Below are 72,089 nucleotides of genomic sequence, written 5' to 3'. Positions count from 1 at the left end.
AATACGATTTTATTATTACGCACTTACAATTAGTTTATTCATGTTCAAATGTAAACTATCATTTTGTATTGATGCGTTAAAACGGGGAATATAGGGACACTTAATGCTTTTTTTTAAATAGCCTACACCATGAAGTGCTTATCTATAAAAGAGTCATCCGATTTTCTTTGCTACAGTAGTCTGAACTATAGTCTATATTATAGCCTAGTCTGAATTATTATCTGATTTATAGTCTGGCTACAGTCGGGTTTGCACTTTAAACTAAAGTCTGGATTGCTCTCCAAGCATAGGCTGGATTGCAGTCTAAACTATAGTCTGAACTATAGTCTGGACTATAGTCTGGACTATAGTCTGAACTATAGTTTGGACTATATTCTGAACTATAGTCTGGGCTATATTCTGAACTATAGTCTGAACTAAAGCTTAATCTATAGTCTAGACTATAGGCTTAACTTCTAGCCTACAATATAGTCCGAACTCAAGACTTTTGTTCAGACAATAGTCTAAAATATAGTTTTCTAGTCTACACAATGACCTGGATAATAGTCTGAGCTTTAGACTAGGTTGTAGTCTGAACTATAATCTGGACTGTAGTATCAGCTTTGGTCTGGACAATAGTCGGAACTGTAGTCTGAATTATATGCTGGACTATAGATTGCTTAGACCAAGATTCGAATCAATTATCTGGATTATAGACTAAATAATAATCTGAACTATGACTTTAGACTGGGCTGTTGTCTTAACTGGACCACAGTCCAGACTACAGTTTGAATTATAGTCTGAACTTTAGTCTGTACTATATTCTGGTCTATAGACCTGGACTACTGACTGGGCTGATCTATAGACCAACTTAAGTCTGGGCTACAATCTGGACTGTAGTTTGGACTATTAGATAAACTATAGTCCGAACTCTAGACTTTAGTTCAGATAATATTCTGGACTATAGTTTGTTGAATAGTCTAGACCATATTCTAAACAATTGTCTGGACTAAAGTTTTAATTATAGTCTGGACTACATTTTGAACTATAGTCTGAACTAATGCCTACACAATAATGTCTACTAAAACTTTATAAAATGATTATAGTATGTACTATGCAATGTCGACTTAAACGTGTGCTACAGGACTATAGTTTGTTAAATGATCTAGATGATATTCTAAACCATTGTCTGGATTAAAGATTTAACTATAGTCTAAACTACAGTCTGAACTATAGTATGAAATAATGTCTACTAAAGCATTAAAAAATGATTATAGTATGGACTATGTAATCTCGACTCAAGCGTGGGCTACAGTCTCGTTATTAAAAAGTCTAATTCCCTCCCTTGTGAGTTAGTATATTGAGGCATCGTTAATGTAATTTTAAACTTTTCTTTAAAGTTTATTTCTAGTTACTTAGAAATATTTTCAGTTTATTTATCTAATTTCCCCAGTGCAAAAACCAAGTGTCAATTAATGTTTTTACAAAACATTTTACTTTTAAGAAAAAAACTTATTTATCTCTACTTGTTATCATTATAAGGATAAGTGTATAAGACATTATATACACAAATGTATTTAGCAATATGTAGTATGTATGTATGTATTTGTATATGTTATATTTAATATTATATAATAACAAGTAAATTTATTAATTATAATGTTAATATTAAGTATATTTACTAGAATTTAATAGAATGAATTAAATATTAACAAAAGAAAAGAAAAATGATGATGAAGAAGAAGAAGAAAAGTTACAAAAAAATTATAACAATAATAATTTAAATAAATTAAATTTAAAGTCTATAATGGCATATATTACTTGTATATATTTAAAGCTAAACAATAACAACAATAAATACATAATGACAAATATAACAATAAATAAAATTATTATAAATTCAAAACGTGTTAAATTTTATTACATTTTAAATGGCAGACAGATGACTATAAGGTAATGGAAAGATAATTTTTATATTAGAGTAAATACATTACATAGTAATGTTACATAATAACTGCTTTACAGCCTTAAAGTAGTTTAATGATTCAGAAAATAACTGAAGCCTAAAAATATGTTAACACAATATGTTAACACGAAAATCATTCATGTTTGAATTATTAAACAAATTGAAAATTTAAATTTTTTAACGTCAACTGTTAAGGTTTGCTGGGACTTATTGTATTTCCTTATAACAAAATCAAAACTGGTTTAACTATATTATATAACATTTATTTATTTAATTGTTATGTTTATTAATAAAATTTAATACTTTAAAAAAAAAAGCTGTAAGTTCAATGGAAATATTTGTTTACTTCCTTACAAATAAAAACCATTTCCTTCTAAGGGTTAAAAACTATTATTATTTATTTACTTAGCAAAAATATTCCATAGTCCATCAAACACGTGATTTAAGTTAAGCTGCAGCAGTTGCTATTGCAGTTAGCTGCCACTGCTATTAAATTACAAAAGTTGCCGGCGTTAAGTGGTTTTGTTTAAACACGAAACACGCTTCAAGTCTATTTAAATACGGTTATATATTTTATTGTATGACTACATACTCATACTATTTAATTAACAATTGACTAATTAACTCGTTAGTGACGCAAATTAAATAAAATTTTAAATGATTTTCAAAATATTAAAAAAAAAAATCAAATATTTATTGTTAATTATAAACATTCTAAAATCTTGTGCAAAAAAATATTTTAAAAAATTCAAATATTTATTGTTGATTATAAACATTCTAAAATCTTGTGACGAAGATATTCAAACAAGATACCCTACACCCTAGTCCGGCCTACAGTCTGAATTACAGTCCAGACAAAAGTCTAGACTATTGTATAAATCAGAGTGTCGAATATAGTTTGGACTACAGTCGGCTGTAGTCTATAGTGCAGACTAAAGATGAGAGTCTAGATTATAGTCTGGACTACGGTCTCAACTGAATTGGACTAGACTACTGGCTCGACTATAGTCTAGACTAAAATCTCGACCATTGTCTGGATTGCCATCTCGATCATAGTATAGACAATGTTCTGGATTACAACATCGACAAATCTATTACCTGTCTGGACTACAGTCTCGACTATAGTCTGTACTAGAGTCTCAACTATAGTCTGGATTGGCTTTTACTACTGTCTCGACTACTGTCTGGACTACAGTCTCGTCTAGTCAGGCCTATAGTCTGAATCAACAGTCGAGACAAAAGTCTAGACTATAGTATAAATAGAGTTTCGCATATAGTCGGGACTACTGCCGTCTGTAGTCCTATGGTGCAGACTAAAATTGGAGAGTCTAGATTATAGTCTGCACTACGGTCTCAACTGAATTGGGCTAAACTACTGTCTGGACTAAAATCTCGACCATTGTCTGGATTGCCATCTCAATAATAGTATAGACAATAGTCTCCATGACAACATCAACAAATATATTATCTGTCTGGACTACAGTCTCGACTATAGTCTGCACTAGAGTCTCGACTACAGTTTGGACTACAGTCTCGACTATAGTTTGGACTACAGTCTCGACTATAGTTTGGACTACAGTCTCGACTATAGTTTGGACTACAGTCTCGACTATAGTCTGGACTACAGTCTCGACTATAGTTTGGACTACAGTCTCGACTATAGTCTGGACTACAGTCTCGACTACAGTCTCGACTATAGTCTGGGCTACAGTCTCGACGATTGTCTGGACTACAGTCTCGACTATACTCTGAACTACAGTCTCGACTATACTCTGAACTATAGTCTCGACTATACTCTGAACTACAGTCTGGACTATATTTTAAACTACAGTCTCGACTATAGTCTGGACTACAGTCTCGACTATAGTCTGGACTACAGTCTCGACTATAGTCTGGACTACAGTCTCGACTATAGTCTGGACTACAGTCTCGACTATAGTCTGGACTACAGTCTCGACTATAGTCTGGACTACAATATCAGCTATAGTCTGGACTATAGCATCGACTAATGTTTCAACTTCCTTCTCGACTATAGTTTGGAAAAAAGTTTTGGGAATACAGTCTCGACTATATACTAGACACAGTTCTCGACTCGACCACTTAATTCTGTATTACAGTATTGACTACAGTCGCGAATATAGTCTGGACTACTGTTTCGAATATAGATTGGAGCATAGTCTGGAATATAGTCTGGACTACAGTCCCGACTATTGACTTCAGTCTTGATTATTGTCTGGACTACAGCATAAACTATAGTTTGGACTACAGTATGGACTATAGTCTGGAGAACAGTCTCGACTGTTGTCTGAACTGCAGTCTCGAATATAGTTTAACTACAATCTCGACTAAAGTCTATACCTCGAGTATAGTCTGGACTACAATCTCGACTATAGCTTGTCTATACTTGAGTCTGGGCTACTGCCTTGACTTTAGTAGTAGGGACTACAGTCTCTACTATAGTCTGGACTACAGTGTTTGACTTCCGTCTCCGCTTCAGTCTCGACAATGATTTGGACTACAGTCTCGAATATAGTTTGAACAACAATCTCGACTAAAGTCAATACTACAGCCTCTAGTATAGTCTGGGACTACAGTCTTCGATTTCTTTTTGCGAAATTATGTTATAACAAATCTCTGAGAATCGTATACGGTATAAATATAGAAGCCGAACATAGAGTGCATGATTAGTAAACACTTCAGAAATTACACTCACATGTAAAGACGTATTTCAAAAAGTAATTATTTATTTTCCACAATTTAAAAAAAAAAAGGTGTGAATAGTGGCGTTATATCACAAGGAAAATATTTTCCTATATACCAAAAATACCAATATTTTTCAAACTGTAGCTAATACTACCAACCTACTACTGTGCCGCAATTTTTCTATATTTAGATCAATAATTATTGAAACAAAAAACAAATTTCAGAAATGATAATCAAAATTATTTCAAATTACACATCTGCTAAAACAATTGATAAATATATAACCTATAGAAACTTGCGGGGTAGCAAACAAACATTAACTCACAACAACAATAAAACAAAAATAATCTATATGATTTTAGTTTTTAAATCCAATTCCGCTTAAAAGTTTCGATTTGTATTATTTATATTATTATTATTTATATTTAGTGTGTCTACAACTGATAACACAATACTAATAAACGCTGCAGCGGCTCAACCTCTGTGGTTGACACAGTCGATCAGACCCACACACACACTCTATACATACATACATTTGTACATGAAAGTCAACGGAGAAATTATTCTAAAGGTAAGCTTCTAATAAAAAAATAAATTAAAATCCAATTTAGTAGCGCGTTTAAAGCTGTGCAATTCACAACACTCAAGTGAATTCTAACTAAAAAAGGAAAGGAAATTTAAATTTTTCCACAATTAAAAATACAATAACAATTTCCAAAAATAAAAAATTTATAATACATTATAATAAAAGAAATAAACAACTTAATTAATTAAAAAAAAAAGAAAAATGAGTCTTCTATTAAGAGTATTGGGTACAATTTTAAATGTCATTGCAATTGTAGTAAATTATATAGCAAATTTACTAGTGCCTCGAATAAAACCTACATATCCCCCCATCAGAAATCCAATATTAAAGAAACCCATAACGGAATTAAGAGAAGATTTAAGACAGAAAAAGGTTTGAGTCAAAATTTGTACCCTTAAAAATGTTTTGAAAATTTAAATGTAATATAAATTCTATTCTTAGTTAACTTCCCAAGAACTGGTGCAAATATATATAGAGCGTATTAAAGAGGTCAATGCCGCGCTCAATGCAGTTGTGCAAGATCGTTTTGAGGAGGCCATTAAAGATGCCCAACATGCCGATTCATTGATTAGTAAGGCGGATAATGATGTTAAATTATTGTTGCTGTTTCAACGTTATCCGCTCTTGGAATACCTTTACTGTCAAGGAATCGTGTGGTCTCAAAGGTCGGTATTTGTTTTTTTGTTATTTCGCGATATGTAAATATTTAAATTATACACAAAGGGACAAGTTTGTTGTTGTTGTTACTCTACTGACGCTTACGCTGTCGTTGCTGATAAAGTCCAATTTTTGCTTTTTATTATTGTTATTGTTGTTGCCGTTCAACGACGGCAATACAATTTAATAGTGACAATTGCGGTCAGTTTTGTTTTCTTCTGCTTGTGAGTTAAAGCAGAATTAACGAGAGGTGAAAAGTTGCTATATTGTTAGTGTCTATTAAACGAGTAGAAAAATAATTAAAAAAATCTTTAAGTATGGATTGAAAGTACCCTACATTAAGTATAAATAGGTTACTTGTTCGTAAAGAAGGAAATATGAAAACCGTTTCCGATGGACCTTTTTAATTTGAAGCTGTTTATGAATTAAAAACAAAGTGTCTTTTGAGTAGAGTTATCTGATCAATTGATCAAAAATGATCGCTCTCTTTTGTCAAAAAATTTCCCAATTTTCATAATGCGGCAATTCTAGGAAAAAATTGAAAGTGAAAAACTGTATTTGTATTTGAAAATCGAATAAAATTATTCGAATAAAAGCCATTATAAGAGATAAATTCAGGACATATTACAAGAATCATCCTTTTTAATTTAAAAGTTTTCGTTATTGTTATGAAAAATCGATTCAAATTATTTGATTAATCCATTAAAATTATTCGATTAATTATTCGATTAATCGATTAAAATTATTCGATTTATCGATTAAAATTAAATTGAATTGTTTGAATAAAAAATTTAATATAAAAAATTTTAATTTTTTTTTTTTAAAATATTCGATATTCGAAAAAAATTATTCGAATAAAATAAATAATGAGATAAAAATTAAGGATATCTTAAAATAATAAAAATATTTCAATTTAAAAGATTCCATTTTTAATAGAAAGATACAATTTTTATGAATAATCGATTAATATTATTCTATTATTCGATTAAAATTATTCGCTTCAAATATTTCAAATAGTTTATTAAAATTTTTTTATTAATCTTTTATCGAATAATAAATTTAAAATAATAAATTTATCGAATAATATAAATCGATTAAAATGTTTCGATTAATCGATTAAAATTAAATTGAATTGTTTGAATAAAAAATTTAATATAAAAAATTTTAATTTTTATTTAAAAATATTCGATATTCGAAAAAAATTATTCGAATAAAATAAATAATGAGATAAAAATTAAGGATATCTTAAAATAATAAAAATATTTCAATTTAAAAGATTCCATTTTTAATAGAAAGATACAATTTTTATGAATAATCGATTAATATTATTCTATTATTCGATTAAAATTATTCGCTTCAAATATTTCAAATAGTTTATTAAATTTTTTTATTAATCTTTTAAAATGATTAGTTAAATCGCTAAAATTATTAAAATTTATCAAATAATATAAATCGATTAAAATGTTTCGATTAATCGATTAATTTTTTCCATTAATAAATTTAACTTAACTAAATAAACTAAATAAATAAAAAAATTATTGAAATTGTATTTATTTATTTTCATCTAAAAGTAATCGATTAAAATTATTCGAATAAAAAACGTTATAAGGAATAAATTCCGGAAATATTAAAACAATAACATTTTTTCAATTTAAAAGTTTCCGTTTAATGAAAAAGAAAACTTTTGTGAATAATCGATTAATATTATTCTAATAATCGATTAAATTAATCGATTGATCGATAACAAATTTTTCGATTAATTTCGATAAATCGATTAAAATTTTTCGACTAATCAATATTAATCAAATTGAAATGGTTGAAATTAAAAAAAATATTTGTATTTAAGAGAATTCAATATTCGAATAAAATTATTCGAATAAACGAAAAATTAATTCAGAATATCTTAAAATAATAAAAATATTTTTTAATTGAAATTTAATTGAAATTGAATTAAAACCCATTTTTAATAGAAAAAACAATATAATTAATAATCAATTAATATTATTCGAATAAAATTATTCGCTTCAAATATTTCTATTAAGTTATTAAAATACTTTTAATAATCTATTTTAAATAATTAGAATAATATTAATAAGTAAAAATTATTCAATTAATCGAATATTATTAATCGATTAATATTATTCGATTAAAAGTTTTTTATTAATAGATTTAAATTAAGCGATTACGAATGAATATAAAAAATGGAAAACGAAATATTTTTATCTAAAAATAACCGATTAAAATTATTCGAATAAAATAAAATTATTCAAATAAAATTGTTTCCATTAATATATTTATATTAGACCCTTGAACCAACTGAATACAAAACTAATTGAAGTTTCCGTTTAATAGAAAAGAAAACTTTTGTGAATAATCGATTAATATTATTCGAATAAAGTTATTCTCTTCAAATATTTCGATTAATTTATTAAAATGCTTCTATTAATCTCTTAAAATTATTCGATTAAAGGAATAGTATCAATCGGTTAAAATTATTAAGCGAATAATATTAATCGATTAAAAGTTTTCGTTTAATAGATTCAAATTAACCGATTATGAATGAATATAAAAAATGGAAAAAAATGTTAATCTAAAAATATCCGATTAAAATTATTCGAATAAAACACGTTATAGGAAAAAATCAGGAAATATGAAAACAATAAAAATATCGGTTAAAACTTTTAAATTAAAAAAAAAATAACATTTTTGTGAATAAAATTATTCGATTAATCGTTTAAAATTTTTCGAATAAAAAGTAAAATGAGGAAAATATTAAAATAATAAAATATTTAAACCACAAATATGCCATTAAAACCGATTTTTAATAGAAAATAAAATTGTATAAATAATCGATTAATATTATTCTATTATTCGATCATTTGCTTCAAATATTTTAATCATTTTGATATCAAATGCACCAAAGAATTAAAAGTTTGGCTAGAAACTCATAACAACGCATCATTATACTGAAGTTACGCTGAAATCTGCAAAATTCAGAACAGATAAGGGCAAAACGTTTTTATTTAATCAATAACTTTAAAAAACACCTGTTGTTATTTAAACGATCAAATACTCACGGCTGAATTTCAATCCAACGTGTTTATTTGTGATTAAAATCAATGTTCACCTCATTCTAATCAGTTTGGGTATTTGTTCGTTGGACTCTAAAATAATGATTATTTTGATTAGGAGTTAAACTCAAAAAGTCAAAAATCAAATCGAGTGATTTATGGATTCAATATTTATGAAATCATGCAGCACAGGTGTCGATAGAACAGTTTTGATAACCTTTGACTCTTAATACAATACTGTTATCTTAATTATACAAATTTTTTAGGTCTCTCCTTTTCGGTGGGTAGTCTGAAACGTAAACACGAAGTATGTCCTCAAGATAGTGAAGTGGTAAGCTTGGTAAAAGCGGCTGGTGGTATACCACTCCTGGTATCCGCCAATCCAGAATTTTGTTTCTCATTTGAGGCCGATACACATGTAAATGGAAAATGTCTAAATCCCTACGATTTAAGACGTACATCGGGTGGTTCCTCAAGTGGTGAGGTAAGTAAAATATTGCTCTAACTAGTTCCCATAATAAAAAATAAAAATCTTTTTTCATTTTAGGGTTCTCTAAATGGTGCTGGTGCTACAACTTTTGGTGTAGCCTCAGATGTTAGTGGTTCCATACGTTTGCCAGCCCTATTCTGTGGTGTTTTTGGTCATAAACCCACCGGGGATTTGGTATCAGTGCAAGGTCATTTTCCCTATAGTAATACAGATGCCCAATTTGCCGACTTTCTACAAATGGGTCCTATAACCCGATTTGCTCAGGATTTACCTCTACTAATGCAAATAATGGCAGGAAAAAATGCTGATAAATTAAAGTTCGAGGAGGGAGTCAAATTGGATGACATAAAGGTAAATTTGAAAATTATCTAGAGTTAAAAATTCTAATTACTAAACCTTTTTAATAAAGATTTTTTACACATACTCCATGGGCAACTTTGTGCATATACCAGCAGATTTTGAAATCAAATTAGCCATTACCAGAGCCGTTAAATGTTTTGAAAAGGGAGGCTTGTACACAGAACAGGTGGGTTTTTAGCGCCTTTAGGGACTCAAGAACTTAATTATTTATTTTTTATTTTATTTTAGGTTAAAATACCCGGCTTTCAAAGTGCCGTAGAAATGACTTTGTCACATTTAGTCAGTCTTAAAGGCATACCCAGTGTAATAACACATTCATCAGTTGAACGTCCCACGCGCCTGCAAATTATCAAGGAATTGTGTAAAAGTTTAACCGGCAATTCAAAAATTACCGCTATGCCCATCATAGTGGAATTAATGATTGAAATGAATGCCTTTCTAACAGATGAACATAATGAGAAATTAAGAATGGAAATGAAAGAACTTAAAAAAGATTTAATAGTAAGTGATTCCTAACACAATATCCAATAATATAACTTTTAAACTTTCTTTCTATTCCAGCAACTATTGGGTTCAAATGGCGTTTTATTTATACCCACCTACCATAAATCTGCGGGATTTTTCAATGGCTGTTCGGTTTTGAATATAAGTGGTGTTGTTCTAATGCTTATGTTTAATATTTTGGGTTTCCCCGCCACCCATGTACCCATGGGCTTAGATCGCAGAGGCATGCCTATAGGTTTTCAAGTGGTTGCTGCTCCTTATATGGATAAATTATGTCTACAAATTGCTGCTGAGCTAGACGGTGCCTTTGGTGGTTGGAAGGAGCCTTTGTAATCGAAATTTTGAATGTCAAAGTTGTTACTTTTTTACTTGTTAATTTAGGGTTATAAGATGAACTAATTAAAATATTTATTGAGAAAAAAACACTTATGAGCAGTGTTAATAGATGTGGGGATTTTCCCCCCGAATTACGGATATCAAATATTTTTGGGCACAGATTTTCATAAGTAAGAATTTGGGGATTTTCTTAAAATTTACAGATTTTTATTCAATTTTACGCTCTTTGTATTTTTTGTTAAAAAAGAACTTTTTGGATAGGATTTTTGAGGGACTACATTTAGAGCTTAAGATTGGGAAAATGAGAATGTTTTCTGGAAAATGAGTGAATGTTTTTCTGGCAACACTGATTATGTATGATAACACAGTAAATAAATTTTTATAGAAAAAAACAATGTTAATTTAACATTATTGGTTGTGAAATTGGCTATTTCCAAAGCGAAGAGCTTTGGTATATGTCACCCTAGCTGCTGAGAACATTAAGAAAACTAGTGATGCCATTTTGTTTAAAATAAAATAGAAAAAAAGAATTGAATGTTTAATAGATAATAAAAAACAAATCTATTGACTTCTTTCTGAGCTAATCAAGTCTACAAACTAGTCTACTCGCTACCCTATTGTCCAGTCAATTGAATAGTCCATTGATTGCCTACTAAAATCTATTGATTATTGAATAATCTATGGACTAATCTATTAACTAATTTACTGAGAAATCTATGGGCTAGTTTAATAAATAGTCTATGGAATAGTTAATTGACTATTATCTGCACTAGTCTTTTGAAAAGGCTAAGGCCTAGTCTATAGACCAGTCTATTGATTAGTCTTTCGATTATACTACGATATACTAGTTATACTATACTAGTAGTTAATAATATAAACAAGTTGGAAAGTATAGTCAGGCTGGACCTACTATATGACATCAATTAATTTAAAATGTAATTTATTTTTTTAGTAAAATATTTAGAATTGTATTGTTGAAAAACTGATTTTCTGAGAGTGGCTTTATAAGGGGAGATTTATGTCTATATAAAAGTTATTTATGCTGAATTTCATCGTGATATTAATAAGCCAAGGCAATTTCTTAGGAGAACTTTGTATGGGGGCGAAGAAGTTCGATCATTGCGAAAATCGACACAATTAGGGTTAAGGTTATATGGGGCTATTCTGATTCTGAGTAGATTTGTATACTACTCATACTTATGTATATCAGCACAAACCCTAAATACCCTTCCCACTATAGTAGAGTTGTACTTAATTTGTCGTGAGATTACTGCGGTATTTTTTGATATCAAAAAGTGCTGCAAAAAGTACGAAAGTAATGAATTATCCACCCCTGAGTTTAAATATTAAACTACCACTTTTTCTCTATTTCGACTGCTATTCTCTCGTATCCAAGCTATCTCTCGAACATATGGCAGAGATGGAAGTTTCATTATAATTGAAATTTCTAAAAATATGAATTACTAGTGTTCAAAAATAGACTTTTCGACTTTTTATATTTTTGTAAAGTGTATTTTTCGACTTCTTGACATTTTGCGATTTAAGAAAAGTCGTCTTTTCGAACTTTTTAATATCGATTTTTGGTGAATTTTCTACTTTTTCAACTTTTCCGGACTTAAGGAATTTTATTTGCAAAATCGATTCTTCGACTTTTTTACAAAATTGTGAACAAGAAAGCCAACTTTTCTACTTCTCCGAGAAAAAGTCGATTCTCCGATTATTTTAAAGTCGATTTATGGAACAATGCTAATTATTAATCAGATTAAGATAGAAACCGAGACATAACACCAAACCTATACAAATATGACAAAAAGGAGACAAGTCAGATCATATTTATACATATAAAGTATTAGAACTATAATCAGTCCCTACCATTAAAAAAACAGGCGCGATTTCAAAAATGTACATAATTTTCCAACCCTGTTTGAACACTGTTGCTTTAATACGGGTTGGTTGATTAGTAGGTACATATAAAAATTTATCAGTTACCCCGAGAGTAACTAGTACATCGTTTGGACAGTGTTACTTTCATCGTTCCTCACATTTTTAGTTCTTTATTTACTTTGTCTGTTGTGGTTGTAGTTTTTATACTACCGGTATCTTGTCTGGAATTTGTTTTTATTTTTGTTTTGCAATTGCGAATACTTTTTTTCGCATCTTGTATATAGAAAACATGGAATTCTTTTTAAGATTAATACAATTTATGGTGAAAATAGTTTATTTACTAGTACACTTTGTCTTAAACTTAGCACTGCCTCGAAAAAAGACACAAACTATACCACCGATTAAAAACAAATTATTAACTTTATCATTAGTGCAATTAGTGCAGCGTTTAAGACTGCATCAAGTAAGTTTAATGTTTATTTAAAAATAAATTTTATTTTATAAAAATATAGTTGAGATAGAACTCAAGTCTCTCTAACTGCTCACAAAAATTTGTTTTAAATATAGATAAATAATATTTGGTTAATTTTATGCAAAAAAAAACGTTAAAAACGTAAACAAAGTTTATTATTAAGTAATGCCAATTAAAAGTGTTTTATTTTTAGGCTTAATTTTAAATAACCAGACATTTACGTAGATTTTACTTTCTACCAGTTTTTATTATTATTTTTTTTAACAATAAAAACATATTTTTTATTAAAAAATAAAATTAATGAAGTTATGGAACTTTTTTTTATTTAAGTGTAATTTGTAAAAATATTATTTGGAAAATTTTACAAAAATTAACATTTTAATAAAATAAATTACAGGTCATTGAAATAGTAGCTAATTTTTTTTAAATCTAATGTACGTAAATATGATAAACAATTTTAATTAATTTAATAAATATTTAAATGTCATCATTTAAAATTAAAAACAAAACAAAACTAGTTTGAAAAGGTGCTAATAATAGTAAATTACCTCGATATACACATTTCAATATATGAATGTAAATTAAGGTTATAACTCTTTTCATATTTTTGCAAATATGAAAATTTTAATTTTTCGAAGCTGTTGAAAAAGTTCACGCACAAATCGAGTTAAAATTTCAAAATTTGGATATACCCCTAATACATTTAAAATTTTTAATAATAAATACTACGTCAACCGTTTTACAAGTTTGAATATTGTATATTTTTTTTTTGTAGTTATTCGAATTTTATAGCCAGTATTTTAAGGTCGAAAATCCGAGCAAAGTTAGTATAAAAGTTGAAAGATTCGTTCCAAGAAGTTAGTACAGATGTATGCCACAACAAATGACTATGTACTGTCCAAGCCCCAACCTTCCCTTTTTTTACCCACCATCGAAATATTGGTCATAGACCTACAAAAGTATATACATATATGTATATACATATGTATATATTATGGGTCCTTATTAAATTCTAAGACGATCTAGCCATGTCCGTAACCCCCATATAAGGTCCTCTTTTGAAAATGATAATTCGATATAAACACTCATGACTGAATTGAAAATACGAGTACAACGATAAAATTCGAACCAAATAAGTATTATACGAAACGAAATATATCAACCAAATTTTCCGACAATCGGTCTATAATTTATCGTACCACACATATGTCTTTATGGTTTAAAAATTAAACAAATATATTTTGTTTTTCGAAAATTAATACTTTGATACTGTTTGATGGTGGGTATATAAGATTCGGCATAGCGGATTATAACGCTCTTACTTGTTTAATAATTATTTCTTAATGCAATATTTAAATGTCGGAATAAACAAGAAGAACACTAGTATTAGTTAGTTAGTTAGTTAAGTAGTAGTAGTAGCAGTAGTAGTAGTAGTAGTAGTAGTAGTAGTTGTAGTAGTAGTAGTAGTAGCAGTAGTAGTAATAGTAGTTGCAGTAGTAGTAGTATATTAGTAGTAGTAGTGTAGTAGTAGTTGATTGTAGTTTATAGCATAAGTAGTAGTAGTAGTAGTAGTAGTTAGTAAGTAGTAGTAGTAGTAGTAGTAGTAGTTGTAGTAAGTAGTAGTAGTAGTAGTAGTAGTATAGTAGTAGTAGTAGTGTAGTAGTAGAGTAGTAGTAGTAGTAGTAGTAGTATGTAGTAGTAGTAGTAGTAGTAGTAGTAGTGTCGTAGTGTATGTAGTAGTGTAGTATAGTAGTATAAGTAGTTAGTAGTAGTAGTAGTAGTGAGTAGTAGTAGTAGTATTGAGTAGGGTAGTAGTGTAGTGAGTGTAGTAGTATAGTAGTAGTAGGTGTAGTAGTAGTAGTAGTAGTAGTAGTAGTTAGTAGTAGTAGTAGTAGTAGTGTAGTAGTAGTGTAGTAGTAGTAGTAAGTAGTAGTAGTATAGTCAGAGTATGTAGTCAGTAGTAGTAGTAGCAGTTATAGTAGTAGTAGTAGTAGCATAGTAGTACAGTGTAGTAGTAGTAGTAGTAGTAGTAGTAGTAGTAGAGTAGTAGTAGTAGTTAGTAGTAGTAGCAGTAGTAGTAGTAGTAGTAGTAGTATTGCAGTAGTAGTAGTATAGTAGTAGTAGTAGTAGCAGTAGTAGTAGTAGTAGTAGCAGTCGTAGTAGTAGTAGCAGTATAGTAGTAGCAGTTGTAGTAGTAGTAGTAGTAGTTGTAGCAATAGTAGTAGCAGTAGTAGTAGTAGTAGTAGTAGTAGTAGTAGTCAGTAGTAGTCGTAGTAGTAGTAGTCGTAGTAGTCGTAGTAGTTTAGTAGTAGTAGTCGTCGTAGTAGTAGTAGTCGTAGTAGTAGTAGTAGTATGTAGTAGTAGTAGTTAGTAGTATAGTAGTAGCAGTAGCAGTAGTAGTAGTAGTTTAGTAGTATTCGTAGTTGCAGTAGTATAGTAGTAGTAGTAGTAGTAGTCTTAGTAGTAGTAGTAGTAGTAGTCGTATTGTAGTAGTCGTAGTAGTAAGTGTATACCTACAGTAGTAGTTTTGTAGTAGTAGTAGTAGTAGTTGCAGTAGTAGTAGTATAGTACGTAGCATAGTAGTAGTAGTAGCAGTAGTAGTAGTAGTAGTAGTAGTAGTAGTAGTAGTAGTAGTAGTAGTAGTTGTAGTAGTAGTAGTAGTAGTTAATCGATACTGATCATTTGGATGAATTTCATCTAACTTAGAGGACCATCCTATATCCTCCAGCATTAATTAGACATATTTCAAAATTTTATACCTTAAATCATCCTCTCAATATCTCAAAAAAGATTTCAGCAGAATTACGGACTCTACACATCTTAAAATTTCATAAGCCAGCAGAATTTTTCATGCATTGCACACAGAATTACTAAATCAGAATGACTAATAAAGTTACCTAATGAAATGTGATTTGATTTCTTAGAAATAGCTTTAATGTTAGTTTTAAAAATAACAAAACATTAAAAGTTCAACAAAGAGTAATATGATTTATAAAAATTCCCGTAAGAAAATATTTTGTAAACAAAGATCTATTGTAATGTTATGACAAAAAATTTTGAGTAATCTAGAAATTCAGAAATTTAATCATATTTATTTTGGAATACATTACAGCTAACTTCAAAGGAATTGGTACAAGCTTACATAGAACGCATAAAAGAAGTCGATCCCTATGTGAATGCGGTAATAGAAGAGAGATTTGAAGAAGCTCTCAAAGATGCCGAAAGAGCTGATAATATGCTTAATAAATGTCCTTTGGATCAGACAAAGGCACTCTTTACACAATATCCCATTTTGGGTATACCATTTACCGTTAAAGAGTCGTGTGGACTGAAAGGTTTAAAAATAAACATACTTGCAATTGAAGCCATTGCACTGAACATCTTATATTTTTTTTAGGTATGTCCTATGTTATAGGTAGTTTAGAACGTGTGGATAAGAAAGCCCCAAGTGACTGTACGCCGGTAGAGAACTTTCGCTCGGCTGGCGGTATTCCTTTATTGGTGTCGTCTAATCCGGAATATTGTTTTAGCATAGAAACTAATACTTTTACAAATGGTCGCAGCTTAAATCCTTATGATTTTAGACGCACCTGCGGGGGATCTTCGGGAGGAGAGGTAGGTTGTTAAAATATCTATAATCGTTAATTATTAAAAATTACATTCAAGGGTGCTTTACATGGTAGTGGCGCCTCTTTATTTGGCATTGGTTCAGACATAGCTGGTTCAATACGTATACCCAGTCTATTTAATGGTGTCTTTGGTCACAAACCTACTGGAGGTCTGATATCAAATCAAGGACATTTTCCCAATTCAGATGATCCCGATTGTTTAGAATATTTGCAAATGGGTCCTATTACCCGCTTTGGCAGAGATTTAGGTTTGTTGTTACAAATAATGGTGGGAAAAGAGGGGCATAAATTGGAATTATTAACACCAGTGGAAACAAAAGACATAAAGGTGAGTTTTTCGAAAATTTTCAACTAAAAAGGTTACAAGTTGTTTACATATTTTGTAGGTATTTTACTGGTTTGGTTTTGAAGGTCTCAATGGTTTTCTTCACCAAAGTGTAGCCTTCGATATACAATTGTCTATTATGAAGGCGGTGAAATATTTCGAAAAGAAGGGCGCTACTACAGAACCCGCCAAAATAAAACATTTTCGTCATTCTACTGAAATAGCCATGACTGGTATTGGTCGTCTTAAAAATTTTCCATATCTCATGAGAAATGATAACAAACCTCCCACTGTTAAAGAAAATTTAAAAGAGTTAATTAAAAGTTTTTTCGGCTATTCCAAATACACCAAGGAAGCTTTAATTTTTGAACTGATGAGATCAACAAATGTATTTATGCCCAAGGCAAACATGCAGAAATATGAAGCGGAAGCAAAACAATTAAAACAAGAAATTGTGGTAAGATTAGATAAAAATCCAGCACATTTACTACTACTTTATAATTTTGTATTTTCATTTTAGGATCTTTTGGGTTCGAATGGCGTACTTTTCTTTCCCACCTTCCATGTTCCGGCTATTCATCATAATACCAGTGTGTTTCCTTTATGGGGCATTGATTATTGTTTAATATTTAATGTTTTGGGTTTGCCTTGCACTCATATACCCATGGGTTTGGATAGCAGTGGTTTACCTATAGGATTTCAAGTGGTAGCAGCTCCTATGCGTGATAAACTGTGTCTTCAAGTTGCTGGAGAACTTGAAAAGGGTTTTGGTGGCTGGGTGCCATCTACGAAACATGATTTTAAATAAAATTTATATTTAAATATGAAAGTGCGATGTTGTTTTTTTTTTTTTGTTATTTGGAATAGATAATAACATGATTATAGCCAAAATGGTCATTTAGGAATTGGTTCTGTGTAAGCGTTATGAAGTCGACACACGTTCTATGAACTCACTAAATGGGTGCCAAAAGTAAAAGCAGCATTACTAGTTCCAAGGTTGCTGTTCTAAAATCTGATTTGATTCTGTTTGCATTCATTCTAAAACTAGTTAATTTAGAACAAATTCTAAATTACATTAGAAATAGGCAAGAATAAAATCATGAGAAAAGTTTTATAGATATTAAAAAAGTACAAGAGGGACATGATTCAAACAGCAATTCTGAATTCTTAATAAAACCGGGTTCAAAGAGCAGGACTGAGAAGTTTTAATTTGTGAAATTGGAGATATTGTTCGAATATTCTCATAGAAGAAATCTTTCAATTGTTCCTACGAGAAATTTGCTCGAGATCTATTATCTTTATCTATAGAATGTGCTATATTTGGAAAGTCGTTATTCCGATACCTCTCGGTTTATGAGACAAAAACAGTCCAAGAAGTACTATAAAAATGTTCTTATTTAGTCAACAGTGCGTAGTCTAGTCCATCCATAATTCAAAAGTCGATGTTCCGATGAGGCAAAGCAGTCCAAGAAATAGATATGGAAAATTCAATACTATTGTACACTTTCCGTACTCTTTTACATCGAAAAATACCGCACTACCCCTAAGATATATTAAGTATATTTTTGTATTACAATCTATCAAAAGTAGTCCAGACATTAACCAATATATTACTATATAGACTTGTCCATAAATTAATCAATAGACTAGTCCATAAACTGGTATAGAAATTAGTTCATAGACTGGCCTATAGACTAGTTCATTGAGTATTCATTCGACAATAGATTTGTCAATAGACTTGGCCGTAGATCAGTCAATCGGCTAGTCCATAGAATAATCAAACGTCTACTCAAGAGATAAACCAGTCAAAATACTTGTCAATAGACACGTCCATAGACAGTTAACAGAACAGTCAATCGATTAATTACTAAACTAGTCCATTGACTAATCGGGTAGTCTAGAAACCAATGCATAGACCAATCAAGAGATTAGTCAATAAACATGTGAATATACTAATCCATAGAATAGTTCATAGACTACACCATATACTAGGGCATAGAGTATTAAATAGACTTGTTAATAGCTTAGTTCTTATCAATATCATAGTCCTAGATAAGTCCATATATTAGTCAGTAGATTTTCCAAATATGTACATGATTTTAAAATAAACAAATTTATTAAAGAATCACCTCGCTTTAACACTTTTCATTAAAATACATGGGTACATGGGTACATGGGTACCCAAGATGTATTAAGTACATTTTTGTATTACAATCTATCATAAGTAGTCCAGACATTAACCAATATATTACTATATAGAATTGTCCATAAATTAGTCAATAGACTAGTCCATAGACTGGTATAGAAATTAGTTCATAGACTGGCCTATAGACTAGTTCATTGAGTAGTCATTCGGCTAGACAATAGATTTGTCAATAGACTAGGCCGTAGATCAGTCAATCGACTAGTCCATAGAATAATCAAACGTCTAATCAAGAGATAAACTAGTCAAAATACTTGTCAATAGACACGTCCATAGACAGTTAACAGAACAGTCAATCGATTAATTACTAAACTAGTCCATTGACTAATCGGGTAGTTTAGAAACCAATGCATAGACCAATCAAGAGATTAGTCAATAAACATGTGAATATACTAATCCATAGAATAGTTCACAGACTACACCATATACTAGGGCATAGAGTATTAAATAGACTTGTTAATAGCTTAGTTCTTATCAATATCATAGTCCTAGATAAGTCCATAGATTAGTCAATAGATTTTCCAAATATGTACATGATTTTAAAATAAACAAATTTATTAAATCACATCACCTAGCTTTAACACTTTTCATTAAAATACATGGGTACATAATAATTATTTTATAAAAAATTCCATGATATTCTTGTCTAAAACCAATCACCACTCATGTTTTTTGTCTTTAAAAAGGAGTCATTACATGGATCTCTAGCAGAAGAACTGGGGGTTTTTACATTGAACCATTTCTTTTCCAATATTTTGTTTTATTATTCACTGCTAATATTAAAATTCAACAGAAAACAAGTAAGAAAGTATAGTCGGGCGTGGCCGACCATATGATACGCTACACCAATTATGAATATTAAATGTGATTTATTTTTCATAATAAAGCATTTATCTTCAATATTCCCTTGTTCCGATACATTTAAGCAATTTATGGATGAAAAACTAATTTTCTGAAAGAGGCTTTATATGGGGCTAGGGGCAAATATGGACCTAGCCCGATAAAGTTTTGTGAATATATTTATATTTATATAATATTTATTTTTGCTGAATTTCATCGCGATATTTGTGTTTATAAGTTAATTTTGGACGTTCAAGTAATTTTCTGAAGGGGACTTTGTATGGGAGCTAGGGTCAAATGGGGCCCGATCTTTATGAAATTTGGCAGGGTCATCAAGATCATCATCTTTAAAACTTAGTTGTGCCGTATTTTATCGATATATCTGTATATTTAACATAATTATGAGCTCAGAAGCCCTTTTCGGGGGGTTCTGTTCTATGGGGGCTAGGTGAAATAATGAACCGATTTTAACCATTTTCAATAGGCTTCGTCAAATCAAACGTGCGTGCCAAATTTCATCCAATTATCTTGAAAATTGCGACCTGTACCTTGCGCACAAGGTTTACATGGACAGCCAGCCAGCCAGACGGACGGACATAGCTTAATTGACTCAGAAAACGATTCTAAGTCGATTGGTATACTTTAAGGTGGGTCTAGGAGGAATATTTTTGTATGTTACAAACATCAGCACAAATCCAATATACCCTCCCCACTAAAGTGGTGTAGGGTATAATTTCCTTAACAGTTTAACAGTATTGATATGATAATATTAACATTTCTAAACAACTGTTATTAAAAGTAAATAAACACAGAGTTGCATTCTAAACAAAAATCAACAAAAATATTAAAACAATAAAATAGTGAGAAAAAGAAACAAAACGACGTAATAAAAACAAAACCAAAACAACGGAACATTTAATATTACAAAGAGAGCGGGAGAGTAATTGAATGGTACCAAAAATTACCCGTTTTGTGCACAGAAAAGCACACACACACACATTGGTACATAAAAAGAAAAAAAAAATACATTTCCGTGCTCAAAGTATCTTTGATGCGAATTTAAATTGTAGACTCGCCGTCATTTATAAATTGCTCGTCGTCGAATGAAATACGTTAAAACGGCAAATTAAGAAAATAAAAAGAAGAAAATTAATAAAGAAACAAACTAAATAAAATAAAACAATAATATTAATTACTATTAAACATAATATAAAGAAAAGTGAACATTTACAATAAATTTATTATTGATAAAACAACCTATATTTTCTACTGGAATTTATACAAATTGTTATATTAAAAAAAATTAAAATTAATTAAAGACTTAACAGTGCCTTTTTTTAAAAAAGAAAAGAGTGACGAATTATAAAACTAATTAAAGGTTTCATTTATGTAAATAACTAATAAATATAAAAATTAATTTATTTTAAATTGCTAAACAACACAATACAACTACTAAAACGTAACAACAACAATAATAAAGAAATATTAACAAAAAACATTTTAAGCCACGCATTATAAAATAGTTTTCAATTAAAATACAACAACTATAAAAAAAAGCAGCAAAGCTCCCTCTTTACGCTTTTTTGAAAATAATAAAAACAACAAATTGAAGAAATCTGTTGATGATTTATTAAATATCATTGATAATATTAAAGAAGAAAGTGATTTTATTTATTGCTATTTGTTTAAAAACAAAATCACCAACAAGTGTTTTAGTTGCTGCTTTTTTTGAAAACTCCAAAAAGAAAAAAAACACCAAAAAAGAATTTTATAAAAAATTAAAAAATATTTTTTTGTGGTTGATTAACTCAAGTGATTTCTTTCGATTTTTTAATTTTTTTTCAAAAAATTTTTTATTCAACTAAACTTACGTAGTACAACGTACTTATTTACCTACATACAAATAAAACAACAAAAAATAAACTCTTAAAAAAATAAAAATTTACGTGAGTGTGTTTGTATGTATACGTGAGGGATTCGTGTGTGATTCAACAATACAACGCAACAAAAATAAAGCAAAATAACAACAAAATAAACTAAAAAAAAAAAAAAACAAAATAAAAGAAAAATAAAACACAACAACAACAAAAACCAAATAAATTATACAAGCAGCCAAGTAAGCAAAGCAAACAAAAACAGTGTGCCCAACAGAAAAAAAACATACACACACACACACCAACCATCACACGTTAAACAGAGAACGCGCGCTGCTGTGTCATTAAATAGCAAACGGTACCAACACACCACCACCAATCAATGAGAGTGAGTGTGACAGCGCTAGCGTGAGTCATAATATCAACACATATAAAGTGAAATGAAAATGCGGATAAAGAGAGAATCACCGTGTCTATTGCTTAGATTTATGCCAATCACCAAAGTCGGTAAGTTGTTAGTTTTTGTTTTTTAACCTGAAATTTTTTTATTATTACATTTTCCTTGATAATTTCTAATGCAAATATATGACAGAAAAACTGTTAATTTAAATTTCCTAGTTCCTAGTTTGATAATAATAAAATGATCTTGTTTAATTATCAGTTGTTGACTTGCTTTCTCTCTCTTTTTCCAATTGTCAGGAAGAGAAAAACAAGGCATTACAAAACAAAAAGAATTCTTGTCATAACTGTCTTAGATTCTAATTAGAAATGAATATTATTTATGTAAGATATCTTTACCGATTGGAATTGAAAACTAGACTAAAGTTCCTAGATATACATGCCAAACTTTCTATCACTGTTAGTTTTCTCATTAATGGACTTCCTCTTGAAAGTGAAATAGACTTTGATTTTCCAAATATTGGATTAACAAAAGCATTAGTTAGTAGTAAAGGAAATACCGGGAGTGTACCAGAAATAATTCAACATCTAAACCTTTTTCAGTAGGAAAGCTGCAAAGTGTCCGGACCTCGATTTCCTTATATGTACATATATAAACAACTTTCAATTGTCCTACAAAACAATTGAAAGTTGTTTTTAGGATATAACAAAACCTCAATCCAAATTTCTTCTTAAAACTAAAATTCGGATTCTTTTAAATTGTTTTCAATAGGTTCAATATATCGAGTTTTGTCAATTAAGTGAGTTTTAAGTTTCATACTTCCTTATAACTTTTAAACGGATCGATGGATCTGTGCGATAATTTCACATTGTATTAGTGGACGCCATTTATGTAAAGGAACTCAGCTTTGTTTAATGTCTGTATTAAATGTTAACTGTATTTCTAAGAACATTTTAGTCTGGGGAAGTCGATATGTTACAGGTATCCTATTAACAGAACAATCCAATTCAAGTATCGTAACTGTGATATTCCAGATTTTGTAATTGGAAGATATCTGAAAAGTAAAATGTAAATTTTCTGGACGATCGACAATCCATCAAGGTATCGCTTAAAATAGGTGGAAGTAGTTGTTGGAAACAGGTTTAGGTGGCATGCGACACTTATAATTTTACGAGAGTTTTTAAAATGTCATCCAATATTCATCCTTCAAGGTCTTTAGAGAGCTCCAAAGCGGATTTCATGTGTTAAACTTTATAAATTCATTTTATCATGTTCCCACGATCCTCTTTTAGCTTTTCTCTCTTAGCAGTGTAAAGATATAACGAGCTAGAACAACTCTGTTCTAGCGCTTTTAGCTTATCCGCTGATCTCATAACATGGAATAGATTCCTTACAGACATTTTGCCTCTCAAAAGGCTTTTAATCGTTTTATATGATATTTCAGAACATCACAGGTCTGTAGTATTCCAAATAACAGTTCAACTATAGCCGATAGTTCTTTCCAGGGGAAAAAAACATTCGTTTGATACAGCTTTCGCTGTTTTGACAAAGTGAGACTACTAGTTCCGGAGCGAAGATCCAATTGTTTCTGAAACGACATTTATGTCGCTACCCATATCTAATCTGAAAGTATTATCTAATAGTTGTCCTCTTTTTAAGGTTCATTAATTGTATACATCTCCTTGTTTGACAGCTTGTCTAGGATAGTCAACAAAATTTAGGATTTGATTAAGTCATTCAGAACTTTCCTTGCTAATATGACAATAACACCAATAAAATTTTGGAATTCGAATGTTTAAGGCCAATGTTGATAATACTGAAACTGAGCTAGAAATCATGTTAAGAAATCAATGTGAATGAATGGGGATTTGGTAATAAACGAATGTTCTAACTAAAAAGAGATGAGACAGAATTGGGTAAACAATACAACGAGCACAAAGACTTAGACATTTGTGTTAAATAAAGTTGCAGAAACAAAACTGGAAACTGGGTTTCACAGCAAAACTATTTCACTTTCCCTTGAAAAGTCTTTTTCGAGCACTGCCTAGGAATAAATCTCAACTTTTGCATTCAAATTGTTACAAATAGTTTGGTCAACAATCCGAAACTTATGAAGCATTCTTTAAAGAAAAGATAATCCTCGTAGCAGACAAAACTAATTCAACTTCCTCAATGAAGCCTGGGGAGGTTTAGAAAGAAATCGTGGAATATTAAATACCATAGTGACAAAAATTATATCGCTTTAAAACTAGGAACATCTATTCCTTTGGATTAGGCCAACAATCGAAAGACTAAGAACACCTGAGAAGAAAGGATAACTGCTTCTAAATGGAAACCATGTAAATATTTTTAAGTTGCCTTGCTACCGTTACGTACAAAACTAATAAAAGCAACAGCTCACGAGTTCGATTCTATCAATAATTTAGTGGAAAACAGAAACCGAACTACATTTACTTACACTTAAAGGTTGTTTACATGAAACCAGTATCTCATGACAACAGAGAAAGAAAAAAGTAACAATAAATAAAAACACATAAGATGACAATTGAATGATTAAAACGGAATGAATGATTGAATGTGATGTGCGCGATATTAGAGGAGAGTAGGTACATGGAAATTGAAAAACAATGGGGGTGCCCTTATTAAAATGCCACCACTGTAAAACCCAACTAATCAAACAAACCAAGACTTTAAGTGGCAAAATACACATGTGTAGCTGTAAAGCCTTTAATGGGGGCCCCCATTACAAATGAAATAAATGAATGACATTATTGCGTCTTTAATTAGCGACAGCAGCAACTGTGAATGAATTGTAATGGAATGGAATGAGTAGTAGTGCATCATCAACATCATGAACATCTTACGCAGCTCCCTTAGTTTTTACACACATTCTCTAATGATTACTCATTTTTTTTTGTTGATTACACTGTCTGACCGACAGACTGGGATGAAGGAATTGTTAATTGTTTGATTTGAAGATATTGTTGATGATGATGACGACAATAACGATCGAGGTTTGTCATCGTAGTTTCGTGAAACGTGTAGAAAGAAACTACAAATACGAATTTCTTTAGAACATTTAACAGCAAATTGTATGTTTTATTCAGTAAATTAATTCTTTTTTTTTTTAATTTTATTTATTTTTGTTAAAATATTTAACAAAACATACGTAAAACAAAACTGGAACTAGTAAAAGTAAAAAAAGATTACTCACAGCTTATTTTAAAATCAACAACACGGTTTTGTTAATTTATTTATTTATAATGAATGTTGTTTTCTTTTTTTTTTGTTTGAGTTGTTTTTGTTTAAACTTAAAGAATTATTATTATTATTTATACTCAACTCTCTTTTTAAACTCTTTTTTTTTAACTTTTGTGTTTAGTTCTTCTTTTTGTTGTCTTAATAATGTTTATTCATTAAAAATCAACAACTGAACACAAAAAAAAATAATAAAGAAAAAAAAAAGCTGGAAGGAAATTTTGTAAACATTTCGTGAGTCATTCCTCGAGACGCTGTAGACGTTTTTTTAAGTATGAGTAAATTTTATTTATTATAGACGTTTTGTTAAAACGTCTGTTGCACGTTTCGTCTTAATCTAAATATAATAAAAATATACCAGAAGCACGATTTAAAATAAGAAACTCTAAACCAATTTTTTATGTTTCTTCTCAAGTTTTATGCTTTCCTGGCTTGCCAAGTGACTAAGCAGTGTTTTCTTGCTATTTTTTTCTTTCAAGTAGACAACACTGCTTTGAAACGACCTTTCGAGTACGAGTTCGAGTTTTTTTTTTTTGTTGTGAGGTTGTTGTTTTTGTATTTATTTCTTGTTATTTGTTATTATTTCTACTTTGTAACTGGTATTCTCAGGTCTCTGGCATAGAGAGAAAATAACAAAGCAAACAAAAACAAGAAATAACATACTTGTACTTCGTCATACAACAACTTGCATGCAGTGGGTACGTACAAACGTACGTAAAAATTTACCTCCACCTCCTTCTCTGCTTCATAACCACTTTTTTCTTAAAATATTTTTTTTTTGTATGTATTTTTATACTTTTTATTTATAATTTAACACGAAATTGTTGATAGTTTAGTTATTGTTGTTGCTGGTAGTGTTTGAAGTTATTTTTTTTTTATTTGAATGTATGTATTGCAGCGTATTCATATTTATTGAAATGTTGAACTTCTTTTTATCAAAAAAACAACGTAAAGTAAAATGACAAAAATTAAAGAAACCATTCAACAAGTAATTAGTACAAGTACGTTTGAGAAAACGGGTCTTCGCTTGATAGAGTTACCAGGTTTTAAGGTATTTGAATATGAAGCATGTTTAAAACTTAGAAAAGTTTAAGAATTAATCAATCCCTCATCCTCATCAATCATGAATCGATCAACAGATACTAGATTGTAAGAGTTTGTAAGAGATCGCTTGAACTTAAACACCACAGATTGTAACTCATCTGGATACTTTGGTTTAAAGAATTGTTTAGGAGATCATCATCATTAACTTCCTGATTAACGGAGTCTCATACAATCAATGAATGTGTAAGGATCCTTAAGGACAGATAAGAGATCGCTGCAACTTCAGATCAAAGAAATCTAAGTTGATCTCTGCTCTATTTAAATTGACTGTTAACTTGTTTGATCTAATAAAGTTTCGGAGATCGTCGAAAGATTGTATGTGGCAAACAATATAGAATTGCAGCTTTTCTTGCTACAAGAGGCCCTTATAGATCAAGAAACTTGACACCTCCTTATAGGATTGTTTAAGAGATCAGCATAATTTCCCTTTCTCACTTAATGATAAACGGAGTCTACGATCAATGAATTTGTAAGGATCTTTAAGAGATCGATGTTCGTTCAACGGAAACTAGTCTGCAAGAATTTTTCAGGACAGTTAAGTGATCGCTTCAACTTAAACAACATACGATTGTAATTCCCCTTGATACCGATCAAGTTTATATTAAAGTATTGTTTAAGATTGTTTTCTATCTGACTGATCAACAAAGACCTACGGATCAATTAATGTATAAAGATCTTTGAATTTTGGATCAACGAGATTAGTCCACCAGAGTTAGTAGATCGCATCAACTTAAACAGTAGATCACTTCAACTTAGATCAAATGGGAGTGATCTCTGCTCTATTATGATTGAATATTAACTTGATTAATAAATTAAAGCTTCACTGATCATTGAAATGTACAGAGAACCCTTTAGATCAGAGAACTTAAACAAAAGGATATAATTTCTGATCTACTATGTTTAGTTGATGCTTAACTCAATATATAAATGCTGTGACCGTACGGAAATTTTGATCATACAAATAAATAATATATAGGATTCAGAAAGATTATTTTCTATTACAGTTAATCGCACTTGTATGGCAAGGAACCAACTTAAAAATATATCTCTCAACATTTCAGCAACATTTTTTTCGCAACTTGATATTGTGCACATCCAAGTGATGAAGAAACTATTTGAGATATCTTAAAGCAGACTTAATGCGTATGTGAAATACCCCTATTTCGCAACGATTTGCAAGTGATATATATATACATATATAGTTAAACAAACTTATTGAATCTATTCAAAAGAATAGCAGCGATCAATCACGTGAATCAACTTTGACTATTTAAAAACTCTTACATTATCATATATTGTGTAATAATTTCTTAAGGTTTTTTTTTACTGCACAAAACTTTTTTTTATATTAAACTTAATATTAACCTTAAACCCTGATAATTTTGTTTACCTTCAATTTATTATCACCACCAGTTTATTGTTTATACATATTTACTAATTAGCAAAATGATGACTAATATTTGGTGTGTAAACAGATTTATTAAAGGATTTTTTTTCATTATTTAAATTTAAACGCATATTTTTATAAGTAGCAGTAAACAGTAAATAATTAATTGCCTTCAAGTGCATTTTTGTTACTAACAGCTGATTCTTGTTTATATTTACATTAAATCTCAGAGATGAGTAATGTTATTAAACGTTTTCGAACAGCTGTTTAATGATTCAGTTGGATTGCGTTTTTTTATTTTTTTTTTTAAAGATACTAACTTTGTTTTTAAACTTTCATTTTTTTGCAGAATACAATAACAGAAGATCCAAAGATAACCTGGATACCACTTGTGAAGAAGAAGAGACTAACTCCTCGTCCACAAGGGCTCCCCTGACGAGGAGTTGTAGTAGTCCCGCTGTTTATGGTAAGTTTTATTCTATTATTGTGTAAAATTTGTTTGTAGGTGAATACTTGTAGCCAAGACTAAAAACTGATCTATAGTCAAGACTATTGACTCCAGACTAAAGTCTAATCTATAGTCAAGACTAAAGACTGATCTGTAGTCAAGACTATATACGGATATAACGTCAAGACTATGGAGTGATCTATAGTCAAAACTATAGAGTGATCTATAGTCCAGAATAAGGATCTACACTGTAGATTCTAGAGTAAAGACGTAGACTAATTTGTAGCCATTTGTATTTGATCTATAGTCAATACTAAATACTGATCTAAAGCAAGTCTATGGAGTGATCTATAGTCCAGACTAAAGACTGATCTATAGTCAAGACTTAAAACTGATATTTAGTAAAGACTCTATACTAATCTATAGTGAAGACTAAAGACTAATCTGATCTAAAATCATGACTATGAAGCGAAAGTATGAAGTGATCTATAATCCAGATCTATAGTCCAGAATAAAGATCTATATAAAAAGACTGTAGACTGATTTGTAGCCAAAGTCAAGACTTTAGACTGATCTATATTCTAGACTAAAGATCTACAGTCAAGACCATAAACTGATCTAAAGTCAAAACTATGGAGTGATCTATAGTCCAGACTAAAGACTTAAAGTTTACAATACTTCAAAAATAAAAAATAAATTGTTTACATTATTAGCACAAAAAACAAAATTGTTTTGAAATGTTTATATTACATGGACTTACTACTTACACCTCTCTATTTTATAGTATTTGTTTAGAAGCGGAAAATTTTATTTCTATAGAGAGACAGCAAAAAAAAATGTATTTAAATTTACGATATTGTTGTTAATTTTAAACAATTACATATAAATGTAGACGTCATTTGTATAGTTTATTTTACGTTTGTCTAAATAACTTGTAAGAATATAATTGGATGCTGATATTTATTTAATTTTTTTTAGACTTTTCAACACGTGCTTTTCTTCTCTAAGATTCTATTCATATTTCTAGAATTTTATTTTTGTTTAAGTCTGTACCAACAACAAAATCTAGGGATTTTTGTTGAAATAAGTAATTAATTATTTTTAGTTAATTGCAAAATGCTGCTGACTGTTAACTGCTAGCTGGCCATGATGTTGTTGTTAATGAATCAATTTAATAATAACAATATTTTCGCTATGATTTAATAATAAAATAAATATAAATTACTTCGATCTTTACCTAGAAAATATTATAATATGTATATGACGAGGGAAACTTTTTCTTTTCTCTTTTTTTGTAGTCAATCATTTGAATAGATTTATTATTTATAAAGAAAATTCCATTTAAGAAAGTACTTATCTATCTATGAGGGCAAATTTTTATTAAAAGATTTCTTTTAATTCATACTAAGAAATTCTAAAGATTCTTTTCTTAGACTTTTAAATTAGAAAGTATTTTTTCACAAAATTTCCTTAAATGGTATTACCTTATGATTGTCGCCCTTAACCCGTGAAAATATATAGCATCCAAAAAATATTTATTAATAACATTGAAATAAATATTTAAAAAAAAATATTAGTTTTTTGCCCTGGCCAAAGTGAAAACAAGAACCAAAAACTTTTTGTATATATATTGGCCTTACTGTGTCTACGATGATGGATTTTGTTGGCCTTAATTTTCTCAATACTCGTGGCGCGTTAAATAACGTCACTGGGTTGAAATGAATCATGGCCTTAAGACATTTATTTAAATAATATTTAACAAATTTTCCAAAAAATAAATAAATAAAATCCCAAATGAAAACATACATAAAAAAACAAATATATAGAAGATTTAAAAATATGTATATATATATTTTTATTTGTCAAATATTTTTGAAAAAAAGAAACAAATTTGCCAAAAACAAAAAAAAGTTTTTAATTTTAGAACATGTTAAGTCTTTAATTTATGGTTTTACGTATTTAAAATATTAAAAATTTGAAAGAGGAGCCTCCGTGATTTTTGGAAAGTTAAAGCTAAAAAGAATTTATAAAAACTTGAGCAGAAAACCAGATTCACATAAGTACAGACAACAGACTCATTTATAAGACTATAAACTGATCTATAGTCATCGGTATAGATTAATGCATAGCCAGGTCTATACACTGGTCTATAGTCAAGTCTACAGACTGATATACATACATATAATCGCAACTATAAAGTGATCAAGACTACCGGCTGATCTATCGTCAAGTCTAAAGACTGATCAATATCCATGACTATAGACTGATCTATTGTCAATACTAAATACTGATCAATATCCATAACTGTAGACTAATCTACAATCCAGACTATAGAAATATCTATAGTCCACCATGGAGTGATCTATAGTCCAGACTATGGACTGATCTATATTCCAGACTATAGACTGATCTATATTCCAGACTATAGACTGATCTATAGTCCAGACTATGGACTGATCTATAGTCCACATTATAGACTGATCTACAGTCCAGACTATAGACTGAAATATAGTGTAGACTATAGACTGATTTACAGTCCAGACTATAGACTAATCTATAGTCCAGACTATAGGTTGATCTATAGTCGAGACTAAAGACTGATCAACAGTCCAGACTATAGACTTATCTATAGTTTTGACTATAGACTGATCCATAATCCAGACCCTAGACTGATCTAATAGTCCAGACTATAGACTAATCTATAGTCCAGACCAGCGGTTCCCACCAGTTTTTACTTCGCGGACCCCTTGAGGAACTTATTTAATTTCGCGGACCTCCATACATATTTTGATATCTTATTGTTCGAAATAATTGTTCGTCCGAAAATTGACCTAGTCCATAAATCCCTAGGTCAAATAAATGTAGAGATGTCATATCTATAAAATATTCCCGATAGGTTTTTAATTGCATGGTTTTGAAGATAGAAAGAGTTCTTTGTTGAATTGTTAACATGATGTTTAATGTTATGATCGTGAGATCTTTCATATTCATTTTTCGTCAAGGTAGCAAAAAGGTTTCTTTATCAAATATTGTCGACATGCGCTTAAGGAGTCACGTTTCAAAAATTTATTGCGATTACAGAGGGGTAAAGTGAGCTAAGTTTTCGGGAAAATAATATAAGAAAGTTGGACTTCTTCCATGTTGTTGCGGAATGCGTTATCCGCATAATATATGACATGAACTCTTTTACTGCATGGCTTTACCTACATATTTACGCGAAACGCTATGGATTTTCTAATGTTAATTTAATAATATTGGTCGATAAAATCAAGTTAAAATCTTTGTATCACGTCGGAAGGGAATATTTATATTTAAAATTAACTAAATTAACGTATTGAAGGTGTTTTTGAAATATATAATTTTAGTCCTTACAAACAAGAACACTTTTGCTTACAATTTGACAAACTTAAATCTGGTATAAGCTTGTCTTTGAATTATGAAATGTGGCCTTATTTCATACTCCGGAATACCAGTATCCCTTATTTAATTGTAAGAGAGATCATTATCCGTCTGAAATAAAAAAACATTGTTTCACTACATTTACAGGAAATAAAAATTACATATCAGGCAATATCTTACTTTATAAAAGTGATACAATAAATTTGTAGGGCCTAGCTTCTTCTTGATAAACAACCGAAAAAATAAAATTCAAAAAGTCACCAAAAAATCTGGGATTATTGCATAAAAGCAGAATATTGTTTATTCATGGATTTTTTCGTTTGTCTTCGCGGACCCCCTAGGATTTTACTACGGACCACTAGGGGTCCACGGACCCCCATTTGGGAACCGTTGGTCCAGACTATAGACTGATATATAGTCCATACTATAGGCTTATCTATAGTTTTAACTATAGACTGATCTATAATGCAGATCATAGACTGATCTGTAGTCCAGACTATTGACTGATCTATAGTGCATACGCTAAACTGATCTATAGTCTACAGACGAAACTTGAGATCAAAGGTTTGAAACAAAAATCTAAGATAAATAATCAACATAAAGAACAATTTAGTCACAATTTTAGAATATGACTAACAGAGTTTAATGGTCATTTTGAAATAAATGAAACGCATTATCTGTACTTAAGGTCTTTGTGAGTCATGGATGGACGGAATGGGAAGGGATAAGGTATATCGAAAAGAACATTCATGAATTATAGCACTTGAAATTTACAGCGCATTGTCTTATTACAAAATTTTTTATGATTTAAATTATATATAAATTAAAAAAAAAAACTTGTTTAGTTGTCTAATAAGTCGTATTAAATGTTTTAAAATTATTATATTTATATGATAATACTATTTATTGATTGAGGTAATAAGACCGTTTTTACTACAGGAAAGGTATTAACAAAAAGTACTTGATAATACACGTTTTATTTCTATACTGTTATTTTTTTTTTATTTCATTCGCCAACCAACTACATATAATAACAACTTCAACTACAATAAATTTATAAATTACGCTACTTGAACATTGAAGTTCTTTAAATCAAAAAAACATGAGTCATAACAATTTCGAAACAAATTAAAAAAAAACATTGTCGTTGACGACGACGACGAACGTTTTGTTTATTAGTTTTTTCGTCTTTTTTCAAAATAAAAAAAAAATGAGGTTAGGTGTCAGAAAATTTTGTCCATATTACTGTTATATATAGAATATTCATCCTGTAGTTTTTGAAAAAATTACAAATTAAATGACTAATCAATTGTATAAAGTTTTACCAGATCATGTGTAACTATAGATAGAATTTTATTGAGTTTGTTAGCGGTAATTGTTTAGCTTATTGATTGATAAATAATTTACCCTATAATTTATATTTACAATTTACAATACTTTTAGTTCTACGTAAACAATTTAGTGGTGTATATAAAAATACGCATAGAAAAACTATAAACTATTGCTTCATTATTGTTTACATGTGGTGTTTTGTTTTTTTTTTTTCTGTTTCTTTTATTTTGCCGAATGACTCATACTTTGGGGTATATTCTACTATAGCAGAGTATCTTTAAAATCATACAATATAAATTGTTTATATAGTAGAAGAAAAAAAAAAACATAATTACCAAGTAGAAACTATGAACAGAAATAATATAAAAAAGACGCACAGATACACACCACCAACCAATTCAAGCCAAACCGACTAACCAACCAACCATCCATCCACATCTATTCAATTCATTCATCCCCGCCATTTACCACAAAATGCTAAAAAACACACACACTCTTTATGATGTTTTTATTAAAATATAGAAAAAAAAAACACATTATAATGATGATGAAAAAAGAAATCAAGCGATAAAATCTATACTATTTTTAGCCCAAAACGTCATTTCTTTATATAAATCGATTTATATTCAAATAAAAGGTGTGCAAAATATAAATATTTAAATGTGTTTAATCAAATTATATATTCAATATACCACAATGTAAACAAAACCCTTAGAGATAACCCTAAAAAACCGCAAACCCTAAAATAGTTTGTAGGGGAATTTGTAGGAAATTTTGTCAATAGTTGGTATATAGTCACAAAACTAGTGCAAAGTGGCACATAACACTTAATTTCGTCCAAATGAATTCCTGTAATCTATCACTAAATGACTAATTGTCTCCCTTTTCAAGAAACTAACCCAAAAACGCTAACAGAATACTAGAGAGAATCATTTGATTTACTTGCAACTGCAACAGTTTTCTCTGTTTAGCAATTTAAATCAAAATATTTAGCAGTAATTATTATATTTAAATTTTTAAAAATAACAATCATATTATCTATTATATAAACAAATATTTTACACTTTTCCTTAATAAACATAAACTTTCCGCTACAAAAAATACAAAATTTATAAGTAAAACGAAACAAAAATTGTATATTTTCATCTGCATATAGCTAAAAATATCTATCTCACTTGCATTATTTAAATTTAAAATTTTTTAAATTAATAAACATCTTTTGTCTTTCAAAATTCTTTTAAAAATATTTTGTGTAATATAAAATTGTGTCTATATTCTATTTTTTTTGTTTTCTTGTTTATTTTTAGATATCGAAACACATCCCGCCTCACCAGTTTTCCCGCACTTATTATTGGGCAATGGCCGCGATGCTGATGATCCAAGTAGTGTGGGAGCTAATTGTGTTTTAAATGTTACCTGCCAAGCACCGAACACAAATCAAATGTCGGGCCTTAAATATATGCAAATACCTGCCAGTGATACACCTCATCAAAATATAAAACAATATTTTCAGGAAGCCTACGATTTTATAGGTAAGTGGTGAAATCATATTCTTTTAGAATACTTTTGGAGGAATTAAGTTTTTCAGTTCTAGTTCAGTCAGTTCTAGTTCAGTTTTAGTTCAGTTCTAGTTCAGTTCTAGTTCAGTTCTAGTTCAGTTCTAGTTCAGTTCTAGTTCAGTTCTACTTCAGTTCTAGTTCAGTTCTAGTTCAGTTCCTGTTTCAGTTCCAGTTCAGTTCTAGTTCAGTTCTAGTTCAGTTCTAGTTCAGTTCTAGTTCAGTTCTAGTTCAGTTCTAGTTCAGTTCTAGTTCAGTTCTAGTTCAGTTCTAGTTCTAATTCAGTTCTAGTTCGTAAGAATTCTATTTTCAATTTTAATTTATAGTTTCTAGTTCTCGTCTAGTCCAGTTCTAGTACAGTTAAAGTTCAGTTCTAGTTCAGTTCTAGTTCAGTTCTAGTTCAGTTCTAGTTCAGTTCTAGTTCAGTTCTAGTTCAGTTCTAGTTCAGTTCTAGTTCAGTTCTAGTTCAGTTCTAGTTCAGTTCTAGTTCAGTTCTAGTTCAGTTCTAGTTCAGTTCTAGTTCAGTTCTAGTTCAGTTCTAGTTCAGTTCTAGTTCAGTTCTAGTTCAGTTCTAGTTCAGTTCTAGTTCAGTTCTAGTTCAGTTCTAGTTCAGTTCTAGTTCAGTTCTAGTTCAGTTCTAGTTCAGTTCTAGTTCAGTTCTAGTTCAGTTCTAGTTCAGTTCTAGTTCAGTTCTAGTTCAGTTCTAGTTCAGTTCTAGTTCAGTTCTAGTTCAGTTCTAGTTCAGTTCTAGTTCAGTTCTAGTTCAGTTCTAGTTCAGTTCTAGTTCAGTTCTAGTTCAGTTCTAGTTCAGTTCTAGTTCAGTTCTAGTTCTAGTTCAGTTCTAGTTCAGTTCTAGTTCAGTTCTAGTTCAGTTCTAGTTCAGTTCTAGTTCAGTTCTAGTTCAGTTCTAGTTCAGTTCTAGTTCAGGTTCTAGTTCAGTTTCTAGTTCAGTTCTAGTTCAGTTCTAGTTTCAGTTCTAGTTCAGTTCTAGTTCAGTTCTAGTTCAGTTCTAGTTCAGTTCCTGTTTCAGTTCCAGTTCAGTTCTAGTTCAGTTCTAGTTCTAATTCAGTTCTAGTTCGTAAGAATTCTATTTTCAATTTTAATTTATAGTTTCTAGTTCTCGTCTAGTTCAGTTCTAGTACAGTTAAAGTTCAGTTCAGTTCAGTTCTAGTTCAGTTCTAGTTCAGTTCTAGTTCAGTTCTAGTTCAGTTCTAGTTCAGTTCTAGTTCAGTTCTAGTTCAGTTCTAGTTCATTCTAGTTCAGTTCTAGTTCAGTTCTAGTTTCAGTTCTAGTTCGTCTAGTTCAGTTCTGTTGTCTAGTTCTAGTTCAGTTCAGTTCAGTTCTAGTTCAGTTCTAGTTCAGTTCTAGTTCAGTTCTAGTTCAGTTCTAGTTCAGTTCTAGTTAGTTCTAGTTCAGTTCTAGTTCAGTTCTAGTTCAGTTCTAGTTCAGTTCTAGTTCAGTTCTAGTTCAGTTAAGTTCAGTTCTAGTTCAGTTCTAGTTCAGTTTAGTTCAGTTTAGTTCAGTTCTAGTTCAGTTCTAGTTCAGTTCTAGTTCAGTTCTAGTTCAGTTCTAGTTCAGTTCTAGTTCAGTTCTAGTTCAGTTCTAGTTCAGTTCTAGTTCTAGTTCAGTTCTAGTTCGTAAGAGTTCTATTTTCTATTTAAATTTATTGTTTTTAGTTTAAAACTATTTAAAACAAAGTTTATTGTCTTCATTTTTTAAAGCAAGTCTTTATTATTTTATCATTAAAATGCTGGTTTAACATTTCTGTTCTAGTTTTCTTTTTTATTATTTTCCATAAAGATATTTTTATCTTTTTTTAAACATACTTTGTACTAGAGTTTTCTGTAGTAAAGTTAAAGTTGTTGTTTTCGTTTTTACTTTATCATCACTATACAAAAAAAAAATATGTACTTCCATAAACTAAGACTTTATGAGACGGCATGGCGGCATTTTACCCCATACTCCATACATATGTTGCATACAAAAATAACAACAAAACATAAGCCAACCATCAGCAACGTTTTTTAAAAAAAGAAAACCAAAACAAAATTAAAAAAAAAAACACACCACAAAACTTCCTTCCTTTTTATTAAAAATCCACCACTGCAAAAATAAAAACAAATCAACCACTGTGGGGATAGAAAAGAAAACAAAACATACACACACTGTTAAACAAAACCTGGTAACGGTAAAACTCTAGGGTAAACACGTAGAAAAACAAAAATAGTACTTGTTTTTACACCCCCTTTCCTGTTTTTGACAGCTCTCCCCCAAAAATGATTAACTGTGTGTTCGATAGCGTATTGTAGAAATGAGAAAATCCTTTTTAATACACACACGCATTGGTAAATTAAGGAGAGTTTATATTTGTTGTAATGTAAACGATTAAATTACTTTATTTACCTATTTCTATTACATTTGAGTCTCTTTTTCTTGTAATATTTCTCTATTTTCGTATTTTGTTTTTATTTTACTTAAAATATACCGACGAAATATAAGAGTTTAAAAGAGTGTTGACATAAAATATTTGACAATTTTAAATAAAAATAATTGAAAGAAGAAATTACTTGAGGAAAAGCATTGTCTACTTGGATTCACAGAATAACTTTATAACATCAGATACTAAAAAGCATACAGATCCATTCTATATAAATTATTTTAATTGCCAAATCTTTTATTCTTTGTCATTTCAAATTCTATTGTAATTTTTTTTACTAAAGAATAGCTACTTTTAAAACGCTGCAGTAAAAAGAAAATACCCTCACACACCCCCTCTCAAAAACAACACGCGCATCCCGTATTCTCGGGCAACTTACGTCACGTGCACTTTCGACCTCGTTCCCAATGAGGCATGCTAAAATACGAATGTAATAAAATAATGAAATGTTTTTTGTGTTGTAAGTAGCAGCAGCAGCAAAACTTTTTACACCGGTGCTGCTACTAATGTTGATGATGACGTTGTTTGGCTGACTTTCAATGATGACTCATCGTTTGGCTATACAAACATACACACACTCATGCCAAACAATACAAAAAAATTCCTTCCGTGAATCTTTTTTTTTTTTTTTTTTTTTTTTTGAAGTTTCCAGTGTCTGATATTGTTTATTTTCGTTATATTTTCTCGTCTTCTTCTCCTCTCGAACCATCTCGTTCATTCTTTCGTTTTACATTTTGTTTAACTTCCTCCTGCCCTTACCACCACCCCTTCTGTCTGTGTGCGCGCTGGGTTTTAATGTATTTACATCGGTTTAGTGTTATTGGCAACATGTGGGCTCTGTACAAATTTGTGAGTGAACGACCAGTCGTCTGCTCGTTTTTACTATACATTTACCCCACAAAATTTATTGATTTTCACTATTTTTAGTATTTAAATGTAGTGAAATACGAATAAGAAACATATAGGCTGAAAAAAAGCAACAATAAACCGTTGAAGAAAACAACAACAATTGTTTATTTTATATAAGGCGCAATTTCTACAAATTGGCTATATGTAATTTAGACGATTTTTGAAAAAATTCTTTGAATAGATCTATTTGTATATCTGGTTTTTTTTTTAGTAAATTAATTTATAAAGTTTTGTTACAACACCTAAACTTTAAATAGGTATAGACCCTTAACACATAATTCCATACCGATCGTGCCATGAGCCTGCTGTTACCACAAACTTAAGCGGCAATTGCTGACTTAGGTGTTACTTGATTACTGAAGGGTAAAGCAAAACAGGACTTTATAGTACGGGCAACTAGGCCCCATAGGAACAGTAGTAGTTGCTGGTAGAATCTCTCTAAAACTTTATAAGAATTTAGCTAATATCTTGCGACAATCTTTAGAGACAGCTACTTCTCCTACAACACTATAACATACCACCGATAACCATAGTAGTCCTTAAAGTAAAATCTGCGACTCCTATCCATATGGCAGAATATTAAAGTCCATTTGGAAGACAGCTACATACTTAAAGTCACGAACACCTCTTTCGACAGCACATTCCTCAAATTTCCGTATGAGACTCTATTGATCGGCTACAATTCATAGAAAGCATTACCACATGTATATGTCATTTAACCAACATCCCCTTTTCATGATTTTCTACTTCAGCCACCACGTGATCTCCGAAGGTGCTTTACTTATAATCCCAAATGTGAAACTTGTTAATGTGATACCGGAAGGTACAAAATGGGTCCAAAACTCCACCAATTTTAGATCCCCTGTAAAACGTTTTTCTTCGCAATTGCAATATAATGTCCTGGAACAGAATGGACCCAGGTAAATAAGATGTCTTTCAGACTCTAAAATATACTCCAATCTTTCGGAAGATATAGGTTGAAATCTTATCAGTAACATGACTCAAAACCCAATATAATCGAATCTGAACCGATCAATTCTAAGGTAGCAGAAAAAATTATATAATGCCTTGAAGGTCTTGTAAAATGACTAATATTAAACTGATAACCGATATAGATACAAGTATTGTTAGAAAAGTATTAGTTACAATTATAGATCACTTTTTAATTGGAGCGAGCATTGGTATCCAAGGAACAATAAACAAGAAACTTATCTTTAAAAAAAGTCAACAATCTTGTAAAAACTTTATCTGTCACTGCTAGGAAGTCAATAACATTACAAAAATATAAATGACCACATAGACTTAAGTCATCATTTATTTTTTTCCACTCATGTGTTGAGGTGTTAATTATTTTTCCCTATACAAACTTTTATGAGCTACTAAATGGTTGGTAAATAAAGCAAAACATCCTGTTCCACCTCGTTCCTAAGAAACATACCATTTCCAAAAAAAAAAAACCCAAGAACTGATTTTTTTTCTCTTTAGCACCCTGTATTTTTCATTTCCTTGCTTTTATTGCTGGCCAAACTCTCGAGGGCTTTTAGTAACAAACAGCATTTTTTAACAGTCATCATTTTTGCTTACATACAACTTTTTTTTTTTGGTGGATGGTATCGGTGTATATGTGTGATTTTTTTTCTTATTTATTTATTAAAATAACAATTCGCACACGGCACGAATGTTATTATTAATAATCTTTGTTACTCGACAATTCAGCTAGAGCAATTCATTCGTCAATAAGGCTAAATGTTTTTTGTTCTGTTAGTCTTAAACACCTCACACTCCCCCAGACGAGTACAATTGAACCACCTCTGATATAATAGATTAAGGAAAATGTGCCAGATTGTTGGCTACGAAAAAAGGGGAAGAAAAAAATCGGTAAAATGGGGAATTGATTGAAAAATTATTAAGTTTCTAAGATTTCCGAATATATAATGCCTTTAAGACGGATATTATTACGACTTTAGATCTGGTATTGTGGTACGACGGCTGGGATAACAAGGTTACTTTCTTTATAGATAGTTTATTTCAAACAACAGATTTTAAAATTGTGTACAAATAGATACCCAAGTTATTATAGTATCGATAGCATCCAGGTCATATGTGGATCAATATTCGGATTTATGAGCTATGTCTTTTTACCTAAGTAACAGACTTTAGACTGGTAATAGCTATAGAAGTTTTTAATACCTTGTTATTAATTATGTTTAATATCCATCTGGCATCCCTTTTAAGCTAATGATCATAATTCTGTATAAACTAAACTAAAAAAATTCAAGTGTACTCTCTTCAATAGTAGTATTATTATTATTTTTTCATTTTATTATTGTATTTGCTTCATAAACAAACTACACAACCGCAGACAAACATACAAACGCATGTGGTAGCACAATATTTCTATACGCCTCTTACTCCCCCTCCCACTTTTGTCTTCTACATTTCATTCAACAAAAAAATAAAGAAATAGAAGAAGCAGCAAATGACGATGTTCGTTCATACACCATACATATTCGGTGGGAACGACTTTTTCGTGTTGCGACCACAAAAAAAAAATTAAAATAAAAGCAACAACAAGAACATCATCATGATTATGAATGATGATTCATAATTTTCATTTGTTCATTCGTGTTTTCGTACATTCGTTCGTTCATTCATTCGTTGTTTTGTTTTGTTTTGTTTACTTATTTTCATACTACACAGACACTCTACACTATTTACATACATTTTTGTATGTTTTGAAAACACCTCATCTAATTTATTTTGCTGTTGTTATTGTTGTTGTTTTGTTGCGCATGTTTGTTCCATTAATAACTCAAAGCTAAAACTAACGATTCAATAATAATAATAATAATATTAACTTATAATAATTATTATTATGAAAATTAGAAATCTATAAAGGTATTGATATCACAACAAGAATTTGTTGTCTGTATATTTAATTATATTTATTGAATGAATTTAATTTTTTTCTTTAACTAAACTAGTAAATTATGTTGTACACTTATAATTTTTTTTCCTAAATATGCAAAGTATGCAAATAGTATTGAATTATTAAATATATTCTCAATTAAATATTCTATACGTTTCTTGAAATTGTATAAATATTGACATTTTTGTTTTAAATTAAATCATGGTATGATGACAAAATAAAATCTAGTATGAAGTATGAATGCATACTTTTTTGTATGCAAATTTTTTTTTTTTTGTGCAAATTCATTGTTTAAATCTAGATTTATTCAAAATTCTTGTTTAAGAATCTTGGAGGAGTTCGAATATTGCAATTACCGTTGTAAGCAGTATCCCAATAATCCGTCTTTTGATCTATAATTCTTCCTTCGAATTTTAAGTTTCAACCACTGCCACAACGACATTCATCCAGGCAACTGGTTCCCGCCATACCAGATATCCGTGATTTAGAAACTCCACCAGTTTAAGACCCCACTTAAAACCTATGTATATACTGGCAGTATCTTTCTAAACCCGGGAATGCAAAGATAAGGACTGTAGGCTTTCTTCCAGACTTTCGAATCCGTGAGAAACCTATGTATGTATATACTGGTAGTATCTTCCTAAAGCCGGGAATGTAAAGATACGGACAGTAGTATTTCTTCCAGACTTTCCAATGAATGAATAGTCTTCATTACAGAAATTATGACAACATCTCCAAATCTGTCAAATCATTACAGATATAAAGGTAACCTTTTAAGTTGTTAGCGAATCTGCATTGAAGACTCTAAAAAATCAGGTGGCCCAAACTGGTAAAGTTGGAATATTTTTCGGATATTTTTCTAACTTCGTAATAAGGCAGATGAGACAGATGGCATATGTGATAACAAGGTGACTAAATTGTGTCTAGGGTTGTGATCTATGTTAAACAAATTTCAGACTGAAAGTATGTTAGTATAGTTCATGATCTAATTAGAGTTTGGATCAGACAAGGAGAGTTTGAAACTGTTTAATTATTTTGATTACTTTAGAACACATTTTATTATTATAATTTGTTTTTATAGGAATTACGGAACTATTAGGTTCAACAAAATAGGCACTTTAAATCTATTTAACTATCGTTATTGAAACAGATTACATATAGAATTTTTTACTTCCCTTGTTTATCAAAATATATTTACACTTTTTTTAGTTTAAAAACTTATTAGCATAATAATTTATCAACAAAACTTTGATATTTGTTTCTTACAAACAATATTTTGTTTATTCTAACCACAATATCCTTAGCAAAACTTGATATCATTTAGAAACCAAAACTTTGGGTTTTAAAAATTCTTTAAATTACAACCGCAACATCCTTTTTTTCTTATCATAGTTTAAAATTTAAGAAACCACAAAACTTGTTTTTACAAAAAAAATGTTAAATAAAAAGCCTAAAACACAAGACTAATACAAAGTTAAACTTTTTTTATAAATATTAAGGGCTAAAATTTTTTATTAAACATTTCTTTTTTAATTTATTTGAATATTTATAAAAATAATTATTACTTCATAAAAAATTGTTTTCATAAACATTTCAGTATTATTTGTTTATAAATATTTTATACTTAATAAAACATTCATATGCCAGGGAGGGGAATATCATATATAATTATAATTAAAACTTTTTTGTTTCTCTATTTTATTCCTATTAAGTACCATGTATTGGCTACTTTCGAAAAAAAAACGCGTTTTATTATTATTATTCACAAGTTGAAGGTCGTTAATACAAATTTTTTCGCGCATATTTTATTATTTACTGCTCTTTTTTTTTGTATGAACTCTGTTTCTATATTTACGTAAAAGCACACAAAACAAAATAAAACCCAAAACAAATTGTTATATATTTTATTGTAATGTACAATATGTATCGTTATCCTATATTCAAAAAGTGCTAACTCAAAATTAAGGCCAAAGTGAGTTTTTGAGAGCAAATGCTTGTTTCGAAAATATGTTTAACTTAGTAATTTGTTGTAGCCTCCATTGGGTTTGTGGTTAGTGTTCTAGTCTAGTAGACGGAGATGGTGGGTTCGATTCCCACCTGAGGCACTGGTTAAGGGCCCGATAGCGGCCAAGGTTTATTTCTTCGAATTTGATGTATGTACATATATACCTTTTAAACTAACTAGCTAACTATTAATTTGTTCAACATTATACAAATTAAACATTTTTTTTTCGCTTTCCTGAAAACTAGACTTTTTGGAGTTAGCACTTTTTGAATATAAAGTCTCAAAATTAAGAAAAATATATTGTTATTTTTGTTGGCATTATAATGTTATATTATTGTATGAGTCATATTTTTGTGTATGAAAATAAAATAATTCTTGTCTCATCAAACCAAAAACAAGCCAAAAAATGAACCATTAACCAGCAAAGCAACCAACGAACCAACCATCCTGTGACCAACACAGCCAGGCAGGCTATTTTTAAACAAACAAGAACACTTTACACACCAACAAACGCCATGCAAATGCTTTAGCCATTTGGCGGTTTATTTTGTTTATGAGTAAGAGAATGAGTGAGTGGCTGGCTGGCTGACGGGCAGGCTGATGGCTTTTTTGTGTCGTCACTCTTAACCATCAACGTTATTATTTGGCACCTGCTTCGTTTTATATGTACATATGAATTCTTTTTGTCTTCTTTAAAAATATGTTCATCCCACCAATATGTAGTAGTAGTATGTTTAAATGTATGCATTGTTTATTTAGGATTTTTTTTATTGTAAATATATTTTGCCAGACATGAAATCACGTCTTGGCGCTTAAATTGTTGTTGTTTTTCACTCAGTCAATTACAGTTCCTGCTTGTTTTGTTTACAAAGTTGTCCCCGCGTTTGTTTACAAAAAACGAAGACACAGAAAGAGTAGTACGTAATATGACTCATTTGTTCTGTAACAGTTTTTTTTTTTTTTATTTTCAGAAAAGTAGGGTGAAAAACTATTAACACAATTATAGTTTAAAAAGAAATCAAATTAAAAAGATTTTATTTCTAATTTATAAAATTTATACAATAACAATTTCTAGTTCAAAATATACTAGTAAATGTCTTTACTAAGTCGAGACACATTAAGTTTATCACACTAACTCACTTCATCACTGTTAAGAAAGGTGAATTTCTAAAGAGTTGCCATATTGATAAATTGTAAAGGTGTTGGAAAATACCCCAATAAAAGAGATACAAAAAAACCTAATCTATGAAAACAGCTTCAGTGAATCCTAAATATTAGTTTAAATTATAAATTATCGAGTAACAATTTAGCAACATTCTAAATGAATCAGAAGAAAATTCAATCCATTTAGTTAACAAATTACTCAATAACATTACAAGCAAAAACAAACCATTATAGATTAATCATAAATAGCATTTTTAACAAAATCAAAGTTAATTGAAATTAAAAAAATTATTTTGAAATTGACTCATCTGGCAAATATTTCAAAATTTACAAAGTTCATTGAGCATGAGTAACAAAACAAACAACGAATGAATCAATTGTCTGAATCTATGGTCGTCTACATACTTTAGAGTTCCTCCAACTATAAAGTGAAACACCAAACAGCTACCTAATTAAACTACCTTAATACGTGGGAACAATTTCAAAAAACACAATAAACGTAAACTTTTTTTTTAATTGCTCATTAATATTTGGTATCATTGGAAAGGTTATTACTCGTATTCGTAATTTATATATGATTAAAATATTTATAAACAATTTTTGAAATTAGTCATTTATATGCAAAAATTCAAATATGTACATATTTCGGAGAAATGAATACAGATGAGAAATTTAAATGATTTGTTATCGACAACTTTGGGAAACTCTTTTCCGGGTAATTTGAAAGTAAATAAAAGTTCTGGGAAGATTACTAAGTGAGATGAATGATATTAATAATAAAATGAAATCTTTAAAATTAGATTTTTTTTAACAGCAAATGATTAATAATTTTTAATATTAAAAGAAAGGTAAACATTTTGAATTAAACATATTATACATACATATTTATTTAAATTAACTTTTTGGTTTGTTATTTAACCTAAACATTTTTTAACCACAATATTTCCTTTTCTTATCATTATTAAATTTTGAAAACTTTTTTACAATTCACACCATTTAGCTATTGCCTCAAACCACAAGGCTAAACAAATTTATTTTGTTATAAAACATAAATTAATTGTGAAACAAACAAAACTGTCACAATGTAATTGTTATCACAGTTTTATTTAATTTAAAATGATTATAATAATCTTTAGTAGATATTTAAATACTTTAACTAGTATTGAAACAATATAGATTAGTTATTTGATTTATTTTTGTTAAAACAAAATTAATAAGGAACTATACCCCAGTTTCAGAGTTGTATTTTGACAGAAAATGTTAAACCACAACTTTATACAACAATTTCAGTTGGAAAATCTTCAGTCTTTATAGTTTTTTGATCCTTAACCTCTTATCCATAAGATTTAAGTTTTTTCATTTATTTACAGCACCCATTATTTTTTATGAATAATTCTATAAGGGTTCATTCTTGTACTTATGCTTGCTTATAAATATTTTGATTATCATCACTGTTAAGTCGAGTACAGAGGCTATTATAAACATGGCCTTTTTTGTGCTCTTAACTGATAAGATTACGGACAAATTTAATGAATGACAACATTCTTATCAAACTATATATACATATATTTTATTAATATTCCACATACTCCTATATACATTTAGCGAATTTAAAAAACCCAATTACTCACATTGACATCACATACACACACACACCAAAAAACCAGCTACAAAATCCAACGTAATATTTCTACAAACAATTATAAATCAAAATCTCACATTTTTTTGTTAAATGATGATTTGACAAAAAAAGTAATAAAGTTAATATAAAAATTTTGCAATATTTTTAATGTTCAAGTGATGTGAGTACAAGCAATAAACCTTTAAGGTTTAAAAACTGTACAGTACTGTACAGGAAACACAAACAAATAGCAATATGGTAACACTGGCATTCCAAAAAATAATCACAGGTTTAATGGTAAATCTATTTAACACGAAACATAATCTGTAGTTTAAAATGTAATCTCAAACTTCAAGAGTTATTAAACTTAGAAAAATAATCAATATGTTTTTGTTGTGACTCATCATAGTATAGTTTTATTGTCATACTTAAGTTATCATATTTCCTAGATAAGATTTTTTGAGGTTTTTGACATTTAACCTTCATTTTTCCCAATAGAGTTGTATTGATTGATTATTTTTTGCCCTTAAAATATTATAGCATCTGGCAACATTTTAGCTTATAGTTTAAGTGGCAAATACATAAGAAGTAAATATTTAATACTCTTAAATAAAGCATCATCTAGATGTGAGATAACTTAAGTGGTATGTTTCATAAGTACTTGAGACATTGTTGATGAATAATTTTGTTTAGAAATACAATACATTGAGTTTTATTAAAAAAAAATAATAATATAAACTTCCATTTTCTCAATGTCTCTATTATTTTAACCGGCAGAATAACTACTGGTTAAACGAGAAACGGAGAAGGAGGGTAATAGTCATAAAAAAGTAAAGAACTTTCTTGTACGATTTATTTATTGGGAACAAAAATCTTGATTGACTCTGAATGTTTATTGGGAAAATGTACATAGGTTTGTGATTTTAGATGTGATTCATATTAATTTTTATTGGGAACAAAAATATTGATTCACTTTAAGTTTTTTTTTATATAAAAAAATTTAATTAACTTATTTTTTCTTTTTATTTCTATTTACAGAGGATGCCCGTAAAACCGGTTCCCGGGTATTACTCCATTGTCATGCGGGAATTTCCCGCAGTGCCACCATTGCCATTGCCTATGTTATGCGCTATAAATCTCTGTCGCTGCTCGAAGCCTATAAACTAGTTAAATTAGCACGTCCCATTATCTCGCCCAATCTTAACTTTATGGGTCAATTGCTGGAATTGGAACAAAGTTTACGTTCAAGCGGCATTTTAGAGCCACTCACCCCCAACTCAGCACCTTTACCCACAACACCAGCAACAACAAACTTATCTAGTCAAATTGATAATAATAATGCCGAAATGGCCGATGAAGACATTGCCGACGAAGATGACGATGTGGCCACTAGCAGTAATAATAGTAGTACAAGAAAATGTCAAAGTCAAAACATTGAAATGGATGAATGCGATAGTGGTCATAGTAGCGGAGCCAGTAGTAATTGTTCATCACGTTTAACCTCACCACCGGTAACACCTGAAGATGAAACTCCCTGCTCTTCAAATACAGTAACATCTTCCTCCTGTCTCTCGCCCGCCTCAACAACATCGTCAACATCATTGCTAAATGCCAGCCGACCTACACGTTTTAAACGAAATTCACCCGCCAAACTGAGGCTTAATTTACAATCTACCTACGCTCCCATACCCAAGTCGTTATCCTGTATTTCCATACAGAATGCCGGCATTAGTCCTATTTGCAAAGATGCACCCACAACACCAAACTGTGATTTGGCCATGAGCAGTAGTACAAGTGATTGAAATAATTAAATTCACCCAAAACAACATATTTACACATTCAAAAAGAAAAGCACTTAGAAAAATTACTTTTTTTTTCAAACGCGCACTGACAGAAAACAAAAATGCTGTGAAATAACAAACGCAAAAAGTAAACGAAATGTACTTTAAAAAAAAATTGTTTCAATTGTATACAACAAATATGCTTAAGCAGTTAAAGAATTGTAAGGAAATAGTAAAATAAATACTTATGTTTATGCTATATAGTTAGAGTTTTCATTTGAATGTGGTAATATTATTATGATTTCTTTAAAGATTTATTTCTAAACTGAATTAAATTAAAACAAGTTGGTCGGTTACTGTACTAGTCAGATTTAACGGGGACATAATCAAAAATGATTTAAGGTAAATCCTATAAATCTGGCAAGTACTGAAATAAAGCTAATATCTTGCTTTTACTATTGAAATGAAAACAATATTTCTTCCAATAAACAGGAGTTAAAGGGGTATGCTAAGAGACACCCTTGATGTACAAGCTTAATGCCCTTTTAGTTTGATCTCAATCAAGTAAATAGATATATTAGATTTTGATTTAATTCAAAATAATGTCTGATGGAAACTTGATTGTTATAAAAATGTGTCAGTAACCCCACCCGCAATATATTTCTTAATAAATTAAGGTTGTAACCTTTCTTTACATATGTATACCTACCTACCTATAGACAAAACTGTTTTAAGTTTTAATAGATTTTGTGGTTCAAAACATTTGCCATAATTTTTAGACATTTTGAAAATAGTAACTTAAGTCTTTAGAGGGGCTTTGTTTACTATTTTTATGGCGAAAAATCATGCAACATACCAAAAAAAAAAAACAATTTCAAAATCCAGCCCTCTCCTCCTATCCTACCCCCAACAAACATCACACACATTAATTATACAAAATTTTCAACAAAAAAACTTTAGCAAAAAATCCTAAAAAAACAAACTTAGAAGATGATAAAGTTTAACATCATCATTTATCGCTTATTTATTCAAATATTTGTAGTTTTTAATTAATTATAATTTAAAATGTATCTTAACTATTTATAAAAAACATAAAATCAACAAAACATGTACATTAATTTGTTTAACATTTTACTATTATTCTAAACAAAATGTAAAAAAAAAAATTATACAAGTTGTATTTACTAAATTTTTCTTTTGGATTAACAAAAAAAAGAAAACTCACAACAATGTTTTAGTTAAATGAATATAAAACACGTATTTGAACTCAAAACAATTTACTAGACGATCAGAAAACCACAAAAACGTTTAAATAACAATAACAAATATTTACAATAAATTGTAAGCAGTTGAAAAAAAAACAATTTTAAAGTCAAATTTGTATTTAACAAACGAACATGTACAATTGTATATACAACACAAACAAATATTTTTGAAATATTTTGTAAAGGTAAATAATAGTAAAATACTACTTATGTAAGTGAATTTAAATTTTAAAATTAAAAAAAAACACACAAAAAAAATGTGCAAAAATATGTAAAAAGAAAATTTTGAAAAACAAATTATTACAAAACATATTCGTGCAGCATTATTTGTATAAAACAAGAATATTTATTTATAAACTAATAATAAATGAAAAAAACACATTTATTATACAAATAAACAAAAAAAAAACTATTATTTAACTAAGAAGATGAAATGAAAAAAAAAAAATGAAAATTATATACATATTTAGAATTTTAAATAAATTTAAAAGATTTTTAATTTTAAGTCAATGAATGTTACATATTAAACAAAACAACAACAACAAAAAAATGAAATGAAATATATAACACATACAACAAAAAAAATCAAACACACCTCTTAAATTGTTTGTATTTATTAATAGAACAGATACATAGGTATTTGACGAACGAGCAAATTTCATTCCTATTAAGGTTTTACAATTTAATTGGGAAAATTGTTAATGTTCGTTTATAGTCATTTAAAATTAACAGAGGGGATGTTATATTAACAAAAACAGGGGACAAAAATACGTCATTTCATATCGATGGAAATCTCATTAGCATTTAAAAGGATTTAAATGGACATTTTAAACTAAAGGAGGTACTATAGAGTGTTCTAAATCATGCGGTATGAATAGGTTTGTAAAATTTTAAGTTTAAAAATTAGAAACTTTTGAATACACATACATTAGATATAAAGATGTATAGTCGAGCATGGCGACCACATGATACCCTACATTAGTGTGTAGTATGTAAAAATGTCAATTATTTTGAATAATAAGCCATTTAAGTTGTTTATTAACCTAATTCCAAAATATTTTAACAATTTCGTGACAATAAGGTGATTTTCTGTAAGTGGGGTCAAAGGGCAAGGGCTAATCCATAAAAATATTGCAACAGTGATTTACATTTTATTGAAGTTATTTATGCAGAATTTTATCATATAAACTAGGGTTTATAAATGAATTTTGACCTTCAAGTCATTTTCACAAGGAGACTTTGTATAGGGTCAAATGAGACCCGATTATTACGAAAATCGGCAGTATCATTTAGTCTTACATAAAACAATGATTTTCCCGTTTTTGTAGAAATATAAAAACATTTAACATAATTATCAGCTTAAAAGCGCTATTCTGGGGGTCCGGTTGTATAGGGGCTAAATGAAGTAATTTACCGATTTCAACCATTAGACCAACCATTGCCAAATTTCATAAAATTATCTTGGAAATTGCGATATGTAGCGGGCGCACAAGGTTTACATGGACATACAGACGCACGGACATAGTTTAACCGACTCATAAAATTAGGTGGGTATAGGACCAATATTTTTGGGTGTTATAAACATAAGTACAAACTAGGGATGCCAATCGGGACTGGTTTTTAGAAATCCCGGGATTCGGGATTTTTAAATAAATCCCGGAATCCCGATATCGGGATCCCGGGATTTTCGGGATTTCTAAATCCCGAAAAATATAAAAAAATTCAAAAAATCTTAATAATTTACCGACAAAAATAAAATGTTTTATTTCAAATTGCAATATGAATACTCTTAGTAGGTGTTTACTTTCCAATAAGCATTTTGTGAAAAGAAAAACAAATTAATTCAAAGTACATACTTAGAATAAAAATCTTTCCATCCCAGGCACTGAATAGTAGAATAAAGACCTTAAATAATACCCATGATATCCAAATTTACAATGGTTTCCAAATAATATTTAAATAGTATGTGTAATGGGGATCCATACGAGGATACATAGAGCACCTATACTGCACCTATATCTCCTCCACCTTATATTCCGTGTTCACTAACCAAGGGAATTATCTTCTCGCCATCTTATTGACAGGTTGACTTCCATTATAGATATCCGATAGTATCAATGCCTATTTATTGCCCTTTTTATACCCTTAGTAGGGATGGTATATTGGGTTTCTCCGGAGTAGTGCTTTTGTTTTATACTGTCCTAAAATACGCTGATGAAATTTTAAATGATCGGGCTTTTGATCCGAGCCCCTATATAAAACACAGCTTTAAAAAAGAATTAGTGTCCACAATTCGCTTAAAAAGAGAACTGTCGCAAATGAAAATCAGCATAAAACATTTTATGTAATCGTAAATTCGCCCTCCAAATTTTATGAGGATCGACTCATATGATGGCGTCCTTCCCCCAAGCATATTTCAGAAAAATAGTTTTTTAACTTTATTAAATTAAATTAAAATTAAATAACATTTTACTCTCATAACTGGTGTATGGGGTTATATGGTCGGCCTCGCCCGCCTATAATTTCGTACTTGTTATTTTTATATATCCGATAGTATCTATGCCTATTTAGTATAGCAATGAAATTTGATATTAGTAAATCCCTGACGAGCCAAAACCTCTCTACCAAATTTTATGTGGGTCGGTTCATAATTGACCCTACCCCCATATAAGGTCCCGTTAAAAAAAATGACTTTAACGCTCATTACTGGCTTAAAAAAGTATAGCGATGAAATTCGATACACATATGTTTCATGCGAGTCAAAATCTCTCTACCAAGTTTTATGTGTTTCGGTCCATAATTGACCCTACCCCTACATAAGGTCCCATTCAGATAAATACTTTAACGTTCATTACTGGCTTACAAGTACGAGTGTAGAGATGAAATTTGAGATAAGTAAATTTCTTACTCGCCAAAAGCTAAGAAACTTTTATAGGAACGTAAATCTTCCTACCGGAAAGTGTATGAACCAAAATTGGTTTAAAAAAATTATGAAAAATTTTATAAAAACGGTCAATGATTCACCCTACCTCTCATATAAGATCCTATCAGTAAATTTGATGAGTAATATCACCCTGATGTTTATAGAAAAGCATATTCGGCATAGCCGAATATAGCACTCTTACTTTTTTTTTTTGATATTTCAGCTTGTAAGTTAGTAGAGTCATCTTAAGTCCAAAAACTTTTAAAATTCTCTTATTTAATACTTTATAATGTATAAAATAGCGGAAAAATACTTAAAAATTCGGGATTTTAAAATCCCGAAATTTCCCGGGATTTCATTTTTTAAAATCCCGGTTTTCGGTACTTTCGAATCCCGAAAATCCCGGGATTTTCGGGAATCGGGAATTCCCGTTTGGCATCCCTAGTACAAACCGTTCCCACTATGATGGCGTAGGGTATAAAAATTATCCTCAATATATGTTATACATAAATATTTGTATATGAAAACCCGTAAAATGATTATAAACCCTTAAAAACTGCTCCAATATTTCCGCTCATAAATGAAATTTTTAAAATTGCTTATAGATCACTAAATAACGATTCAATTGATAAAGTATGGACAATTTGTGATGACTTGTTTAGTGAAATAGACTTTATATCCTAAAATAACACTTCAACTGAGAAAACAATGAGTTCATGTCGAACACTAACAACTAAACTACGAAGGTATTCAAACAATTCTACACAACCGAGAAACCATTACAACAACACTTAATTCATGTTATTCATCTTCTTGTAGACCACCTTGCCAAAAATCTCATAAAAGTTTAGTCCATACCCCTGAAGAATCTAATGCAGTTTGCAGCGATTTTTGTAGCAGCCCCATAAACCTTACTTGAATCTTTATATCCAAAATAACAACCAAAATGGTTTAATTGAGTTAGAAACATTACCTATACTTAGGTTAACAACTCTATAGCAATTTAAACTCTAGTTCTCACTTACCTCTATAAACATGAAAAACTTCCTGGTGCATGCAACCGGCAAAATGTTTAAGTTTCTGTCTGAACGATGTTTTAATACTTTTAAAGGAAAATTCGCCGTATGAATGGAATAAACATTTTTCATTTTCATAAATTTGTTAAAACACAATTTAAATTAAATTTTTTTTTTAATAAAACATGATTTTTTTAATATTTTCTAAATGGAACACAATTTTGCAACATAAAATTTAATAAGTTTATGTACGAACGATATTTTAGTATTTTTTAAGGAAAATTCACTGCATGAATGGAATAAAAACACCTCATTTTCACAAATTTTGTTAAAACACAATTTAAATTTATTTTTTTAAATAAAAGTTATGATTTTTTTAATATTTTCTAGATGGAACACAATTTCGCAACATAAAAAAATTACCGCTTTTTATGCTTTCACTTGGGCTTGCCAGATGGTGAGAAAGTTTGTTTACATTTTGTGTGTATTGTGTGGTAACACTGTACTAGGTTACCGTTGCTAGAGGCATGTTTATATAGGGATGCCGGACAGTAACTTTAAAGTGTGATAAATTTATTCACAATACAGGCAGCACTATATTAAAATTACCGTTGTTGCATTTACATACAAGTACATAATTAGAAATATTTTCTAATTCAAAATACGATTTTTTTCTGGCTAAAATTGGTGATGGCGTTGTATAATCTTTATTACAGGCCAAATAATTCTTAGTTTATGAAACTAATTTTGTAAAGAACAATTCGGCTTCGTAATGAAAAATAAAAAAGCACTATGTTTTTTTCCTCACTTTATTAAGTTCATATTATTTCGAATAATAAAAAGTACATTAATAAAAGCATAAATGAAAAAAATAAATAGTTTAATTCAATTGTCGTCACGTTTGCAGAAAAAAAATTAAAATTCTTTGTTTTAAAACAGGCTTTTTGATTTTAAACGAAAATTTATACATAATAAAAAAAAAGATACTAAAAAAAGAAATTTTTAGAAAACATATTCATTAATGCATATAAGTTACTTATTCATACTGTATTATGCTTCAATTTATGAAATTCATAATTTAAGTATCATGTTTTGAACAAGACAAATAATTATAAAAAATACTTTTAAATAAACTTTACGGAGATTCATTTAGTAACGATCACGACGGCCGCCACCACCTCCTCCACCACGACCACCACTTCGTCCACCATAGCCTCCACCACCACTGCGTGGACCTCTTAAATTATTAAACTTGGACATTTCTTCATTTTTCCTCTCCTTCATTTTGGCAAAACGTTGAGCCATATCACGCAACTCCTCTGGCACATGCTGGTTAGCCTCTTCGAGTATGGATATTAGCTCTGGAGCCATACCCCAATCGGAACGTGTTATATAACTAATGGAAGTACCAGTGCGGCCAGCACGTCCGGTACGTCCCACACGATGTACGTACTCTTCAATATTACGTGGAAAGTCAAAATTTATAACATGTCTGAAATATACAAAATGATCAATTAAGATTAATGTTTCAATTAAAACAAAACTAACGTTATATCCTCAATATCAAGACCTCGTGATGCCACATCGGTAGCTATAAGTATTCTTACTTCTCCCGAAGTAATATCGGCAATTGCTTGTTCACGATCAGACTATAAAGTTAAGATATGAAAATATATTTTCAATTAGGGAACAAATCAAATTTATACCTGTTCACGAGAACCATGAATACATTGACACATGTAACCGTCTAAAGTCAGATCACTTGACAAATCATCAGCTCTAACTTTTTTGCCACAGAAGATTATAATTTTATCATCCGGTTTCATATTCTTGATAAATCTTTTAGCCTAAACATTTTCAAATTAAAGTCAAATTAAAGTAAATAAAACAACGAAATCAATTTTCCAAACTTACAGTGTAGAATTTATCTTCCTCTTCCATTATTTCTATAATCTGCTCCACCGTATGAGTGGCAGCCAAATCCAATGAACCCACACACACTTGTATGGGATTGTTCATGTAGCTCTGAGCTAAACGTCTTACACCAGCCGGCCAGGTGGCACTAGTCATAACCGTTTGACGATCCGGACGTATATCTAACAAAATCTTGCGAATTTGAGGTTCAAAACCCATATCCAACATACGATCGGCTTCATCTAGTACCAAATAGGTAATGGTAGCCACATCAATAACTTTAGCTTGTATAAGATCATTAAGCCGTCCAGGGGTACAGATAATGATCTCAGCGCCACTTTCAACGCAACCAATTTGATCACGGCGATTGCCACCACCATAAACACAAACGCTATTTTGAAATAAATTAAGTTAAGAAATTTTTGTTACAATTTTATATACAAACTTACGCTTTCATGCCTCTAAACTGATATTTATTGACCTCCTTTTCAATCTGCAACGCCAACTCTCGTGTAGGAGCCATTATTAAAACATTCGGTCCTCCCCGCTCTGATCTTGGTAAACTTTGATACTCTGTATGTATCATGGCAGGCAAGAGGAAAGCTAATGTTTTGCCCGTACCCGTCTGAGCAATGCCAATCAGATCCTCACCTTTCAAAAGTATAGGCCAAGCTTGCGCCTGTATAGGTGAGGGCTTTTGGAAATCTTGTTTACGAATTTCAGCCAATAGATCTGGATATGCTGCAAAACATTGTTCAAACTTCCACACTGGATTGGGTATCTTATCGCAAACATTATCCTCGGACTTGAAAACTCTAGCCACTGTTGTCCTGTTATTCTCCAAACGCATGCGCTGAACCTCATCGTTAGACAAGGCAGCCACTTCGGGTGATTCTTGATAGAAATTCTTGGTTAGAGGAGGGCACAAGGCCCAACGTTTTTTCCTAGCAACTTCAGCTTTTTCATTTAAAGACTTCCAGTCTATAATGCCACTACTATCAACATTGCTATCGTCTTCGTAGGTGGTGCCGCCGCCACCTCCGCCACTATAAAAATCATTATCGGGTTGGCGATAACTACCGCCGCCACCACCTCTACCATAAAAATCACTTTTATAAGAGTTTCCCCTATCACGGCCATAGCTATCACCTCCACTATTACCACCATAACTCCGACCGCCTCCGCCTCCACCACCGCTACGATTATCAGATTTTTCCATTTGCTCCTTAATATTACACAAAGCACTTTGTACATCACCATCACTGTTACCGGACACCGTTACAGTACCACTGCCTTTATCCAGATCTACCCGTACATTAAAATCCGTTTGCAGACGCTGAATATTCGATCCGCCTCTACCAATGATCATGCCAATACAATCATTACGCACATCAATGGTTTCTTTAAAGTCGTAATTGCGTCCGGCATTATTTCTTCCACCGCCATCACGACCACGATCTCTACGTTTATCGAAATCATCATTTCTTCTACCTTGACCCCAATGGCCATCTGATGGCGGGCTCCGACGCCCTCCACCACTACGATTTAAATCTTTTTCATAATGTGTTTGCACTGCACTACCACAGTTATCATCCTCTTCCCAGTCAGACATAGTTGTGGAATATTTATGGATTGTAGATCTTTTTGTACGCGTTCAAAGTTTAAGATTACGATCTCGTGTTTGTAAAAATTGCAATTGAAGCTAAAAACGGTAAATTTGCAAATTCCCCTAAACAAAAAAAAAATAATGTCTTTTGTTGTTGTAGTTGAGGTTGCCAATGAGTTATTTCATGTAATAACAAAATAAGGCGTTACCAGATGAGATGAATGGAAGAAATCAATCTTGCGGTATATGCAGAAAAGAATTTATAGAAATAGCGGTTTCTTGAATCGACCTGCAGAAAAAGTCAAAGTCGACTATTTTTTTAATATTAATTTCATTATTTTTAATAACCTCGCATATATAGGCCAAAACTAGTTTCAAATTTATACTCATGTTTATACTTATTATTATTTATTTATTTAATTTATTTGTACATAATATAAAGCCTAGTTTAATAATATTTTGAAGTGTGTTCAATATGTTAATGTAAGAGTTTATGTTATACATCGTCTGAAAGTCTTTCATAAGCCATTTCTATGATATATAAAATTTTAAAAGATAATACGGATGATATTTAAAATTAAAACTCTTAAACCAAGCAGAAAGAAATTTTACACAACTTCTGATTTTACAAAAAATTTTTAATTTTAAAAAGTCATCGGTTTTCAAAACGAATGTTTTTTTATCAAATATTTCTATCGTCAAAAGATATGCCGTAGGCCGCCTATTCAGGAACTCTTTATTATTTATACATACCATAGAGGAGAAAATCCTTGCACCCGGCCATAGGACGGCGTGCAAGGATTTCATTTGATTATATACAAAAAAGGTTTACACCTTAAATATAAGCTTAATATAAAGCCTGGTTTAATATAAAACTATTTTAAGTATGTTCAATAGGTTAATATAAGGGTTTATGTTATACATCGTCTGAAAGTCTTTCATAAGCCATTTCTATTATTTATAAAATTTGAAAAGATAATACGGATGATATTTAAAATTAAAACTCTTAAACCAAGCAGAAAGAATTTTTACACAACTTTTTATTTTACAAAAAATTTTTAATTTTAAAAACTAATGTTTTTTTATCAAATATTTCTATCGTCAAAAGATATGCAGCGATACTCTGTTTCAAAGTAAATTTATAAAGTAGACTCATTTGAACAGCTGACTATTTTTTTTAAACTTGCTAATTGTGGACTTACTTGTCAAAAATGTTTATGTTGCCATATTTGTTTTCATTTTAACGCTTGCTTTTGTACAAATTTCTGAGTAATTTGTTGTATTTAATGTGAAAAAGTGTATTTTAAGTGTATAACATTTTTAAAAATGTTCTAATTTTTAAAAAATAAAGAAAACTCTGTGACTTTTAATATAAATAACAACATATTTTTGGAAAGTACAACAATAATGCCATATTTTCTATTAATTATTGGTTCATTTTTGTAAACAAATTTTGACAAGTGAGTATTTCGAACAAAAACAAATTGCCTGTGGTTTTTGTAGACGTTTGTTGTACAACAACTCGTGTCGCTACTTTATTAATTTACTTTGCTCTGTTTCTTATTTCTAGTTCAAAATAGCCAGCTACCGACTACTCAAATACTCAACAAAATCAGTGACAACAAAAACAATCCCTGAGTAATCAGTAATCGTAGAAAAAATTGGTAGTGATTTTGTGTGTGTCAGAGAGCAAAGTGATTGAGTCTCTAAGATTTTGTTTAAATTGTGCAATTTTTTGTATAAAAAATATTTAATAAAATTAAAAATTATTACAAAAATAAACAATAAATTGTCTACAACAAGCCTAAACGATAAATGTATAATATAAATAAATGTAAGTTAGTGTATTGAAAAATAAAAGAAAAAAATTACGGCAGAAAAAAGAAAGATTTTTTTCAATCGTTCGTTCATGTGCACAAAAGCTGCGGAAAAGAATGAAAGACACAACAAAGCAAAGACGACGAAAGTAATCGACAACAAAACGAATTGTTGTTTTGTGGAAGGGAAGGACGGACGGATCAACAATGAAATAGTGTAAGACCGAATAAAAATAAATATTCGGTATTACGGGTGTTAAAACAAAAATAAAAAAAGTATAATTATCTACATTTAATCAGGTATTTTTTTTTCGCAAAAAAGACACTAAATAGCTTCTATTGAAATGTGTCTTAATATTGTTTAAAATAAATATTTAATAATTTTAAAAAATAGGTTGCATTCAATACATAACAAAGAGTTATTTCTTTGTTTGTTTTAAAATCTCTTGGTTCTTGTGTTATCCTTGCAGTAATATGGTAACTCTATGGTGGAGAAGAAAAAATTAGGATGAAGTAATAAAAAGAACAAGAAGAGGATAGCATTAAGAGTTGCCAAATTTTATTTATTTAAACGTATTAAAGGTATTTATTAAAATTATGAATTTATTAAAAATAAAATATTTATATGTATATTAGAGGGGTCCAAAAAATATCGATTTTATTTGTATGTCTTATTTTGTTCATTAGTGTCTAGTGTTAATTTTTTTGGAACAATTCGGTTTATGAGACATTTCTCAAAAAAAAAGAAAAAACCCCAATTTTGAGAGGATAAACATTTTTTTGTCGGCCTACTTTCGAGTGGGCGGGGCTAAGAAGTTTAATACAAAAAAAATATACTTTAATATATAGTCGTCCAACGGCCGGGCGCAAAAACTTTCACCTCTATGGTATGTCCGGCTTCGCTTAATAAAGATTCGTTAGAAAGGTCTTTGAAATAATCGAAATCGACTTTGCTATACTTTACCATTATCAGCATAAGAGTGCGCGTATAAGGTTTTCGATTTTTTTAATTGCCAAACAATAACGATTCCAAATTGAAAACGAGCCCTACATTGTGTTTAAAAGGCCTAGAAATTATATCGTCATATGAAATCCAAAAAGCCTTAAGTTACATTGAACAAATTTTTCAGAAGCAAAAAACCGTCTAAAATGTTAAATAAACCAAAAATGTTCAACATTTTCTCATGTTAAGCTTATTTTTTATTGACAAATTATTATTTGAAAAATTTGCGGTTACGCCCTGGAGAATTTGTTTTTTCTGAAACCCAAAAGGGCGTAAGTTACATTAAAACAAATAGTACGTTTTAACATTTTCAACTAAATTAAAATCGGTTTTGTTGGCCAAATAGGCCGAAACATGGAAGGCATAAGGCTTCTTTGTTTTCAATTCTAAAACTGTTAAACTAATATCTAAAAAATTTCGAAAAGTGCCATTTTTGATTTATTTGATGCCAACTTTAAACATTTCACAGTTTCAAAGTTAAACATTCAAAAAGTTCAACATTCAAAAGAATTTCAAAATGTTCATGAATTTTAAGGTAATTTTAGAACATAACCTTTTAGAATTTCTTTGATTTTAATTGTAGGAGTGTAAATTTTTTAATTTTAATTGTAGGAGTGTGAAATTTATCAGGAACATGTATTTTGATGCGGTGCAGTATAATATATCAAAAAGTCGATTTTGATTTTTTTTGCAACTTAGGGCTTTTTGGATTTCATATGACGATATAAAGAATTATCAAAATCTTTTGATTTTTTAGTTTAAAAAATTTAAGAGAACGATCAAAATATTTTATGCAAAAATAAAACTACTTTACTGAATAATAAATCTGTTTGCTTTAATCAAAATTTATGAAAACTGGTGTTCATGTCATATCATTTTACGCAATTATTCACTACATTTCCTATATCTGTAAATGAGAATGTGACACGGAAAAAATTGAGACTACTCTGTAAAAAATACTCCACAAAGGACCAGGACTGTTCCAAAACTATTCCAAATATATGAAACAAACATTTTCGATTTAACGTTGCGATGTCTTATGCGAGGACTACGTAATCCACAACTGTGTTACATCGAAATAAACCCAAAACTACTCCTTTGCTAAAATTATGCGTCCACATGATCCATAACATGGCACCATGTAATGCAGGCTATAGATAATGTTCTTTTCAAAAACATTGATCATGGTTCATTCATTACGTAGGACTACTAAACGGATCATGAACTTCCAAAATGTTTTTAAGGCAGTAGTTTTGGGAGCACCTTAATGTATCAAGTACTCCAACAATTCCTCATATATCCGACACTAAAATTAGACACGTACCAGATGATATAAGTCTGAAACTAGAAATTAAACTAAGCAATACTGCGTTAACAGTTTTTTATTTCGTTATCCTGCTTCCTTGTAAAAGAACTTCAAAATTTTAAAAGAGCACATTAAAACAAATTATAAATAATTCTGCTTACTTCTATGACAAATTTGATGTCAAATGACCAAGAAGAGTTGTAAAATAGTTTTTGTTTTTTTTTTATTCTGTCATGCCCTCCATAATTCTTTTCTGAAAAAATAATATTAAAACCCGAAAAGATATTAAAGTATAACAATTTTAAAAGACATTTTTTACATCTTTATATCCTGACAGTATAAAATAAATATATATAATACAGAATATTTCCCATCTCATTTTGTTCTTTTGATAACAAATTTGGAATTGTTTGAACAGTAAAATTATTTTAAATCATTCATGTCTAACGATTTTAATCTCTTTTTGTCGAATGGAGTTATTTACCATTATTTGTAATAATTTATCTATTTACTTATTATTTTGTAAAATTTAAAAATTTACTAAGAATTTGCATATAAAATCTTTCCCTTCAATCATAACATAACAAACGTCCCATTTAAAAGGAAACATTGTTCTTAACATATTTCACACATTTTCCTCCTTAATACTCTATAATGCCCAACTCGAACGAAAAAATCCCTTAAAAACTTTCCCCACAACATTACACAATCCCTTTATTTATGGTATCTCAGCTGTGAGCGACGGGAAAATGAAATGAAAACATTAATGGCTGCCAAAATGGCAGCACGAGCTGCAGCACAGCGGTTTGACTTTGTTTAATGCTGTGGTATGACGGCGAACTATCCTACCCTATTCATAAAGGATTAATAAAGCTATTGACGATTTATTACAGGTAATTTGTTTGAAAAAATCAGTTTAATAAACCAAAAATAAGCGATTGATAAGTTTATGAATATGGGAATATTGTTTGATATAATGTCCTTAGAATTATAAACCATAAGATGTCTCTGTTTTATGACTTTTTTCCAGTCAGAAGTTGTACCATAAAAAGCCCGCAAACAATACTGGAAGCTTTTGCATTTTACATATTCATTTTATTTTACATTCTTTTTGTGTTCCTTTTGTTATCCGTGCAGCTGGGAAATGTGTTTTTAAAATGCATTGAAAAGTGATAAATTTTTTGTAAAAAACAATAGATAATTAATAAATTAATTAAACTGCAATAATAACAACATTTTGTTTATTTTCATTTGCAGATATTTTGGTATTTAGTGAAATGAATGTGAAAAAAAAATTAAAGTTTTAAAAATGAATAAATAATTCAACCTTAAAAATTTGTGAATAAAAAAAAATTGTTCGTCGTTTTGTGTGCTGCAGAGTAGTAGAAGAAGAAGAAGGAGAAGGGTTGAATATCGCGGATGGTTGATTGAATTTGTGTATAAGTGGAAATTTATTGAAATCCAAAGGAAATATACACACAAACACTACTGCTGTTACCGCAAAAGCCTACAACCACATCAACAACGACGAACGAGGAGCATACACAACAATTTTTGCAAAATAAGAACAGCAGCAACAACATATTGAAGAAGAACAAACAACAAATACACGCACACACAAATACAAAATCCAACTTGGGCAAAATGCCTAGTGCCTCTTTTACATCATCGCGCTCCTATGTGCGACGTTCCAGACGAAAGGGTGCCAATCGTATTGCATTACCAAATCGTCCAACTGGTGAGTTGTTATTAACTGTTGTTAATTAAATTTATAAACTTATTCGTATCTTATTTTTATTTTTAAGGAAACATTATGGATCCCATGCTCCAGAATACGGCTTCAACGTCAGCATCACAATTAAATGCAAATTTAATGCAAAATCACTCTGCCATGTCCTCAACAGCAGCATCAACATCTGCCATAGCATCCACCGCTGCTGTAGCCTCATCGGCAGCCAATGCAAATGCAGGAGTTTCAACATCCTCGTCCTCAGCAACTTCCACGTCGTCATCATCATCATCAGCGGCATGTTCGTCTAGTAATGTAGGCGTTTTATTATCCCTAAAACAACAACAACAGCAGTCTCTATCATCATCGTCTTCCTCAGCCGATATGTACGATGCTTCTGGGCCATCCTGTTCAAAATCACAGTCGGGAGCTTCATGTTCACATGCTTCGGCATCTTCATCTTCTTCAAACACAGCTTTAGCTCAATTGGGTTCGGGCTCAGCGAATGCCTCAACGTGTAATCAAATGTCATCATTTAATAATCCTTCTTCTCCGGAATATGTGGGAATGCATATAAATGATAATGAACCAGGAACTTCCAGTGGTGGTAAGTTTAGATTTGAAAAGAAAAATGAATTTGCATTAAATTTTAAATATTCTCTACTTCTTCATTTTTAGCATTTTCTTCCTCCTCCCTAATGGGCAGCAGTGGAAATCCGGCTGCCTCCACATCACCATTAAATTCATCGTCAACATCGTCGTCTTGTGTACATCAACCGCCATATGATTTACGAAGTAAATTGCCTGCCAACAGTAATCACGATCAATGGTCGACATCAGTATTGTCCTCAAACTCATCATCCTCCAACCCCTCCTCCTCTTCTTCCGCATCGGCCAATAACAACAACACATCATGCTCCATGAGCATTTCCACAGGAGTTATTGTTGGTCCTTCGTCTGGCTCAAATTTAAATAATAATTTACCTTCGGGTTCATCGTCGTCCTCGTCCTCTAATAATCAGACAGCAGCTGTAATACATGCACCCTGCACTAATGCATCATTTCCAGTAAATAATGCTCACACAACCGGAGCTCCACTAACACACCCGCCAACCGTACATAGTTCCATACCACAACAGCATTGCAGTGCCCTTCCCATAGGCGGCTCTGATACAAACAGTTTTATGTTGCCGGCGCGCAAGAGATCAAGACGTCTGTATGCGATTAGCGTAGATACGGCGCTTATGTCACCTCCCAGTATGTCCAACTCATACAACGGTCCCTCGGCGGCTCAATATTTGCAATACGAACTACCCGATGAAGTTTTATTGGTCATATTCTCCTATCTATTGGAACAGGATCTTTGCCGTTTGGCTCAAGTCTGTAAACGGTTCAACACAATTGCCAACGACACTGAACTGTGGAGACGTTTATACCAATCAGTTTTTGAATATGATTTACCCCTCTTTAATCCCGAAATTTCCAAATTTATCTTTGAGAAACCTGAAGATTCGGAGTATGCCAACGCTTGGAAGGAAAGTTTCCGCCAATTGTATCGTGGTGTTCATGTAAGGCCAGGTTATCAAAATAAAAAGTATCCCGGACGTTCCATAGTGTTCTTTGATACCATACAAGCCGCTTTAGACTATCCCGAGGAGAGAGCTGCTTCTGTAGGTGCTGCCTCTACTTCAAGTGCTGTGATCAATGCAGGTCTTTCGAATCCTTCAGCTGGGGGAGCTAGTGTCAATGCTTTGTCCAACATGTACGAAGACGCTGTTCCGCCGCTCGATCATCCGGGTCCCTTGATATTTTTACATGCTGGTCATTACAAAGGAGAATATCTATTCATTGACTCGGATGTGGCGCTAATCGGTGCAGCTCCTGGTAATGTTGCTGAGGCAGTGGTGCTAGAACGTGAAGCCGGCTCCACCGTCATGTTTGTAGAGGGTGCCAAATACGCCTACGTTGGCTATTTGACGCTCAAGTTCTCTCCCGATGTCACATCCACTGTGTCGCATCACAAACACTACTGTCTAGATATTGGTGAAAATTGTTCACCCACTGTGGATAATTGCATTATACGCAGTTCATCGGTGGTGGGTGCTGCAGTGTGTGTGGGTGGCGTCAATGCAAATCCCATTATACGCAATTGCGACATTAGTGATTGTGAGAATGTGGGTCTCTATGTGACGGACTATGCTCAGGGCACTTACGAACACAACGAAATTAGTCGTAATGCCTTGGCCGGCATCTGGGTGAAAAATTTCGCTAGTCCTATAATGCGTGAAAATCATATACATCATGGCAGGGATGTGGGTATATTTACATTTGAAAATGGAATGGTAAGAGTTTGTTGTTTTCTATCCAAACATAAGAACGATTTTTTATCTCCTTCTCTTGCAGGGTTATTTTGAAAAGAATGATATACACAATAATCGTATTGCTGGTTTTGAGGTTAAAGCCGGTGCTAATCCCACAGTGGTGAAATGTGAAATACATCATGGCCAGACGGGTGGCATTTATGTGCATGAAAATGGTTTGGGACAATTTATCGAAAATCGCATACACTCCAATAATTTTGCTGGTAAATATACTAATTCTTAAGAAAATACAAAAAAATCCAAACTATTAATTTATGTTTAATTCACAGGTGTTTGGATAACTTCGAATAGCAATCCTACCATACGCAAGAATGAAATCTATAATGGTCATCAAGGTGGTGTTTATATTTTTGGCGAGGGACGTGGTCTCATCGAGCACAATAATATTTACGGCAATGCTTTGGCGGGCATACAAATACGCACAAATAGTGATCCCATTGTAAGGCACAATAAAATCCATCATGGTCAGCATGGTGGCATTTATGTGCACGAAAAGGGCCAAGGTTTAATTGAAGAAAACGAAGTGTATTCCAACACATTGGCAGGTGTATGGATAACAACGGGCAGTACCCCGGTATTAAGAAGAAATCGCATACATTCCGGCAAACAGGTAAAAGAACACATCCTTTATAACAAATTGATAAATAAAAATTAAAATGTTTTTATTTAATTTAAGGTTGGCGTGTATTTCTATGACAATGGCCATGGCAAACTGGAGGACAATGATATTTTCAATCATTTATATTCCGGTGTACAGATACGTACTGGCAGCAATCCCGTCATACGGGGCAACAAAATTTGGGGTGGTCAAAATGGCGGTGTACTAGTTTACAACGGCGGTCTGGGTTTATTGGAACAAAATGAAATCTTCGATAATGCCATGGCCGGTGTTTGGATTAAGACTGATTCAAATCCCACTTTAAAGCGTAATAAAATCTATGATGGTCGTGATGGTGGCATTTGTATATTTAACGGTGGCAAAGGCATCCTAGAAGAGAACGATATATTTCGCAATACCCAGGCAGGTGTTTTAATATCAACTCAATCTCATCCCATTTTACGACGCAATCGTATTTACGATGGTCAAGCGGCTGGTGTTGAAATAACTAACAATGCCACCGCCACTTTGGAGTACAATCAAATATTTAAGAATAAATTTGGTGGCTTATGCTTGGCCAGCGGTGTACAGCCCATAACGAGGGGCAATCAAATATTCAACAACGAAGATGAGGTGGAGAAAGCCGTTTCGGGCGGTCAATGCCTCTATAAAATTAGCAGTTACACATCGTTTCCCATGCACGATTTCTATCGGTGTCAGACGTGTAACACCACCGATCGTAATGCGATTTGCGTTAATTGTATTAAAAACTGTCATGCAGGTCATGATGTCGAATTTATAAGACATGATCGGTAAGTGTTCAAAATTAAGTTATTTTTTTCTTGGCCAAACTAATTGTATAACTTAACTTTATTTCTTGTGTTTTAAAGTTTCTTCTGTGATTGTGGTGCCGGCACCTTATCAAATCAGTGTCAACTACAGGGTGAGCCCACTCAAGACACTGATACCCTCTATGATTCAGCAGCTCCTATGGAATCTCATACACTTATGGTAAATTAACTAGAACTTTAACTGTAAGTATTTCTTTTCTTCACTCACACTCTTAAACGAAAAACAAAAAAACCCATTCGAATTCAAACAAATCGAATTAAAAAACGTACGAGTTTTGTTGTGCTAACAAAAAGAAATCTAAACCATAATATATTAATAATTAAAAAAAAAAAAGAAATTAAGAAAAGAAAAAAAAAAACATTTAATGCAATTAACTTTAACTATAAACAAAAGTAATTATAATTATTTCATAATATTAATATTAACGTATACAATATAAATATCTCTATTATATATAAATAAAAGTAATTAATTATAAATATACATATTAATTATAAATATAAATTTCTACAATTACTTTTAGTATACATATATTACATATAAAATTATATTACAACAATTTAAACATAGAAAACATAAAATTTATAAAATATTTAGTCTCCAATAATACTTATATATAAAATACTATGTACTCTCTATAAACTTTACACAAATTACACGTAAATTTTATGATATTTTTCTTTAATTTTCCTTTTTATGTTTTTCTTTATCATTTTGTTTCATTTGCATAAATATGAATCGAAATTACAAACAAATCAAACTGTTATAAATTTATACATCTAAAATATATATGAAACAGCAACTGAAATATTTTATGTTGAACATTAAACTACGCTCTGCTACACATAAATACTATATAATAGCCAGTAATAGTTTATATTACACACACACACACACTAATCTTTTCAAACCAAATCACAAAGTAAGAAAGTTATTATGTATTAAGAAATTAAGTACAATTTCTTTATTAAAATGTTCGAATTTTATTCGAATTGGCGATTTTTGAAACCAGTAACAAGTATCCTCTTCAAGATTTAGTTTTTAACTAAACAAATCAGTATTTATTTTCTGTTATAAATGTTTAGAGCTAAAGAATTTTGCAGAAAATTTAACATATAGAGGCAAAGTTTTCCAGAATCATTATTTGAAAATTTTCAGTTTAAAATTAAAAAATTCTAAATAAAAAAACAAATTTTTAAACGGCATTTTGAAAATTTCAAGTGGAAAATGGTTTCCAAATGGTTTTTATGATACAATTTTAATAATTTTTAAAATGCAACATTTTCATTTTAAATTGATTTAAATTTTTATATGAAATGGAAAATTTTGATTTAAAAACAAGAAATTTGAAAAAAAAATTTCATTGAAGATTTCAATTTTTGATTGAAATGTTTTGTTTTCAAACATGATTTTTTTGATTTTGAAATTAAAATTTTTGATTTGAAAATTAAACTTTCGAATAAAATATTTTATTCGAAATTTAAATTTGAAAATGTTGCTTAAATTTAAAAATGTTGATGCAAAATTACAAATTTTTATTCGAAAAAGGAAAAATTTTAATTAAATTTTGTATTGAAAATTTAAAATCAATAGTATTTTATTCAAAATTTTAAATTCCAAATCAAAATGTCTAATTTGAAAGTTAACATTTTAAATTTTAAATCTTACTTCAAAACTAAAAAGTAAAAGATTTTATTCAAAATTGACAATTTTTGGTGTGAAAATTCAAAATTTTTATTGTTCGAATAAAAAATCGAATAAAAAAATGTTGATTCGAAATTCAAAAATTTTGATTAGTTTAAAAAATGTTGATTCCAAATAAAATATTTTGATTCGAATTTCGAAAGTGATAATTTTTATTTAAAATTTATAATTCTGATTTGATTATGAACATTTTTATTAAAAATTATAAATTTTGGGTTAAAAATTAAACATTTTGTTTCGATAAGAAAAAATATTTTTCAAAATTTGAAAATTCGTGATTAAAAATATGGATTTCAAATTAAAATTTTTAATTTTGATTCAAAATTTTAAATCTTGTTTCAAAACTAAAAATTTAAAGCGAAAGTTTCAAATTTCAAATCGACTCGAAATTAAAATTTTTTTGATTTGAAATAAAAAATTGTACGTAGTTCGAAAATTAAGAATTTTTTTAGAAATTGAAATTACATTTTTTTTGAATCGAAATAAAAAATTATAGTTCGAAATTTTAGATTTTTATTATAAATTTAAAATATTAATTCAAATTTAAAAATTTTGATTAATAAATAATAATTTTGGATTCAAAATTACAAATTTTATCGAATCAAAATTTTTTTAAAATTGAAAATTCGCAATTAAAAATTTCTTTAGAAATTAAAAATTTTGACTCAAAATTAAAAAATTTAATTTTATAATGAAAATTTTAATTTAAAATTTTTCAATAATTAATATTTCGATTCAAGATTTTGCTTCGGTAAAATTGAAAATTGTTGCTTCGAATCGCAAAATTTTGATTTTGAAAAATTACGTTTTTCTACAAAATTTTTACTAAAACATAAAATTTTTTTCAAACACAATTTGAGTAAAAATATTTTCAGTACAAAATTTTGTAAATTTTCAATAAAAATTTACTGTTTATTTTCTTTTTTTTTTATTAAAAATTTTTATTATTTTTTTTTATATAAAATTTGTTTATACAATTTTTGTTTATTGATATTATTTGATTTTTAAATAATTGAAATTTTATAATTTAAACATGTTAATAAGTTTTAAATTTTTATAAATTTCTTTTTAATTTTATGTATTTAAATTTTTATTTGTTGTGTTTTAATAGAAAATTATTTTCAAAATTTTGAAACGTTGAAATATTTTGTTTGAAATAACACAAATTTTAAATTATATTATTTGTATTTAATAAATCCTCCCCTCTACTCTGCACTTTTTCAAAAGTATTAAAAGCTTTATTTTTAAAATTCTAATTATACATGTGCCAATTACCATAATATTTTTAACAAAATTATTTAATTAAAAATTAAACATTTCATTTTATTTTATTATATTAAAATACTTGTCAAATTATTATTATTATTTAATTAAATCTTTTTTTATATATTGCACTGAGAGAAAACAGTAGATTTTATTTACAAAATAACAGGGTTTAAAACGAAAAGTCTTAAAAGCTGGGCTTAATACTAAAACTATCGTATAAATTCCTATATTATTTGTAATTTAAAGACTTCAAAGAGGCTTGACAAAAGTTTCCTATTTTTCAGAAGGAGACTTTTGTATAAATAAAAGTTTCTTAAAAAAACTTTTAAGCCTCTTAAGGTTTTTTCTATTGGTTTCAATATTTCAATTTTCTTTGTAAAATAACAAAACTTTTGTATATAAAAATAAAAATTAAATAAAACAAAACGATAATATATACCCCCCCTTTATCATCTATCTATGTGCAATTAAGATTTCCACATTAATGTTTTTTGTATAGTACTTTAATATTAATATTAAATTAAAAAAAGTAAAATTAATATAACAACAATATTTGTCTAAAAATATAAACAATAATTGTAATAATAAAAAAACAAGACACCAAAATCCCAGTGAAAAAAGTATTTTTGATTGAAATAACCGAAAAATAATGTTGAAAACCAGCAACAACTTAAGCAATACAATTGAAAATACTATTTTAAAAACATAAATATTGTTTTAGCAACAACAATATTTCTTTAATTTTAATTTTATGTTTTATTAAGTTAGAATTAAGCTTAAAACAAATTGGAAATCCTTTAATATTAAAGAAAAAAATTAACATTAAATTTTAAGTTTTGTCTTAAGTTTGCTTTTTTTTATATATACACAAAACAAACTTACAAAATATTTTAACATAAAATATTATAAATAATCTTAAAAATAAATGTTTTTTATATGTATTTTTGATGATCACACAATGATGATAATGATGATGGATGAATGAATGTGGCTGATAACTGTAGTCATTACAATTTAGTCTAGTAGTTTTATTGAAACAAAAAATTCACAAGTTTTAATACAAAAAACAAGTATTTTATAAGACTTTAAGCAAACAACAACAACAATTTGTAACAATATGTATTTGCAAGACAAAAAAAATAACAAAAATCATTAATTGAAATAATAATAATAATAATAATTTTGGATTCATTGCAGCTAAAATCAATATTTAAAAGAAATTAAATTGAAATCAAATGATATTACCAGAGAAATAATTAATTAAAAACAAAACAAATTAATATGAAACAAATTAATATGAAAAACTTTAAAACAATTTTGAACAAAAGAAAACCCAACAACAACAACCAGAAACTTAATTGTGTCATTTTAGTTATTTAAGAAGCTCACATTTAACAACAACAACAACAAGAACTACTACTAATTAATTATTAAAAATAAATAAATAATATAATTATAATACAAATAAAAAATATATATAAAATAAGAAAATTATTGTTTTTTATTATGAAATTAGAGGGAAATTGTCAATTGTTTCAAGAATTGAATTAAAGTAAACTATAAGACTATAAGATCCATTCTGATTCCTTCGTAGAATGTGAAGATCCAAAGAAATAGAAACAAAACACTAGAAAAAACAAAAGGAACATTAGTAGAGAGCATATCCTGCATTCTAGGATATTGGCAAATTATGTGCTTAATCATCTCTTGTTCCTCTGCATCTTCGCAACTTCATATCATCCACATAGCAGTGCCCTGGCACCTATCACGGTAACGTTTTTTACGTACTTAATAATACCGTAATAAAACAATTTTTGTTGGAACGAAAATATGTCTACCAAAGGCATAATTCACCTTAAACCCATATGAGATCTTCTTCAGAAAATGACTTAAACTTTCAAATGTCGATGTAATTAATGGAATTCCACGAAAAAAAACTTTTTTAGGAACCGAAACCTATATTTATGAAAAATAAAATTATGAGGATCGGTCCGCCAAATATAACCCTCTTACAGAAAATCAATTTATAGCTAATATATCATTCCAAAAGTTATCAATATGATAGAATTATGGTAGAATTAAAAAAATACTTTAAATTATGAAGAACTTGGTCCATAATTGACCCAATCCGACATTTAAGTCCCTATTCCGAAAATTACGCTGACGTTCTTATTAATCTAATGATCAAAGTCCATATACATGTGCAAAATTTTTTAGAAAATGATTTTCTGCAAGATGTTTTATATGGAGGATAGGGTCTAATATAGTCCGATCCTCATAAAACTTGGAGAAAGGATTTGTTTTTAATTTTTAAGAATTTTTTATCCATCCCTGCATAATTTCTCACACAACTTTTGTGGTTGCTCTGTCTTGTTGTTATAAACAATATATTTGCTTCCAAAATCCCACTTTCTGATCTCTCGGATTCCGTTTTTATTTAAAATCGTTGAAAATTTAAAAACTAAACGTAGTTGAATACTTAAAGGCTCAGTTAGTCTCTACGTTCCGTTACGTGATGAATCAGCTGATTCGTTTTTGGCTTACGAAAACCAGTGTAAGTCGTTAGTTTTACCGTAACGTTGAAGTTGCGTTGCGGATGAACCTGCAGAAAACAGAATTCAATCCGCAACTTTAAGTGACAGCTGACATAAAATACAAAAAAATTTAAATAAGAAAAAAAAGTGATGTTAATGTTTTAAAAATAATGTACATCCGAAAATTTTAATTATTACGATTAATTCAAATACTTTAAAATTTAACATTAAAATTAACGTACTTCTTAAATTAATAAATATTTATTAAAAAAATTATCATACTAAAAGCTATGAAGTTTAAAATTAAAATAAAATAAAAATGGTTAATGAAAAAGTAAGAGAGAAAAAACTCTGATATATGTCAAAGAGAATATAAAAGTTGACATTACTTTCAACATAAACGCCATGAAAAAAAGAAAAGACCAAGAAAGAAAATAAAAAAAACGTGTTACGATAAAATTTTTACTTTTTATAATTATGTTAATAATATTAATTAATTTATATTAATTTATCTAGCTTGAAACGCAAAAAAAGAAAATCAACTCTGATTTTTGACATAACAAATC

The 72,089-nt window shown here is 29.8% G+C and overlaps 5 protein-coding genes across 8 annotated transcripts; 4 read left to right on the top strand and 1 right to left on the bottom strand.

Moving 5' to 3' along the window:
• Positions 1 to 5,263: 5,263 nt before the first annotated feature.
• Positions 5,264 to 10,797, top strand: LOC119611561 (fatty-acid amide hydrolase 2-A-like). The gene is given in 8 exon segments (XM_037967201.1): positions 5,264 to 5,606; positions 5,676 to 5,863; positions 5,865 to 5,899; positions 9,229 to 9,446; positions 9,510 to 9,803; positions 9,862 to 9,978; positions 10,041 to 10,313; positions 10,374 to 10,797. Coding segments are annotated over 8 exon segments (1,572 nt in total). The 5' UTR covers positions 5,264 to 5,435; the 3' UTR covers positions 10,650 to 10,797.
• Positions 10,798 to 12,651: 1,854 nt separating this feature from the next.
• On the top strand, positions 12,652 to 17,791 carry LOC119611555 (fatty-acid amide hydrolase 2-B). Its single transcript, XM_037967192.1, has 6 exons — positions 12,652 to 12,999; positions 16,121 to 16,343; positions 16,406 to 16,623; positions 16,675 to 16,965; positions 17,024 to 17,419; positions 17,483 to 17,791. Exons 1-6 carry the CDS (start codon positions 12,826 to 12,828, stop codon positions 17,768 to 17,770), a joined length of 1,590 nt encoding a protein of 529 aa, XP_037823120.1. The 5' UTR covers positions 12,652 to 12,825; the 3' UTR covers positions 17,771 to 17,791.
• Positions 17,792 to 21,106: 3,315 nt separating this feature from the next.
• LOC119611556 (dual specificity protein phosphatase 10) lies at positions 21,107 to 49,132 on the top strand. Its single transcript, XM_037967193.1, has 4 exons — positions 21,107 to 22,386; positions 28,378 to 28,494; positions 34,515 to 34,739; positions 46,867 to 49,132. The coding sequence occupies exons 1-4, from the start codon at positions 22,320 to 22,322 to the stop codon at positions 47,628 to 47,630; spliced, it is 1,173 nt and encodes a 390-aa protein (XP_037823121.1). The 5' UTR covers positions 21,107 to 22,319; the 3' UTR covers positions 47,631 to 49,132.
• Positions 49,133 to 53,604: 4,472 nt separating this feature from the next.
• LOC119611559 (probable ATP-dependent RNA helicase DDX43) lies at positions 53,605 to 56,486 on the bottom strand. The gene is made up of 5 exons (XM_037967198.1): positions 55,177 to 56,486; positions 54,728 to 55,118; positions 54,520 to 54,660; positions 54,362 to 54,462; positions 53,605 to 54,305 (listed from the first exon to the last, which is right to left on the bottom strand). The coding sequence occupies exons 1-5, from the start codon at positions 56,337 to 56,339 to the stop codon at positions 53,963 to 53,965; spliced, it is 2,139 nt and encodes a 712-aa protein (XP_037823126.1). The 5' UTR covers positions 56,340 to 56,486; the 3' UTR covers positions 53,605 to 53,962.
• A 1,509-nt stretch (positions 56,487 to 57,995) lies between these two features.
• Positions 57,996 to 66,377, top strand: LOC119611557 (F-box only protein 11). Of its 4 annotated transcripts, none has more exons than XM_037967195.1 (8): positions 57,996 to 58,167; positions 61,717 to 62,197; positions 62,265 to 62,795; positions 62,867 to 64,530; positions 64,592 to 64,772; positions 64,839 to 65,179; positions 65,246 to 65,979; positions 66,058 to 66,377. In XM_037967195.1, exons 2-8 carry the CDS (start codon positions 62,104 to 62,106, stop codon positions 66,185 to 66,187), a joined length of 3,675 nt encoding a protein of 1,224 aa, XP_037823123.1. In that variant the 5' UTR covers positions 57,996 to 58,167; positions 61,717 to 62,103; the 3' UTR covers positions 66,188 to 66,377. The 4 variants fall into 4 exon arrangements, with proteins under 4 accessions (XP_037823123.1, XP_037823122.1, XP_037823124.1 ...); XM_037967194.1 differs by lacking the exon at positions 57,996 to 58,167 and adding an exon at positions 61,204 to 61,352; XM_037967196.1 differs by lacking the exon at positions 57,996 to 58,167 and adding an exon at positions 61,485 to 61,628.
• Positions 66,378 to 72,089: the final 5,712 nt, after the last annotated feature.

This window comes from Lucilia sericata, unplaced genomic scaffold (assembly GCF_015586225.1).
Source record: "Lucilia sericata isolate MDLA Ls3-8-SP2 unplaced genomic scaffold, ASM1558622v1 Contig001480F_arrow, whole genome shotgun sequence".
Taxonomy (NCBI): Eukaryota; Metazoa; Arthropoda; class Insecta; order Diptera; family Calliphoridae; genus Lucilia; species Lucilia sericata.
Note: the sequence above shows the minus strand (reverse complement) of the source record. Positions and strands in the feature narration are given on the sequence as shown.

Excerpts from the sequence above, each read along its gene's own strand:
- LOC119611557 (XM_037967195.1), top strand. The coding sequence starts at position 62,104 with ATGCCTAGTGCCTCTTTTACATCATCGCGCTCCTATGTGCGACGTTCC. Across the intron at positions 64,531-64,591 it reads TTACATTTGAAAATGGAATG|GGTTATTTTGAAAAGAATGA; the intron begins GTAAGAGTTTGT and ends CTTCTCTTGCAG. Across the intron at positions 65,180-65,245 it reads GCATACATTCCGGCAAACAG|GTTGGCGTGTATTTCTATGA; the intron begins GTAAAAGAACAC and ends ATTTAATTTAAG.
- LOC119611556 (XM_037967193.1), top strand. The coding sequence starts at position 22,320 with ATGAAAATGCGGATAAAGAGAGAATCACCGTGTCTATTGCTTAGATTT. Across the intron at positions 22,387-28,377 it reads TATGCCAATCACCAAAGTCG|AATACAATAACAGAAGATCC; the intron begins GTAAGTTGTTAG and ends ATTTTTTTGCAG. Across the intron at positions 34,740-46,866 it reads GGAAGCCTACGATTTTATAG|AGGATGCCCGTAAAACCGGT; the intron begins GTAAGTGGTGAA and ends TTCTATTTACAG.
- LOC119611559 (XM_037967198.1), bottom strand. The coding sequence starts at position 56,339 with ATGTCTGACTGGGAAGAGGATGATAACTGTGGTAGTGCAGTGCAAACA. Across the intron at positions 55,119-55,176 it reads CAGTTTAGAGGCATGAAAGC|CGTTTGTGTTTATGGTGGTG; the intron begins GTAAGTTTGTAT and ends ATTTCAAAATAG. Across the intron at positions 54,463-54,519 it reads TTCATGGTTCTCGTGAACAG|TCTGATCGTGAACAAGCAAT; the intron begins GTATAAATTTGA and ends TTAACTTTATAG.
- LOC119611555 (XM_037967192.1), top strand. The coding sequence starts at position 12,826 with ATGGAATTCTTTTTAAGATTAATACAATTTATGGTGAAAATAGTTTAT. Across the intron at positions 13,000-16,120 it reads AGCGTTTAAGACTGCATCAA|CTAACTTCAAAGGAATTGGT; the intron begins GTAAGTTTAATG and ends AATACATTACAG. Across the intron at positions 16,966-17,023 it reads TGGAAACAAAAGACATAAAG|GTATTTTACTGGTTTGGTTT; the intron begins GTGAGTTTTTCG and ends CATATTTTGTAG.